The sequence below is a fragment of the Plasmodium malariae genome (assembly GCF_900090045.1).
Source record: "Plasmodium malariae genome assembly, chromosome: 7".
Lineage (NCBI taxonomy): Eukaryota > Apicomplexa > Aconoidasida > Haemosporida > Plasmodiidae > Plasmodium > Plasmodium malariae.
The window spans coordinates 1802048-1853810 of record NC_041781.1 but is presented as its reverse complement, the minus strand read 5'-3'; the positions used below and the strand labels follow the sequence as shown (position 1 = coordinate 1853810).

Below are 51763 nucleotides of genomic sequence, written 5' to 3'. Positions count from 1 at the left end.
CATAAATGAATGTAACAAAAATATTTTGAGGATTAAATAAGACATGGATAGGATGAGTTACTAAAGAATTAAGGTACATTTTGATTTAATCTTACTACTAATAATTCTTATTCATAAATCTTTAGAATATAGTACACCCTTGAAGATATGTATTTTCACACTATTAGTACATATAAGGTTACAAATAAAATCAATAGGTTGAGTAATTTTCGTACTACTTTAAACAAAAAGAACACAAAGTAGCAATTTTTATACACCTTTTGGATAAATTAAAAAGTAAAAGGTAAAATGTTACTCGCCTCGATAAGCATAAATTACAATAAACAAGAATATTGTACACAATTAAAAACAGGAACAGCTAAAAAGAAGATAAGGAATAGTGTATAAACAATTCAAGTGTCCTCTTTTTATATGTCAAAAATAAAAAGCAATTTCTTATAACCGTAACTCACTGCTCAATAGGTGAACTTCATTCATTCTAAGTTATTGTTCGTAGTATGTTACAAAAATGAATACGATAGCTGTCTGGTGCTTATCTAGTAGGATGCGATAAACATACACTCATTATATGCTTATAAAATATTTACATAAAGGATTGCGTAATTTTGTTCGAAAAAATAATAAATGAAATCATAAATAATGCAAATTCCAAAAAGACAAACGTACAAATGATAAATTTGCATTTTTCTCATTAATACTTTCATTTTTTCATATACCATTAAAAAAAAAAAACTAAAGGGGTGGATTAATATAAAACGTTCAACTGTTTCATATTCACATACTTCCATTTTACTTATATCTATATATGTATAGCATGGAATTTTCTCAGACTTAAAAAGTTAAATTTATTCTTAAAATTTCGTAAGTAAAGCGGTTAAGAACATAAAATAAGTTAAAAATTTTATATTTTCAACGAAAAATTAATGTTTTCCTTTTCGTTTCTATCTTTTTTAGGAAAAAAAAAATGTAAATATTACCCTCTTTTTATGAAAAATGCAAAATTTAATCTCTGTAATAAGGCATTTTAATACCTCCCTTGAAAGACTATTATTACTTGGATAATATATATATATGTATGCATATACCATTTATATATTAATAAATACTTAAATGCTGATTAAAATCCATTTTGAATTAATCGCAAAAATAATTTTTTTTTTTTTACCCCTTACTATTTTATTATTTAAAATAATCATTATTTTCCTAAATTACAAACATATTCAAATATTTAGGATTTTCTTCTAAATTTGTTTTTTTATTTAATTTTACAATTATTTCCAAAAAAGTGATATTAATAGAAAAATGCTTATATATTTATATATATATATATATATATATATATATATATATATATATGTATAGTATATATGTATATATTTCTAAAAACTTTGGCATACAAAAGCAGAATATTTTTATTAAGTTATTCTATGATAACAATAGGTTTTAATTTTCTTTTTTTTCCCCCATAATAGATTTAATAACATATATAATAATAGTTATTTAAATATAATTTCTAGGAAAAATAGACTTAAAATAATTTTCTACATATTTTTATTAACAATTTAAAAATTATATATATACATATACATTTTGTATGCTGTACCTAATAATGTATTTATTTTTCTTTCAAAACTTCTATCCTTTATGTAATTAACATGTAACTACTTTTTATTACTGTGCATATTAACTACTTCAAAAACGCAATACATATATTATGTATACAGAAAACTGATTTTATTTATGTATAGTTTTACTAGTAAGTATTAATACTAGTAATAGCAGTTGTGAAAAATAATATTAAGCTAATAATGCAAGGGGTAATATAGTTATAGGTCTCATATAAAAAGTCGAAATTTCAAGTAAAAGGAAAAAAATATATAGAGGAATTTTTCTTGTTATTATATATATATATATATATAATAAGTAAAAAAATAAACTTGGTTTTATTTTTTCATTAGATATAGGATTTCTATAATATATTATATATATAAATTCATCGATGTATATGATATATATTATAATATTTATACATTTATTGGTTCCTTTCTAATAAAATAAATTGTAAAACTTAATAATATGTATAAAATATCTTTTAATAATCCAATTTTCAACCATATTATATATATATATTTTTTAGTGTTATTTGCTGTAAAATAGTTTATTAAAATTAAATGGCTTGCTTTTTTTTTTCTCTTACATTAAATTCATATAAAATTTTAATTATATATAATATATATATAATATATGTAATACTATGTAAAATAATATAATAATATAATAATAATATAATAATATAATAATAGTATATATAAAAATCTTAAGCAAAAGCGTAATTTTGCATGTTTTATGTATAAAAAATTAAAAAGTTGTATTCAAGTAATTTTTGTTTTATTATAATATTTTATTTAAAATGTGAAAATTAACTATATTTTTATTTTATTCAAAAAAAAGAAAAAATTTACATACATTATTTGTATAATATATAGAATGTAAATAATATTATTGTACGTGTTAAGGAATAAAAGAATAAAAAATAATAAAAATAACAAAAAACATTATAGAATTTATATTTAAAAAAAATATGATTTGTGAAGTGTTATTGAGAAAAATATAGAAGTTAACTGATATTTTGTTATTATAAAATGTTTATGTTTATATGATGAACTATATTTCCGTTTATTTTATTTTTCTTTTATTGAACTACTTATATAATTCTTCTATGTATTTATATATATATATATATATATATATATACTTATGCATACTTGTAATAATAAGAATATTTATTTTTATAGTCTAGCTAGTAAGAAATTCTAAGAAGTAATAACTTACATACTCTTGAGAAAATTTGTCATTTTGCTACATTTGCTCTAATTTTTTGTTATCTTTTAGTTCAATATTTGTTTTTTGTGGATTTTAAATTTGTATTATTAATTTTTAATGTATTTTTTTTTTTCTGGCTTATTTAATCTTAATTAGAAAATTAGTAAAATATTATGGTTCTGTATAAAAGGAAAAATAAAAATAAAAATAAATAAATAGAATAAAAAAAGAAATATATTTTATGATGTATTTTGTAACTGTTTTATAATTAACAAGAAAAAATTGAAGTGAACAGTTTTTGAATGTTAATATTGTATTTTTTGTTGGACCTAGTATATTATTTTTTTTGTATAACAGTAAAATAGACATTACTCTTTGACATATATATCATATATTTAATAATATATATATATAATAAAATATCTGTTGTTAAAAATGGCTCAATTCAATAAGTCATTCTCTCTTGAGAACAGTAGAAGAAGCATAGGAAATGAAAGAAATAATAAAAGGGCTTCACTTGTGAAATCAAACAATAATTATAAAAATGTAATAGTTCATTTTGCCAAGTTTATTTCCGTATGTGCTATAATATGGAGTGTTCGTAAATCCCCGGAAACCAAGTAAAAAAAGAACCCTCATAAGTTGCATATATGTGTACATGTATGGGTATATGTGCATGTGTACGCCTATGGCTTTATGTGTATGTCTTTTAGTATTGGTAAATGTTTATCTGTTATTTCATTCTGGCGAATTTGTTTCGCGTATTTACCTTACCTGCTCAAATAAAATGAATGATAGTAATACCATTAATAAGCTTTTTTTCCTTTTTTCTATTGTACTTTCCCTCCTTTTTTTTTTTTTTTTTTTTGTTATTATAAAACAGTTTAATGCTTTCCACTTCTTCTATGCAGTAATTCTGATGTGAATGAAACGAGTATAGGAAATATTATATCTGAGCATGGCTTAAATATACCACATGGAAGAATAATAGCTGAACAAGAGCCAAATAATAATGATACATGGAAACATGATTTTGTTTTAACATTAAAAGATGAAGAAAATGAAGAAGATAAAGAATTACACTCAGAGGATAAAAATGATCCGGAATATATGGAGAAATTAAATAGATTGTGTGGAAGTACATCGGAAACATGGAAACAAACAGTAAGAGAGATGGAAGAAGAATTTTATATTGTAACAAAAGATATGGATGAAAGTTGGAAAAATGATATGTGGAATAAGGAATGGGCTAAATATTTACGAAAAGTACATGCATACATAACTCTTGACTTAAACGAATCTTCCCTTTCTTTGAATGATAAAGAACATATTGTAAATATTTGGTTAACATGGGCAAGAAAGGACTTTGAATTCTTTTTGCAGTATGTTACCGAAACGTGGGAAGATTATGATGAAGAACTACTACAAATGTGAAATACAAAACGCACTCCTCCTTCCCCTAAGTAGAAAAGAGTATATTATGTTTTTTATGTGTTTATTTGAATGAATTATTAGCATATCATTTATTCTAAGCATATATTTGAGGATAATTTTGTTTTTCACACATATGGTAAGAAGTGCCACAAGGCGAAAAAGAGAAGTGTAGTAATGTGGTAGTAATAGAAGCGGTAGTAATAGAAGTAGTAATAGAAGCGGTAGTAATAGAAGTAGTAATAGAAGCGGTAGTTATAGTAGTAGTAATAGAAGCGGTAGTTATAGTAGTAATAGAAGCGGTAGTTATAGTAGTAATAGAAGCGGTAGTTATAGTAGTAGTGGGGATTGGGAAAACAATTTAATAAAGTACTTTGTTCTAGGATTTTTTAAAAATTGTATACTAAAAATATAAAAAAGGAAAAATTCGTACAGTTTATATATATTATATATTAAATTAATATATGTGTTTAACTAGTTAATAATATTAGTTTGTTTTTAACTTCACAATAATTGTATTATTCATGTGATGTTGCATATATATATACATGTACGTGTGTATGTATTGCATGTATGAGTAATAAATATATTCATATTTGTTCTTGTAAATAATATTATATGTAACTCCGTTTTAGAAAATAAAATTATGCCTTTCAAAAATTTTTGTTGTTCTCATTTTGTTATATATGTATATATATACATACAAATGACCTAAAAAATCGAAAAATTTGTACCGTTTGCTCTATTCATTTGGATTTATATTTACATTAACAGGTTAATGCTCCTTTTATTGTAAATTTTTTTTTTTTTTTTTTTTTTTTTTTGTGATGTTTATATATGTTTTATATGTACACAAATATATATATTTGTATACATATTTTTTATTTTTTGTTATTTTTTATTTTTGTTTTTACTTTGTTTTCTTTATGTAAAGAGTTTTAATATTACCTAATTTTGAAGTGCGTTTTTTGATTTTTTAATTGCAAATTTACATAGCTTAGTAAAGTAAAATAATATTTTAAGGGATTATTTTTGAAAACTATAAATTTATTCATTAAACATTTTCAACATAATTAGAAAAATAATAATAAACCCATGTTGTATTAAAATTTCATTTTGATAATGTAATTATCGCCTTACGAGTTATATAAATTAAACTTTATAAGAACAATTTAAAGAGAAAAGTGTGTGGGCATTTCATTTACTGCAAAATATCAAATTGTGTAATAATGTAATTATATATATATGTAATGTATGTATGTAATTATGTAAATATTATTATATATGCGCGTTCCAGGCACAACTATAAAAGGAAAAAAAATTTTAAGAAAAATGGGAATTTTGCAATCGTATTTACTTTTTCCCATATATAATGTACAAATAGATTCTTAAGTTCATACGTACTGGTATGTACATATATATATATATATATATACCCTTTTTCCTCAATGTAAAGAAAACACGTTCATAACAAATGGTACAACGATCCTTACGCAAAAGCAAATGATCTATACATTTATTTTCGAAAACATAATAAACATATTTAAGATTATGCACCAACTATTATTAACAATCAAAAGAAATCTCTCACGTATGTTCTCCTATCAGACAAAGTAAAATTTCCTCCTTTTCATAATGCAGTTATACTCATTTTTATAATATAATAGTAATATTATATATAACAAAATATACAATAAAATCGTTTCCTCTTATCGCTACATCAATTATTTCTGAATAAAGTTAAATTCATTTCATTACACTTATATAAGCGTATAATTATATGGCCAACTTGAATATTTAAAGTGCATTTTTACAAAATAAATTTTTTATACGCCCTTATACACATTATGTAAGTAATATTAATTGATCAAATATTGTCATGCAACACGTGCAGTTTGTGCGTTGCTTATATGTTTGACGTAGGTCTGTTTACAACGAATAAAAAGGATAAACAAAGACTTTTTCCATTTATTGTAAAACCTAGTCATATAAAAAGTTATAATACATGCCCACTGAGTTTTTATTTAATTGCATTTTAACTATTTATTTATTCATTTATTTTATGCATTTATTTTAACTATTTATTTATTTTATTTTATTAATGTATTAAATTTATTTACTTATTTTTATTACTACATAATTATCCGCATTTTTGTTAAACAGCGGTACGAAAAAATAAATTAAAAAATAATGGTATCCACCTATTCACAAATATAAATGGACCTATATATTACGGGTGCAGAAAAAAAAGCAAAATAGAAAAAAAAAAATTAAAAAAAAAGAATAATCTTATGTTACACATTTTTTGCCTTTTTATGTTATTAGGATGACGTTAAAACAATATACATGAATAAAAATTTAACTTAATACATATAAATATTTTTTTTTTTCATTTTATTTTTATTTCTTCCCACATATTAGCATTAATAATTTAATTGAGATTAGTCGACAACGAAATAATCGTCTCCTGTTTAATATTTCTTTTGTAAAAAAAAAAAAAAAAAATTTAATCATTCCAAGCAATTTTTATATTCCTAAAAGTTATAAAAAAAAAATTTTAACACAGTGGAGAATTGTGCTACGATAAGCACATAACAAAAATATAAAAAAATAAATAACACAAAATATGACAAAAAAATAATACAAATGTAGAGTACAAATGAAAAATACGAATGAACAATATGCATGAATAATCAAATCAAAATAATACCTAAAAATATTACGTAATTTTTAAACTTTAATTCAGTAAGGTGTTGCTTATAATATATATATGTATATAAATGCATACATTTATATATAATAATATATTTACTTTTTCACTAATATGAGCAAATTTTTAAAAGTTTCAAAACATTCATACTGAACTCTCTTTTTCCTTGGTATAAATTTTTATGTTACATAATGCTACAAGATAAAATAATTTTACCATACACTTAATAAAAAAATGTATAAAAAAAAAAAATACTAGGTAATGCAATATTTTTTTCTTACGTGACAATTTTTTCTAAACAAATTCTGTTCCTTTAAATGCATAATACTATATAAAAATATTGGAAGTATTATTAAAATGAAAAGGTAATTATATGTACATTAATATAAATACGTATACATATATACATATATATATATATATATATATATATATATATATATATATATATATATATATATATATATATATATATATATTACTTACATGCAAGGAACAATTTAATTTTTTTCCTATTCTCTTTCTTTATACCTTACTATAATATACTTATTTAATAGCATAAAAATTTAACTATATATATTTTAGCATTTCATTATTATCAAAGAAACGTAGTAAAATTTCTTTTGCCATTTGTATTTAAATGCACGACAAACAAAAATACATATATATACATAATATATATTAAGGTAGTAATATTCATATACAAATAAATTTAATAATATTTATATAAATATACATTATACATGCGTCATAATTATCTTTTTTTTGCATAATAATATTATACCTTCATATATGTAATTTTTACTATATAAAATAAAATAGGAAGTGCTCAAATAACATGAAAAAATTACATAATTAGGTAAAAAAAAAAAAAATTTAAGTAAAATAAACAAACAAATAAATAAAATAATTATATATATATGTACATATTTTACGCTTACTTTCACGGAATTTTTTTATCTAAAATATTTTTAAAAATAAAAATTTTTCATTTGCCATACTTCAGAAAAAAAAAAAAATATACATTTTTTTTAGATAATTTTTAATAGTAAATAGTGCGAAAAGTGAAAAATAACCCGATAAAAATATTAGTCATTCTTCTTTAACACACAAGTTAGTATAATTTTAAAAAAAAAAAAAGTTAAAACACGAACAGGAATAATTTTTATTTTTTGAAAACACAAAAAAGAAAAAGTTAACAAGAAAATAAAAATTATACAATAAGCATATATTAAACAAGAAATTGCAATAATAAGAAAGTACGGAAAAACTATAAAAGTTTAGAAATACTTTCATACGGTATAAGTATATATATATGAGTATGTACTTATGAAAGTACGTATATATGTATATTTGAGTATGTATATAATTTCTGTGTGTGCATTTCTATGCATATTTATATATGTATGTATTTTTATACCTCTTCAGCGTTGAAGGAAAAAAGAGCTTCCTCTAAATAATTAGAGTTGGTACAGTAATCGCATTTTTTAAATTAAAAAATAAAATATTATTAATTGTTTGTTAGTCGAGTTCCATTTGGAAAGGTACACAAATTTACCCGAGTCGATGTATTTTTGAGCATTTCTTTATAAACATATGTAAATAAATGTAACTACGTATGCGTGTATATACGTGTGCATGTATACACGTATGCATATATATATATATATATATATATATGTAATTGTACGCACATATAAATATATGCATTTATGCACATCGAACGTATTACTCCCCGCACGGTAATAGCATATACGTATAAAAATCTAATGGTGAGTAACTTCCATTTTTACATGTTTCAGGATGAAGATTACAAAAACATTAGCACTCCTTAGTTTTTTGTTGGCTTTCTGCTTGTTTAAACCGTGTATGTCTAAGAATGAAATTATGAAAAATATAAAAGGAAAATTAGATGAATTTGAAAAAAATATGAAAAAGAAAGAATTTAAAAAGAAAGTATTCATTTCATCAGCAGTTTTAGGATTAGCAATACTTGCAAATACATTAGCGGGTATAGGTTATCATTATAGAAAAAAAAATGGCGGCTCTTTTTTTAATGATTTCAATGCTTATTCAGAAGCCAAAAAACGGGAAAAAATATCAAAAGAAATTATGATGCAAACAAATCAATTTAAAGAAAAAGATATGGCTAAAAATTTTAAAATGGGTAAGAAAGAGCATCCAAAAGTAAAGGATATAATGTCATATATTGAAACTGAAGTCAAGAAAAGAAATCTTAGCTTTGATAAAAATCATATATCCGATATGACATATGATGTTTTTAGAAACCTTTATAATACATCAGAATTGTGGAAGAAAAACCCGAACCTAATCCCAAAATAGAAATAAGCATACCTATCATTTTGTAATTATATGTTTGTATATAATATATTATGAGCGAATGAGTATATATATGTATTTGTATGGATGTTTTTATGTTTTTTCTTGTATGTGTAAATGTATATATATGTATATTATTTGTACATCGTGTACTTTATATATATATATATTATATACACGTATATATGTGCTGAATTAAATGTTATTTTACCTGTAGTGATCTGAGGATTTTTGCATTTTGATTATTTTTTTTTTTTTTTTTTTTTTTTTTTCCTTCCCGTTATATTTTATGAACGTTCTTTTTTTTTATCCGTAGTTTTCTAAAATTTTTAGTGTTTCATTGATGAATGTATGACCCATATATATACACATATATACACATATATACACATATATACACATATATACACATATATACACATATATACACATATATATATATATATATATATATGTGTATATATGTATATATATATATATATATATATATGTGTATATATGTGTATATATATATATGTGTATATATATATATATATATATATATTTATATGTCAAAAAAATTAATAATAAATAGAGAGAAGGTTCGTTTTATGTACACGCACCCATTTTTATACAAGCATGGACGAATGTGTACGTTTACATATATATATATAGATATAGATATATATATATATATATAGATATATAGATATAGATATACGACTTATTTTTCTTGTTAAAAAATAGAAACTAGTCTTCGTGAATTTAACGCCTTTGCCTTTGATTATTTTTAAAAAAAATTTATCCATTTATTTATAAAAGTGCATTAAATCTACGTAGGTTTAATAATGCAACATGGACTTTACTCCATATGTAGGTGTTTATGTTTACTGGTTGTTTTATTTAAAAAAAAAAAAATATATTTATATAGATATCGATTTAAGTCGTCTTGTACAGCTAGGTAATAATTCACTTATTACATTGATAGATATGATCGGATCTAAAAAAGGCCCATTATATACGCTTTATCCTAATTACGAATATATATAAATTAAAACAATTTCCATTACCTCTTTTCTTGCATTTGTATGTGCGGGATATAAATTACATGAAATGTATTTATAAAAAAGCAATACAGCATGTTATACGAAGATTGACCATTATTTTATATTATGTTCGTTTCGTTTCTTTTTTTTGTCCTGTCGTTACTTAAATGTAAATATATATATATATATATATATATATATATATATATACATATAATGCGTGCGTGAGTAATTATTTAATTTAAAATTTTTAATAAATTGAACATACTACAAGTCAGATGAAAAAGATAAGCTAGGTGATGAGTCTCGCCGTTGAATTGAGGTGTTGCACAGCGGATAAATGAAGACATGGGTAATAACTCCCAGATCTACAAGCAGTGGAGAACGACAAAAGGAACAAACAAAAGAAGGAGAAGGAAAAGAAGCGGATGATGAAGAGGATAAACATGCCTAAAAAGTAAAAAAGTAAAAAAGTAAAACTACAAAAAGAAAAGCAGCTAATTTACAAGAATACAAAACGAAAAGGAAAGTAAAAAAAAGGACGCCCACTGCACGTTAATTCAAAATTGCAGAAATATAGATAAATATTTTTTTTTTTAAGTGAATTTTTAATTTTTCCACAGAATTTTCATTATTATTGTTCTTTAATTTTGCATTTAATTTTGCGTTAAAATTTTTCTTTTTTTTTTTTCCTTTCATATAATAAAAACAAGGTTAATGTTAAAATTTGTTTTCTTGCGTGTTCCTTTTAAATAATTCTTTTTCATTTTACATTATGTATCGGTGTTGTTTGAAGTAATGCATAAGACATAACAACAAATATTATTCCTTTCTCTCTTGCCATTCTTTTTTATTAGCAAGTAATTAATTATCCTATTTATAAAAATGTGGACATTTCAAGAACAAATACAAATATAATTATAATTTTTATAAGTTTTATAGTATTTTTAATTCCTTTAATGTTTGTTATTATTTATCATGATATGTCTTTTTTTTTTTTTTCTTATTTTCCATATCCTTTTCATGTGTTAATTTTGCACATATAAAAAAGGGACAAAACCGAAAAGAGAAATAAGAAAGCACAAATTACAAATAACATATGACAAATGATATATGAAAATGAAAATGAAAAGGTGCATAACATAAACACAGTTGTTTTATCAATATATGCTAAGACCAAACGAAAAAAAAGCAAGAGAAGCTTTTATAGGCCTTATTTTTATTTTATTTTTTTTCAAAACCCTGTTTTATTGCCCTAACATTATAACTTCGACATATGATATGTACTTTTTTGTTACTACGAGTATTATTTTTTTCACTATCATAAAAAAATTTATCCCACGTAACAACATTCTATATTTATTTTAATATCTTAACCAAGATGTTAAAAGTTAGTAATAAAATATGATAAACGCAGATAACAAAAATTCGTTTTTGTAAAAAGTAAAATACCGAAAGGATAAAAATGGAGCCCCCAACTTTTACCTTAATTGTGATGTAGTAGTATAGAGAGACATTTACATGTTCATCTTCATACATTTACATAATATGTATATAATTTATATATATATATATATATATATATACATGTGACGAGGGGAAACTTTGGAACCCTTATCACTTTTGATTAATAACTTAGCAGTTCTTTTTTTTTTTTTTTATTACCATTTTTCGTTATATGGAAAATCTGTGTGCCCCTTTTTTTTCAATTCCTATAAGGGTATAGTTTATATTAAGTAGTTAATATGTAAAATAAACATTATGGTCATAAACTGGAAAAAAAAATAAAAATAAATAATAATAATAGTAACAATAGTAATAATAATAATACTTATAAGGGGTTAAACTCGGGTAAATAATACTCATAGGTGGTTTTTACATAACATAAAAATTCAAGTTTATCGAAAATTGCTTTAAAAGATAGTAATATAAAGATTTATAAACATGCAGCACAAAAAATATTTACATATATCATTCGGCAGCAAACCTTTAAGATTATTTCGGCCCATAAGTAATAACAGCATTGGTGGTGCCATACATATTCAACTACCTGGAACGGCCTTCTCATGAAGTAATTGAAATATTTTTTATAAAAAATAAGATGAATATTTTTCATATAAAAAAAGAGTATTACAGAATAGGTTAAGAAAATTTTATTGCAATTTATAATTAGCGTGAATTAGTTATGAATAGACAAAACCTCAATTATCGCATAAACGAATAGGTAATAAATTTATATAGATAAATAAATATATATATGCATAATATATAGTGAACACTCATATTTTTGTAATATTTAAATATATATTTCTTTTTTTTTATTTGAGTACTTTTCTTATGTTTTTCAAAATTATACGTTATAAATTATATCGAATGAATGTTATAACAGAGATAAATGAAAATGTATATAATATATTTAATTCATATTTATTTCTTGTTCAATTTTAAAAAATTAATTAGTGCATACTGAAATTTAATAAAATCTGATTTCCTTGTGTAAATTTATTATATAATAAAACATGAATTATTTATTTATATTTTTTATTTTTTTATATATAATAAATTATATATATGTATATGTATACATAAATACAAAATACATAAGTGAATTCATGTTTTTTATATTATGGGCTTATATATTCTATATTTTCATTTCATTCTAAAGATGTTGCATATAAGTAATATTTATTTTTCTCATTCAGGTCTATTTTTTTTAAAACAGTCATATACATATAAAAAGCTAAATTATTTTGAATTACAGATAATAGACAAATGTTGCAAAGGATAAAATAATATAGTACATTTTGTATTCAAAAATATAACAAAAATAGATGTTTCTCCATTTTTTTAATTTTTTTTTTTATTATATTATTTTATACATGTTATATATATTCAAATTACATTTTCTCTGCATCCTCGGGGTATATATATATTTATAATTATATTTATTATTTATAAAATAAAAATATGAAAAAAAAAAAAAAAAAAAATTTTTAAATTACTTCTTTCCAGATTGATCTACATAATTTGTCCCGAATAAGGTTTATATTTTATTACATGATTTTATTATTATATTAGTAAAATAAAAGAAATTCTCAAATTTATTTGAAGAGCATATTAAAGAGAAACATTCTCAAAGAATAAATTTTTTTTTTCCTTTTATATCTTTTTGTTCTTTTATTTTTAGAACTCTTCTGATTTGCTAATTATTAATTTTTTATAAAAATTAAGAAAGAAGACAATGCTATTTTGTTATTATATATATATATATATATATATATATATATATATATATTTTATATTTTTTTTTTTTTTTTTTTTTTGCATGACATTTTTATGCTGATAATTTGATATTTTAATGCTAAATAGTTTAACTTTTTTATTCTATTTTTATTTGGAACTTTTGTTCTATTTTTATTCGGCATTTTTGTTCTAATTTTTATTCGGCATTTTTGTTCTAATTTTTATTCGGCATTTTTGTTCTAATTTTTATTTGGCATTTTTGTTCTAATTTTTATTCGGCATTTTTGTTCTATTTTTATTCTAATTTTTATTCGACATATTTTTTTATGCTATTTGCATGACAATATTATGCTTTCAGTTTGGCGATTTGTATAATCCATTTATTTAGCATTTTTTTTTTTTTTTTTTTTTTGATATACATATGCTTGTTCATTCACGAAAGTGGGGAAACGATGTTTTTCCTTTCGTCGATATACATATGTATAAAAATATTATGACAAATAATAAATAACTCTCCTCATTAAATGAAAAAAAAAAATTATGGGAAAAAATAAAATAATAAAAAATATACTCTTTTAATAAAAAAATATGGTTATAGTTAATGGTGTTGTCAACAATGGTCATAACAGCAATGCGCAAGTTATAGGAAGTGGTTTTAGTATTATGAGCCTACAATATGGTAGTCCCCAAGAGATTATTGCAAAACATAAATTATTTTCTCCTTTTATTTTTTTTTACATTACTCTAGTGTATGTTGTAAATTCCTTCAGGAAGGCGTATGATTGGGTAAGGAACATTTTTTTTTTTTTACGACTTTAACTGCGTGTAGTGGTATAGACTCCCCCTTTTTTTGTCGATTTACTCCTATTTGTGCATTCTTATACCAATTAATTCCATTTTATGCCCCTTTATTTCTAATTTTTTTCCGTTTATATACATAAAATAGCCCATTTTAACAAACATGCATATATATTCCAACAACAGTATTAATGAACTTATTTTTTTTTTTTTTTTTTTTTTAAATATAAGTATTTCAATAAAAACAGCGTTCAACAACCAAGGAGAAATTACATGCTGACAATGCAGTCTGCAATACCTGAGAATAAAAATAAGTTCAGTATTGAAGATGTTTTTAGTGGTAAAACACACATAACAGACTACGCACATAAATTGTGGAAGGGAAATGGGTTAATATCTGGTTTAAATAAGCAAAAGGAAATTCAGCAATATCATACATCCCAGAATTCCGCTTATGGAAGGCCTCCTAGTTACGGTGCAACAAATTTCCCATCCCCTACGAGAAATAGTCTAGTGCCTTACGCAGGAGATTATAAACTGAACGTAAGTTCAGACGATGACTCAGATGACGATTCAGATGATGAGGCTTATGAGATTTATGCTTATGAAGATGATGATGATGACGATGATGAAGACAATGATATCAATAAAAATAATTATCTTAATAATAATGATGATGATGATGATGATGATAAAGATGAAAAATATAAAAAAATGCGTGAACAGATGAAAAAGGAAGTAAGAAAAGAATTAAAAAATAAATTAAAAAGAGAAATAAAAAAAGAATTTAAGAAAAATTTTAAAAAAGAAATTACACAAATTGTAAAAGATACCATAGGAGCTACAGAGCCATCAATTCATTCAATTTTTCCAAAAAAAAGCAACATAGATGACAGACAGCTGTTGGAAAATATTTTACATGGTAGGAAAAATAAAAACAAGGAAGAAGAAGAAGGAGAAGAAGACGATATCGAAAATGGCGGTGCAAATGACAACATGCAGGGGTTAGAAAAATATTTGAAGTTGGCTAAACTACAGAATAAATGTAAAGAAAATGAAAAAAAAGAACAAGATACAGTACAAGAGCTAAAAGATGTACAAGAACAGATAAAGAAAATTGAAAAACAACTTGAAGTGTTGAAAGAAGAACAAAATAAAAATGAATCTGCTAATAGAGAAGAACAAAATGAATATATGACAATCCAAGATAAATATAAACAACAACAAGAAAAAGCTATCCATCAAATATTACATAAAGAACTCAACAGAATGCACACTACAAAAAAACAACAAGAACAACAACTTACAGAACAGTTACAAGGTATTCAAAAAAAATTGCAATTCTTTCGGGACAAACTAGAAAAGACGTTTCAGCAAGTAAAAAATGGAGGAACGGGAGAAGAAGTAAAACTTCCAGATACAGGAGTTATAATAATTCCAGAGATAAAACGCATGGAACAAAAGATTAATTGTTAACAAAACAAAGTTTTAAGCATATATCCACGCATAAAACATAAGCGACTATTAGAAGCACCATCAGTTGGACAGACATATAACAAAAACGAGATAAACTTTAAAAGCATAGTACAATTAAGAAGGGGAAAATGAATGGCTACACATGAATAGGGAAGCGCCGAACCCTATTCAGAGGCACCATTAAACAGGAAAATAAGCATAGCGATCGACGGTGTCCATAATTACACTGAAGCTAGTTGTATATATGTATATATATATATATATATATATATATATATATATATATATATATATATATGTAGATATATGCTTACATGCATATACCGTCCATTCAGAGATGTGCACGTGTGTGTATATGTTTATATATACCACTGTGTACTTCTTTTTCTATGTTTTCTTAAAAAAATAAAACTATATAAAAGCACACGCCTATCGGTGCTACACTCCTATGTCTTTGTTTGTTTGCTTTTTTTTTTTTTTGTTTTTTTATTTTTATTTTTTTTTTTTTTGTTTCGTTAGCTAAAAATAAAAAATATATATATATATATATATATATATATATATATATATATATTTCATTAAAACTCATTTGTTAAAGTATTTCATATATTAATTCTTTTGTGTTTGTTATGTTAGCCAATCCGGTTATCGGCAATGCGTAGAAAGCTCAAAAATGAGCACCAGCATGTTCGCCCAAGATACGATTTTTTGATGATATATTTAAGTAGTAATCCGATTTCTAAATTTTGGGATGAACGCAAATATATGTTTTTATTCAATGCTTAATTATAATTATTATTTATTTTTTTGTTTCGTCTTTTACTTCACTTTATCTTTTCATCATTTCGTCATCTGCAGTTTCGGAGCCCCCCTACTACCAGTTAGCTCGCTTTTTAGCATGCATTTTATCTGTTTCTAAAATTAAATATTCTGGAATAATAAAAATATATTATATACATTTTCCTTTCTTTTATTTCTTTTCCTCTCTCATTGGAAAAATATTGAAGCCTGTTTAGGCTCTCCAGTTAATTTATATACCAATTTTTGAAGCATCATTTTTAAATTTTACCCTACCTTCATTACACACGTACAATACATACATCCTTACATCCATATATACGTACGTACATAAATTTATGCTGTTCTGCTTAATTTAAATTGACGGAGTACTTAAAAAAATTCGTATTTTGAAGTTAATGATAAACAAACGGTTTAACAAAACATATTTGAGGAAGCCATATAACATAGGTACAGTTGAGTATTTATTTAATTTTGAATTATAAAGTAGATTACAATTAAAAGAAGAAAGATTAATACTATAAAAATACTGTACTTTGTAAGAAATTTTAATTGTCTCTTTCTTGTTTTGCTTGTACATTTGTCTAGAATATAGAGTCTGCGACATGCTTAGAAAATGCCATCGTTCTTTATTTGAATTATCATTCTTATATTTATATATTATTTATTACATACTTTTTTTTTTTTTTTTTTTTTTTTTTTTTTCTAGCTAAAATATTAGCTTTGAAATGTTAGGGTAACATGTAAGAAGTTTTCATTTTTGTTGACCACAATGGATAATACAATACTCCAAAAAAAAAAAAAAAAAAAAAAAAAAATATATATATATATATATATATATATGCATAAATATATACGTATGTATGTATGTATGTACGAATGTACATGTATGTGTAAATTTCCTTTTAATAGGCAGATAAACGCAACTCGCAAAGGTAAAACGCATCCAGCCCTTTATTATTTTTTTTTTTTTTCTTATGCTTCACATATTTAACTTATATGGACAGAAAAAGAAAAAGAAATGACACTGCATGTATTGAAAATGGAGAGAAATCCCATAAAAATTTTACAAAAAAATAAACTACTTCAAACAACTGAATAATATCTTTATTATTTACAATTTAGATATAAAATATACAAGTAACACCACGTAACTGAAAACGCATACAACACACATGGGTGTACATAAATATATAAACATATATTTCTACATATATATACGTAACAAGCGTAACAAAGCTTCATAAACTTATTCTCCTCACTGCTTCAAAAATTTTCACTTTATTTTCAAAATAATTCCTTTTTTTTTTTTATGACTTAATATTTTAAGAATTAAAAAATGTAAAAGGAAAAATTAGACGAATAATAACGCAGTTGCTCAGCTCAAAATGACAGAATTACAAAAAAAAAAAAAAAAAAAAAAATACACTGCTACACACCACATATAGACACAGGACAACACTCGTCCTAGAAGACTTCAAGTAACAAAGGATAACATCACTATGTAAACGCTTACTAACTTTTCCCTTTTTCCTTTTTTGTAAAAATAAAAATCAACATTGCGCAAATGGAAGAAAGGTAGTATTTTTCCAAGTTTAAAAAGGTAAAAATAAAAAAAGTCGTAACTTCAATCTAAACTAATAATTAACTTCAAAAAGGATACAAAAGCAGACACATGAATATGTGCGTCCGTTTGTTTTATCGTTTATCTGCTTGTCTGTTTGTTTACATTTTTACGAAACTTTAATGTACTTCAGAAGAAGTATTGTTATATATTTTTTACCACCATATTGTGTATTTTGTATATATATATATATCTATGTATACTTAGTTGGTACGTTAGTTTCTGTCATTCTGTTATGTATGCATAACACAAATTTTAACGCTTCGCCTAATTTATGTAAAAATGATGATTTTCCAAAGTGGTAGTATTTAAGTATTTGTTTCCTTTTTCAAAAAAGAATATGCATATATATATATGCATATATATATATATATATATACATACTTCCCTTTATGCAAAAATAAGTTTTATAAAAAATTTTGCTGCAAAAAAAAAATGTGCAATTATATTTTCATTAATCTTTTGGACATACAAAATGTGTCAAAAAATAAAAACATAGTAATTACGTATCATTATATGCACGCTTTTTAATCTTATTCAAAAGAAAAATTAAAATACATAAAAAGTGCACTATTTATTTACCATCGATAAATATAAAATGGGTAATCATATAGCTGTGCATATTTCATTCCTTAGAAACATCTTTTATGTATGCAAATATATACATATAACATGCATATATATATAAATATATATATACAACAAAATAGTAAAATACATACGAAGTATAATATTTTTTTTTTTTTTTTTTTTTTTATTAATTAAAGGTTTTAATCTAAAATCATATGCCTCTCTTTTTTTTTTTTTTTTTTAAAATGTTGCATATTTTTTACTTTTCTGTTCTTTTAATGGTGCATTTTTTGCTTTTTGTTCGTTTTCTTCAGTGTGTCATAAACGAATTACAGAGTAGTTCTAATGAACCAAAAGCAATTTTATATCCTATTGCGATATACTACTAAAAAAAAAAAAAAAAAAAATTAAAATTAAAATTAAAGAAAATACAAAGAAAAATAAAAGAAGACAAAGTGTAATCATAATAAAATATATAAAGATAAAAAAATAAAGGAATATATGCTAAATGAGGTAAAAAAAAAGAAAAAAAAAATGAATTACAGCCAAAATTGTATATTTCAAATTGTAAATTTTCTCAAAAAAATAAAATCCTTTTCATCAGCAGCTCATAACCATAAATATTGTGTTTCCACAAACATTCATGTAAAAGTAAAAAGAAAAAAAGAAGACGCAAGAAGGAAAAAGGAAAAAGGAAGAAGTAAGGAGTAAAAAGAAAGAGGTAAAACGTAAAAAGTAAGAAGCAAGGAATAATAAGAAAGAGGTAAAAAGTAAAAAGGAAGAAGACGCAAATAGGAAAACTTAAGGCTTAATAAAAAGACTTCTTAATCAAAGGAACGCCTTAAAAACGCACTAACTCGAGTGCAGAGGTATACCCAAACATAAAAGCTTATACTCACGTACACACATATTTTTATGCGTTTGTATTATTCCGTTTTCCCCCATTTTTTCCCATGTTGTCATATGGATTAACAGCGAATCGCTATGTACCTACCGTTTTTAACTTACCTTCGTACTTTTTGTAAATCTCTATTTACATATAGATTTAAATAAATATATATATATATAAATATGTAAGTGTATACACACATATGTATAACCTTACCTTTTTATCAGCAAGGGCGCACATGACTACCGCACCTTTTGAGGTATAAAAGAATAATTTTTTATTAATGTATGTATAAAGTAAATAGGGATTTCTGTACAATGAAAATTTGGTTTATTCAACCAATCATAATTTATATACTAACAATCTTAGCTAGAAATATACATTGCTCCTACAAAAATGATAACATCAATGAATTAAAAAAAATAATAAACAATGAAGAGTTATATGACAAATTAGGACTATTAGAAAACCTGTTATTGCAAACGTTAAATCAGGATACATTGAAAATTCCTATAGTAAACCATGAGATCGAACAATATTTCGATTTGTCAAAATTTCAAGTTAAAAAATTTATTACTGAAAATGGGGATGAACAGACTTATCTTGTACCTACACCTAATGCGGGACCGGAGGACATAATAAAATATGAAAATGTTTTAAAGATACAGGTGTCTATAAATTATAAAGTTAACATATCAGATTTAATCAAAAAAAAGGTTTTAACTGTAAGGACTTTAAAAATTATAAAATTTATGCAATTACCTATGAAATCTTACAAAAAAAATTATAATTATAAAGAAGCTTTACTAGAACTAAATAACCTCTTTACTAAGGAGAGAACTGATCTGAATAACAAGGGTGATGAGGGTAAGGAAACGAATACATATTTTGTGAAGAGACTAATACTTGAAAATAAGGAAAGTATAGAAAATAAGGAAAGTATAGAGAATAAGGAAAGTATAGAAAATAAGGAAAGTATAGAAAATAAAGAAAACATAGAAAATATAAGCAAAGATATTAAAGAGAAAATTTCTTTATATATGCCTATTGATGCAAATATGGACAAAATTAACCAAGAAGATCTACTCTTCACATATCAACCGAATATACAGTTTATGGAAAACTTAGACAATCTGGCAAATCGCTACAACATTGGAGTGTTTAACATAATCGGGTCTCATTACATGGGTAACCATCCACTCTTGCATCAACCACTCAGCTGTAGCTTTGCTTTGTTACTCTTTTGTCGTTTTTTTTGTCATTTTTTCGTCGCTCTTTCTTCATTTTTTCATCGCTCTTTCTTCATTTTTTCATCGCTATTTCGTTCTATCTTTTCTTCTCTTTCCTTTTCCTGCCCATCTCTCGTTTTTACAATCATCTGTTACGCGTCCATGTGTGAGCCTCCATCAGTGATATCAATGAACATCTTCTATTCATTTCTCCCAATTTTCATCCTCTTTTTTTTTTTTTTCTGTGCAGCGTTGGGGCACTTTATGATTTTGAAACTAGCCCTCAAGAATTACAACCAATATTTCGATCAAGGTAATTTAAGGTTTCATAGCTGGCTAAGTATCCTACGTTTTAATGAATCGGACAGGTTTAAAGTGTTAGACTTAAATTGCGATAATGAGAATACATATGGAAGTTATATAAAAAGAAGAAAACAATATTTAAATGATAATATTATGTCAACATCTGAAGAATGTTCAATACTAGAATTTTTAATTCATAACTTTAATAAATATCAAATGGAGTTATATATAAATGCATCTAAATTAAATTTAAATATACAAATACTACTAGAAGTAGACCATTTGAGGGAAAAATTTTTTCAATTTATGTGTAAAGAAAATCATATAACATGTAATATATATGAAGGACCAAAATTTAAAGACCAAAATGAGATGAATATACAATTTTATGATAAATATAACTACCAGTTTGAACAAACTAAATTTTCTGATCAGATAAGCACCAACCCATTTGACGTTTATATAAATTATTACCATTTTGTAAAGTATTACAACGAATTTAGTGGGGACCAAGTTTTTTATGTGCACCTTTTAAATCTAGTTGGCATTCTAAGTAATTATTCGTTCATGCGTTGCTTTTAATAGAAGCAAACTACATCAATTTATCATAACAGCTTCGTTAGTTAACATGCCAATTGCATCATTTAACAAATACACCCGTTTTTCTGTTTCTTTTTACATACCAAAAGCAGCATATTTCATCTTTTTACTGCCAATTCATTTTCCCGTTATCTGTTATTGTTAGGTGGGGACATTAGCGCATACGTTAGTTCTCTCTACCTCCCAGGGTATTACAACGGTAAGGGGGATAAGACGACAAAACGGAAAAGCGGCAAAACAGAAAAGCGTAGAAGCTGCAAAATGACCATACGAATGACTTAACAAATATGCACACATACATTTTCCACTTTTAATTTTCCACTTTTTATTTTCCACTTTTTATTTTCCACTTTTAATTTTCCACTTTTTATTTTCCACTTTTTATTTTCCACTTTTTATTTTCCACTTTTTATTTTCCACTTTTTATTTTCCACTTATAATTTTCCACTTTTTATATTACAATTTTTATTTTCCACTTGTTTCCTCTTTGCAGCGATACAACTTGCCTACGAAGATGACAAGCAATTGAAGGACCTTTATGACAATCTCCAAAATTGTAATACAAATGACAAATAAGATTATTATTACTCTCTAAAAAAAATGAGAAGCAAACGATGAGTAATGAACGACGAAGTTTCATAAGGACAACTGCAAACTACTTTCACATATGTAATATCATCATTGAGACAGAGTTACATATTTCAAAATTTACTATTGTTTTCTAAAACCTACAGGCATTAGTATGTACCATATCAGAAACAAAAAAGAGAGATTTCTATCCTTTGAAATTAAATCATCATTCCGTCGTAAAACGCACGATTTGTCAGAATATAATATTTGTATAGGAACCCTTTTTTATATTAACAGTAATAACCCTTCAAAAATAGATAAAAATGTAGTTTCCATTTTCTTTTTCGAGCGTCCTCTTAATCGCTCTTCTTCCGCTTCTTCATGTTACTACATTTCCTCTGATTATTCATATTACATGTACACTACATTCTTGTGCTCCCATTTCTCCCTTCCCCTCACAATGTACTTCCCATTTTAACTTTGTCAGGTCAAGTACCAGGAGGTATGTCAATGCTGCAAAAGTTCAATGCATATACAACGAAAATATTAAAAGTAAATGTTGTTAGTTCCCTCATCCGATATCTAAATATTTATGAGGATTACAGTAACTTTCTCATGCACGACTTGAATTGGTTTACCTTTTTGTTCTTATTCAGAATAACATCCTACAAAGGTATCTAGAAAAAAAAAAAAAAAAAAAAAAAATGGAGCCGCAAATTTGGCTCTCGTTAGTATATTCCCGTCTTTTCCCCTTTTTAAATCCGTTATTGCACACTTAAATTTTTAAGTTACTCTTTGAACATATTATAATGGTCGCATAACAGTTCACCATTCTGCAATTGTAGTAGTGGTATTTGTGCATATGAGTATTTTTTTGTACTGACCTCATGGGGTGTATTATCTGTGTGTACGTGTGTACACATGATCTGAACACATGTCCACATAAGCCCCCTCCCCCCCTTACCTTCTGCCCTTATACATGTACAGACATTCCCGACCGCAGCATAGCGTATGCCATGTACTTGAATTTGAAAAACGAAGACAAGGATAAAAAAACGATGGTAACAAACCACTGGTTTCCCTCATATTTTAAGAAGTACTACACGAATTATATAAGGAAAAACGAATCCGTGTATTTTTTGGAGGGTAAGGCGCACTTAACGAAATGAAAAGGAACGAGACGAAAAAAAATGACTTAAAATAAATGAACAAAAATAAGTAAATCAAAATAAGTGAAGTAAAATATAACAAAATGGAGCAAAACGAAATAAACGAAATAAACGAAATAAACGAAATAAACGAAATAAACGAAATATACGAAATAAACAAAATAAACGAAATAAACGAAATAAACGAAATAAACGAAATAAACGAAATAAACAAAATAAACGAAATACATTTGTAAATGACGAAATAGCCGCTAGGCGGTCGCGGTGTAGTCATAACGTAGCTACGAAATTATAGCAAAGTTATTTGGGGAGTACAGAGAGTGCTTCCGAACTAGTGCTTCCCCCTCCACGAACCGCACAATTTATCGTAGCGATTATTGCAAATAAATTTTTTTTTTCCCCTTTTTCCTTTTTTTCCTTCCCCCCTCACCACCTTTGCAGAACTGGAACAGCTAATCAGCAAAGACTTCGTAGAAAAGGTCAAGAAATGCATAAAGTTCATAGTGCACGTAAATTCAATATTACAGTTGGACTTCTTTTATTATCTAAATGAAACTCCACTTAAGGATCAACATCCATTCGGTATAACCATGACAATTGAAGGGAAGTTTAAAGATTGGTTTGTTAATCACTTAACTGGGTTTACACTAATAAACTATGAAGTTCAAGATTCAAGGTTTGATATCCCAGAAAAAAAAAAAAAAAGAGAGTTTATTGCTCCAAAATATAGTATGTGGACAGAACATATGAAGAAACTAATTGAAGAAGCATATATAAAAAATTTTAATCAAAGACATGTAAAAACTTTATTTAAAAAATTTGGTCCTTACAATATAAATAACAAAATTATGTTAATGAGAGATTGCTATGAGCTCTATACAAAATATTATAATGATATGTATTTTGCAGGTGATATCATGCTTTTAAGAAAATTTTTTGGAGCTACTCCAAAAATTAATATGAAAAGAGAACGAGCACGTTACTTTTTACATAACATTCATGGTAATCCGATGAACTATTATAAATTTGGAATCATATATGGATATAAAATAAATAAATCTCTTTTAAAAGAAGTAGCAGAAGAGTTATTTGCCATTTACAAAATGAACAAGTCCACTTTTTCCTCTACCTCTTTCATGCAAACTGTGCGCTTGCTCTTTAAGAAGATCCAGTACAGCTACTTCTCTCACAGGAGAAACGATGACATAGTAAGATACGTGCATGAATGTTCCTGCATGTGTAAATTGGATTGTTTATGTTTTCATTATAAATATATATATATATATATATATATATATGCACATACATACACTTTTTTCTGCACATGTTACTTTGTAATCCGTGCGCGGTGTACATACTTTTACCCCCTTTTTTTTTTTTTTTTTTTTTTTTGCAGGGCATGAATAACATATTCTTCTTCAACGTTCGGAATGATTACTCAAAGTTAAGCATTGAAGAGAGAGAGGAAGAAATACATAAGTCTATGGCATCGCGTTTTTTTGAAAAAACCATGTTTTCAATATTCCAGATGATGTTTGTTGTACAGATAAGTAGTCATATAAATGAACTTGATAAATCTTATGGAAAGGCAAAGATGATGGGTATGTCAGTACATGAAGAACCACAAATGCGTTTTGCATATGTATATTATGGTAGCATGTTTGACAGTATTATAAATGTGTTATTCCCTTTATATATAAAGAAACCAGTCATACAGTTAAAATATGGAAAAACGTTTATTCTAGCTAATATGTATAAATTAGCTTCAGATATATTCGCTGTATTTAATTTAAATAATTTAAGCGTCTTATGTGAATATCAGGCTGTAACTAGTGCTAATTACCACTCCTTCAAGAAGATGTCTCAGTTCATTGACAGGAAGTTTGTACCCATAGTTATAGCCGCGTTCTATATGAAAGTTAAAGATGAAATGAAAGAGGCTAGTAGTACTTTCTGGAATGCATATTATGAGAGTAGGCTTAAGGATGGAAAATTTACCCAGTTCTTTATCTACTTGTCCATATATATGGCTGGTAATACACTGTATCGAAATGTTCTGTTCTTCCCCAATCATCTTCCAGATGAATTGAAAAAACAAACAAAGGGTTTAATAATAAATCAACCGAAAGAAAAATTAAGTGTTCATAGTATTAACGGTCAGGTAATTTTCGGTGTTGTACACAGTTTATCAGTTACATTTTTCATTTTTACTTTAATGAGATGGTATGCTTTCTTTGATAATGTAACGTTTCTATTTAGAAGTACTTTTCGAGTAATTGATAGATTCTATACTATTGCTGAAACTTACATTAATATGTTTATTAAGTCCATTTTTAATAAATGCACTGTTGATGTTTTATTGAAATCCCTTAAAAGAGCATACACTGGCACCCAAAATGAGGGTTACTATGAACAAGCAATGGAATCAAGAATAGACGCGAAAAATTTTAGTGAAGAAGAGATAAATCATATGGATGTTAATTTATCATTATTACAACCGGTACAGATTGAAAATCCAACACATCATACTAGTCTTTTCTATCAAGATAATAATTCTTATTTTGAAGGTTTAGACGAAAATGAGGAATACTTAAACGAAAGAGACATTATATTTTACGAAGGAGAGATGATTGACAAAACGGAGAGTTCAAATGAGGGTTCGACGGAGTGTTCAACGAAGAGTTCAACAGAGCCTACGACGGAGCCTTTAAATCAGACTCCTGTAAATAATACCTAGACAGAAAAACTATTGGAATTACTCGCTTGAAGAGTGGTTATTCTACATGCTTGAAAGGGGTGCAACGGACCCTCAACTCAGGAAGGGGGAGAAGGAGTACGTACAAGCATATTTATGCACAATAGTATGCGTACAATACTTATAACTTGTAATTGCCTATCACTCGGGTTTAGCAAAAGTAACATTTAATACTTGGAGGGAAGGTGAACCACATAGACATATATATATATATATATATATATATTCTCGTACATATACACATGTATATATACTTATATATATATGAAGGTATTCCTGTTTTTATCATAGATCCTGCAAGCATAGCCCCCCCCCTTTATATGAATGGTTTTCTTTTTCACTTTTTAATCAAGTGTATGATGGCATGTATGTTATAACGATGAAAACTGGGGGGGGAAATAAGGGAAAACACACAGAAAACGAATTTTTCCCATTTTTTAAAATTCGCATTTTGATGTTCATTTGATATGTTTCATTTGATATGTTTCATTTGATATGCTCATTTGATATGCTCATTTGATATGTTCATTTTGATGTTCATTTGATATGTTCATTTGATATGTTCATTTGATATGTTTATTTGATATGTTCATTTGTTAAGTTCATTTGTTATGCTCATTTGTTATGCCCATTTTGATGTTCACTCTCCACCTTTCTCTCAGTGCTTTACCCATTTTGTATTTTTCCCTTTTCCTTATTTTACTTTTTTTTTTTTTTTAAATTTTCATTTCCTGCATATTGGGAAAAAAAGACTTTTTCGTGTATTCTTCAGATTCTTCCCCCTTTTTATTTTTTTTTTTCTTTGCTTAGGTTTTATTATTTTTCCGTAATTTTGTTTCTTCCTCTTCCTCATATTTTAGCATTTTTAAATATTTTTTAAAATACTTCTAAAAATTGACATTTAAAAAAAAGTAAAAAAATTTTCCAAATGTTTTATATAGTACCCATTTAAAACGATTTTGCTCAATTTTCCTTTTTATCACTTGTTAGTGAACAAAAGCATATAATTTTTCAGATTCCCATACAATTGTCCCAAAGCTACCTATGCATACATATGTAAATCCATGCACAACACAAAACATATCACACACACTATACAGAACTGAATCAGTGTGTTATTGGCCCAATGCATTTATTTCGGTTTTCTATTTTGAATGCAGAAATTTAACACGTTCAACCAAGAAGAGGTAGTAGTGAATATATATATATATATATACATATATGCATGGGTATTTATTCCTACTCCATAGGTATTGTAACAGCAATAAGGGATTTTGTAATAGGAAATAAGGCTATTATATGTCCTTATGGGAGAAGAGCAAAGATAAATATAAATACGAACATTTTTTTGCCAAAAGTTTAAGATTAAAAAAATAAATATGTAAGCATTAAGCATATATGTAATTATTCGCACTCATGGGTATAATACTACGAATATGTACATATATACACAAATGCATATTCACACACATATATATATACACATGAACAATTATTAATAATACCTATGAATATATTTTGGAGCAACCACATTAGGGAAAAAACAAGAATGTATACATTTATAAGAGTTCCGGAGACATAAAATTAAAAAAAAAAAAAAAAAAAAAAAATTAAATATAAATATAAACATATAAACATAAAATATAAACATAAACGTGCTCATAAGCAATTCTTGCGTTATAACAACATATATTTGGAGTTACAAATTAATAAATAATTCCATTTTAATTATTTTTTTTTTTTTTTTTTAAATAACATGAAGATAAAATTAACAAAACCAATACGTAAAACGGTTATTCAAAATAGACAACTAATTATGCGTTTTCAGAAATTCTCAACCAATGATATACTTCAAACATAACATCATTTAGCCTCTTTTTACAAAATAGGAAAAAAAAAGAAAAAAAAAGGAAAAAAAAAAAAAAAGATATTCTTAAAAATGTTCGATGCAAAACTGCATGAAGAAAAAAACAGAATTTAAAATATTTTATAAAACATAATATATATATATAAACATAATAAAAGGAAAAAAATAAAATAAAAAAAATGACGTGAAAAAAATTAAGTACAAGAAATAAAATACACTAAATAAAATAAAATTTGGAGCTAATTCATGCTCAATTTATTCAAAGTAAAATATAAATGATGTCAATCAAATTTTCACGCATAACACAATATTCTACACGTAAGATACACCCTTATAACATGCGTGTATTCCCCCTCTTCATATATATTAAAAGTACAAATTGTACATCTTTATTATATAAAAAATATATCCTTCATTTTCAATTATCTCTATATTATGCTAACTCTTACCATCGTCTTATTTTCCTCCTTATATATATATATATATATATATATATTTATTTATTTATTTATTTATTTAACGGTTAATGGAGTACACAAAGGCAATAAGGCAGTCATATATTTTACATACAGACGCTGTTACCTTACCGTATTTTACAGGTATACATGTATATATATATGAAGGCACATCATTATCATAACATGTTCTTACTTGGATATCACTACTTTACCGCTCTTCATAGTTCTTTTTTTTTTTTTTTTTTTTTGTGTTCCCCATGTTCTTAGTATTCAACCTCCTAAACTAGATCACAGGATATATTTTTGCTCATCATGTCAAGTAAAACTTTTTATCAACTATTGTCCTTTTTATTTGTTGCTGCATCCTCATCCACCTTAGAAGCTTTTTTTTTTTTTTTTTTTTTTTTTAATTTTTTTTTTAATTTCCTTTTTAATTTTTTCTTTTCTGTCATTGTGCTTTTTATATTTCTACTGATAAATCGTTCTTTAAATTTCATCCACTCCATTATAACTTGATCTATAAATAAAGTTTTCTCTTCCTTAAGTGTGTTATAAAACTCTATGAACGAATTTCTTTTTAACGAAATAAATTTATTACATTCTTCATCACTGGGATTTTTATTTTTTAAAGCTAAATAATCTTCATAATCTTTATATTCTTTTTCTGAAATTTTCTTATTCAATATATTTTTATATTTCAACCATACTCCATTGCCCCATGAAAAATATATATTATTTATTAAACATATTCTTGTGAAATCCCAAAATATTTCTTTATTTATTTCATATAAATGTTTCCTCCACTGTAGAAATTCTTTTTTCCACATTTGTTCTAATAATTCTAGACTGTCTTCATCCAACTGTTCACTTCCTTTTCTTTTTCTCTTTTCAGGGTTTAATTCATCCAAATATATACTTTCATTATTATTTGGTAAATCTGGGCAAAATACTTTCAAATCATCAATTCCTTTTTTTTTAAACTTTTCTTTTGTTTTTTGATCTTCTTTTCCATGTTTTTCTAAATCTTTATCATTTTGTATTCCTATATCTATTTTAGTCAAAATTCGTGAATTTCCATTTTTACATTGCATGTCAGGAGATTTTTCTTTTACGCCCAATTCTAAACTATTTCCCTAAGAATAGAGAACGGGAAGAAATGTATACAAATATATATACATGTATATAAATGTACATACATTTACATATGTATATATGTACATATGTATATCCTCGTTTATATACCTTCACTATAAACAGTAGAAGAGAAATTAGTGTAACTCTTAGAATAGATGAGAACATAATTTTTTTTTTTTTCTATTTTGTTCCTCATTTTTCACATAAAATGAAGCACAAAAATGACTGTAATAGTTATCACTTTACGCAACCTTCAAAGTCTGCGTATACAAAAAAAAAAATTTTACACAAATTATTATTCAAAAAATTAGAGATGTACACATGGGCATATCTTTTTCCTAATTTAATTACAAATGTTCTTTTTTATTAATTTCCTGCTATTATCAGGTGTGATATATATACATATATATATATATATATATATATATGAACTCATTTACGACATAACCAATGCTTAAACAAACACAGGAATTATAGCATTTTTTTTTTTTAAAGCTTTCCTGTTTTAATCTAAAACAAAAGATCTGCTCAGGAACTTCAATAAACAAAAAAAAAAAATTCTCATAACACCTATTCTATACACACACATATACATAAATATATATATATATGTAGAAAACATATACAGTCAAAAAACGATAAAAAGAAAAAATTAAAATTTTCAATTTTAAAACTATCTTTCAAAACTGTTAGTGCAGTTCTATACTACAACCGCTTATAATAAGGCGTTAATAAAAAATTAAATAAAAAAGCGCATAATATTTGTTTAACATAACTATATAAAGTTTATAATTTTCACAATTACTATAATGGTTTATAACAATAAATAAATATATATATACATAGGAATATGTAAACTATATATTTTAAAAATGAATGTTTATTTTCTTAGGAATAAAAAAATTGAAGAGGGAAAAAGTTCAAATAACTTTTACAAGTTAAAATTAAGGTTTTCTACCAAAATATAAAAACTGTTTATTTGTTATTTTTTTGGGTATAGATTATAACCTTTATTTTTATATTTTATTCCTCTTTTTTTCACTCTATTTATATTTTATAGCTAATTCATAAAATAATAGCTTAAAACGCTTAGATTTCTACATATATATATATATTAATTATATATATTTTTTTTTTATATATATATATAATAAATATTATTCAAAAAATAGTGATTCCTTGTTTTTTTTTTCAGGTTTCATTTGAAAAGAAATGTAGTTTTTTTGTTTTTTTTTTTTTTCATGTACGGCTACTTACTAAATGCTATTAAAATAAAAAATGATATATGTGGAATTATAATACCTAATATAATTATTTTATTTTTTTTAATGTTTACCTATAGAGGGAACACGTAAAGTGCAGTAGTGTAGTTTTCAATTACATGTACGTAAATATACATATATTATATATATATTATATATATAAATATATGTATATAATATATGTATATTTTACTGCAAAAATTAAAATAATATAAACCTGTTAATCTTTTTAATGTGCTTAAAGAACAAAACACCTTTTCTTATTTTTTCCTAATATTTTTAATTTTTTGTAATTTCTTTTATTTTTCTTTTTTATAATTTTTTTTTTTTTTTTGCAAAACTAAATTTGCTTCATTTAAATGTCACTACTTTCATACTCTATACACGAGTGGTAATTCATAAAATTTATTAGAATATCTTTTTTAAAAAAAAAAAAAAAAAAAAAACTAATTATATTTCATATTAATTTAAATTTTTGTCACTGAAAAAATATTAATTTTTACTGGTAAATGGAACAAAAATAAATAATAAAAGACTGTCAATGAATTTTACTATGTATCACCTATGGCACATATTTAATTTTTCCCTATAATATTTATGCTTATAATATATATATATATATATATATATACATATGTATGTGCCATGTATTATATGTTAAGGAACCCATATCGTCTATTTTTTGAAGCATTAACATATAAAAAAAGGTCTATATATATATGTGTATAGTATGTTTTTATAGGATTAAAGAAAAATTTCTTGCTTCATTTTAATATTGTATAATGTATAATTTTTCAAATGTTTTTTCTACTTTTAAAAAAGCTTTCCACGTTTTAATCAAATAAAATTTAAAGAAATAAAAAATAAATATCCGCCTCGCAAGAGGACGTCTCAAAAATGTACATTTACAAGAAAAAAAATAAAAAAAGAATAACAATAAAGGAATAACATTAATAGTAATAGTAATACTAATACTAATACTAACAGTAACAGTAACAGTAACAGTAACAGTAACAGTAACAGTAACAGTAACAGTAACAGTAACAGTAACAGTAACAGTAACAGTAACAGTAACAGTAACAATAACAGTAACAGTAACAATAACAGTAACAGTAACAATAACAGTAACATTAATAGAAATTGCAACATGATAAGTATACGTATAAATATAATAGGCTTGTAAGGGGAAACAATGAAACTTGTTAAAAACGAACTTAAAAATTATGTACATGTAAGGTTATATTAATATAGTGAAAAAAGCACTATAATTAAAAGAATTTGCAAATGAAAAAAACATTAACATGTAATAAAACAGCCAATTTTTTTTTTTTTTTTTTTTGTTAAATATTCAAGTGTGCATTTTTCCTTTACAGTCGTACATTAATATAATTTTTTTTTAAATTAGAAAGTCTTCCCATTTATAATGTGTTAAGTGTTAACACCTGAGATGTAGTGTTAGCAGCTTTATATATAAACGTCATTTCCAAATTATAAATTGTTTATTTTTTTTATTTAATATATTTTATATATTCCGTATGTATATGTGCACATATATGTATACACCTTTGCCTATATGCAAATGTTCATATGTATGAATGTATTCTATATATGGCTATTTACATGCTACATATGTGTGTTGTTTTCTGTATTTGTACATATAGGTATATCCATGAAATACTCTTAAGAAATTTTTGTTTTTTTAAAGCTCATAAACTTAATGTTATAATTGTTGTTTGTCATTTATTGGTTCATATATAATAATTATTTCCTATATTATGTGTTTTGGGTTTACTTCTTCAAAAGTAGGTTATATATCATTTTTACGTACTTTAAATATGCTTGTCCGTATTTTTTTTTCTATTTTGTTTTTGATCGTATATAACATTTCTACGTTAAAAATTAATGGCAATTTTTTTCTTAACAGGCAAGAAAAAAATAAAATAAAATAAAATAAAATAAGAAGTAGAAGAAAAGGAGAAAAGGATAAATCATTCGCAATGAGAATTTTGAAAAAAAAAAGAAAAGTAAAGAAATGATAGGGTTATCTAAATTTGGTATATTTTAATAATAAAATGTAAAAGTTAAAAATTATTTAAGTTTTTCTAATTATTATTAACAGATATATATTAAATGAAATAAATAAAAAAAAATATAAATATAACAAAGGGAAAAAAAATGCAAGATATCATATATATATGTGAGGCAAAATATATTATAAATTGTGTTACAAATTTAATTAGAAGTACATATATATAGACATATACATGCTTATATGGAAACATAGATACATATAAATAATATATACATACATATATATGTATATACATATATGTCAAAACAAATTAAATATTAAACATTAAAAATTAAACATTAAAAATTAAACGTTAAACATCAAACGTTAAACATCAAACGTTAAACATCAAACGTTAAACATCAAACGTTAAACATCAAACGTTAAACATCAAACGTTAAACATTTAATATTTACATTGAATTACAAACGTATGAACCTATTACTAACATACGTTTATGTATTTCATTTTCTAGAATTTAATAAACGACATCCTGGTTAGTTGTTTGTTTGGTTTCGTTATCATTTCTTCTGTTATCGGCTACGTTATCATTAGTCTTGTTATCAGATTCAATATGATTAGCTCTTTAACCCGTTTCTTTTTCGTAAGGTGTTGGTTCTATTCCACTTTCGTTAACCACTTGTTTTATTTCTTCTTTGTTAGTTATATGCTCTGTTTTTTTCTGTCGCTAGCTCGGTTGTACCTTCGCTACTTTCTCCTCTTCTTCACCTTGACCTTCTGATTTGCTGTTGTTATCATTATTTGGTTCTCTCTTGTATATGTCTAAGTAATTTTTCACTTTATGTACATAATCTTCACCCAGCTCTTTTTTTATGGGTAAGTTTTGTAGCTTTTCATACTTACTATTACCTCTTAACTCATTATATATATCAGCATTGGGGTGTTTTTTTCATTACTCTCGGTATTTTGTTTCTCTTCAAAATTTTCTTCTTTATTATCATTTTCTAACTTGTATTCAGTTGTAAAAGGATCAGTTATATGCACATCATGTTGGTTCACTATGTTCATGCTTCTCATGTTCTTGTTGTTCAACTTGTTCCACATCATGTTCAACTGGATTGTTTACTCTTTGGGAAAGACTATTATATAGATGTTGTTTTTCTTTCTCATTTGTATGATCATTGATGCTACCTTGGGAGTTATCGTCAAACTGTATATCATTGTATTCAGGCGCATAATTTTCTCCCTGTAGTACCATGCCCTCTGTAATGTTATCTTCTTCCGCATTATTTAAAGTTAAAGCATCTTCAAAATTATCAGAGGGGTTACTATTATTTTGATCGTCTTCATGGGTGTTAACGAAAGGGTTATTACTTACATGGGATTCGGCAAATGGGTCAGTTGTATTTTGGTTAGATACAGCAAATGGGTCAGTTGTATTTTGGTTAGATACAGCAAATGGGTCAGTTGTATTTTGGTTATATACAGCAAATAAGTCAGTTGTATTTTGGTTATATACAGCAAATGGGTCAGTTGTATTTTGGTTAGATACAGCAAATGGGTTCGTAGTAATAGTGGAAGCTTTATATGATTGCTCAAATGGGTTGTTAGACATTGGTGTAGTCGTAGGATTATCATACCATTCATCAAAAGGATGCGTGCTAATAGTGCTAGTTGTGCTGGCAGTTGTTGTGTTGCCTTCGTACGACGGATCAAATGGGTCCGTAGACTTTTTTCTAGCAGTTACATCTTCATACCATTCAGCAAAAGGGTTAGTCGTGCTAGCAGTTGCGGTGCCATCTACGTATGATTCATCAAAAGGGTGCGCGCTAGTAGTGCTAGTAGAGGTTGTGCTATCTTCATACGATTCACCAAATGCGTTGGTAGACCTTTTTATAGTCGTACCTTCTTCGTGCGGTTCATCAGAAGTGTTAGTACTGCTAGCGGTGGTAGTATTCTCTTCATTCAATTCATCAGAAGTGTTAGTACTGCTAGCGGTGGTAGTACTCTCTTCATTCATCAGAAGTGTTAGTACTGCTAGCGGTGGTAGTACTCTCTTCATTCAATTCATCAGAAGTGTTAGTATTGCTAGCGGTGGTAGTACTCTCTTCATTCAATTCATCAGAATTGTTAGTACTGCTAGCGGTGGTAGTATTCACTTCATTCAATTCATCAGAAGGGTTAGTACTTCCATTGGTGGATGTACCATCTACATATGATTCGACCAAAGGGTTTGTATTTCTATCAGTTGTTGTATCATCTTCATAGGACTCATCAAAAGGATTAGTACTTCCATTGGTGGATGTACCATCTACATATGATTCGAAAAAAGGGTTTGTATTTCTATCAGTTGTTGTATCATCTTCATAGGACTCATCAAAAGGATTAGTACTTCTAGCGGTGGTACTAGAATTTTCACGCGATTCATCTAAAGGGTTACTAGCGTTTTCACCCTTAAGAGGAGTATTCATTCCTGCGGTTGATGAATTAGTAGTACCATTAATACCACTGCTATGATACCTATTACTACGGTAGTAGCTCGTATGTCTATCTACATAGTTAGCATTTCTATATATGTCAGCATATGATGGGCTTTCATTAGCAAAATTTAATCCTCCGTTATTATTTCTGTTTTGTCCTGCGTTTATTTCATATACGTTAGTGGGCATACTGTAAAATTCTAAATTTTGACCCATTCTATATCTATCTATAAATTGTGCATTTTCATATGTTTCTACATTATTAGATTGTCTTAAATTTCTTGTAGTCAATGTTGATTCTTGGTTAAAATTAATATTTTCTAAACCATTCGTTGTATAATTAAAATTAGGATTTGTATTAATTAAATTATTCATTTCTTCCTCTTGTACAACATCATAATCTCCTTCATCTGATGAAACATCAGAATTACGATCGCTATCATCATCATCATTATCTTCTTCTTCATCTTCATCTTCCTCCTGTTCCTCTTCTCCATCCAAATAAAATCGTTCATTCTCTTCATCTAAATAATAACGTTCATATTTCTCAGAAGGAACACCATTCCTCTCTTCAAAATAATCATTTTCGTCATCTCCCGAATAAATTTCATCATCTTGGTCATTTTCATAATCCGCGTAAACTTCATCATCTTCATTAAAATTATACATCTTATAAATGTATTCTTCCTCATCATTATAGTCAGAATCTCTTAAATAACCGTCGTTCTGTAAATAGTCATAATCTCTATAATATTCATCATCCTCTAAAGAAAAGTTATCCCTAGGATAGTCATCTTCCAGTAAAAATAGATAACTCCTAGGATAGTAATCATCCTCGAAAAAAGAACGGTTCCCATTATAGTCATCATCCTCTTCTAAAAAAACATGGTGTCTATAATATACATTATCCCTATAATTGGCATGCCCTCTATTATAGCCATGAGCTCTTTGATTATCATTTATTCTTTGATTGGTATTTATTCTTTGATTATCATTTATTCTTTGATTGGTATTTATTCTTTGATTGGTATTTATTCTTTGATTGGTATTTATTCTTTGATTATCATTTATTCTCTGATTATCATTTATTCTTTGATTGGTATTTATTCTTGATTGGTATTTATTCTTTGATTGGTATTTATTCTTTGATTATCATTTATTCTCTGATTATCATTTATTCTTTGATTGGTATTTATTCTTTGATTGGTATTTATTCTTTGATTATCATTTATTCTTTGATTATCATTTATTCTTTGATTATCATTTATTCTTTGATTATCATTTATTCTTTGATTATCATTTATTCTTTGATTATCATTTATTCTTTGATTATCATTTATTCTTTGATTATCATTTATTCTTTGATTATCATTTATTTGATTATCATTTATTATTATTTATTCTTTGATTATCATTTATTCTTTGATTATCATTTATTCTTTGATTATCATTTATTCTTTGATTATCATTTATTCTTTGATTATCATTTATTCTTTGATTATCATTTATTCTCTGATTATCATGTTCTCTATGATAATATTTGTCTGTATAATTATAATGGTCCTCATGATAGTCGTGGCCCCTATGATCTAATTCGTTTGGGTAGTTTCCATTATTATCCTCTTGATAATAATTATCTTTTACATAGTCTTCTTCATCTTTATAATTTTCATAATCATAATACAATTCATTGTCAAGTAAAGTCAACATATCATCATGTTCACTTGTTTGAGGAGTTTGATCCTCATGACTAGATACTTTTGTATGGCAATTAGAAGAAGGTATTTCATCGGAAATATTAAAGTTCAAATCTTCCGGTGTTGTTTCATTAGACCGAACATTCTCTACATTTTCATTTATATTTCTTGCGTTTACTACTCTTCCTGCTCCTCTTGATAAGTACAAATGTTCGCTCATCTCGCTTCCTATGTACACATTCTTATTCAGAAGGATTACCTACAAGGGGGATAACACAAAACACGCACATATATACATACGTCCGGTGGGGAGGAGGGCGTTTCCAAGTAAAAGAAGAGAAAAGAAAAAAAAAGAAAAGAAATGAGATCAGTATATGCTGCACTGATGTATGGTATTATATAAAATCGCGATGCACAGCACAGTAAAAAGCACAATGCGCAAAAATGCTGTTTAACACACCGCTTAATGCACAACATGATTTATTTCTTTTTCTTTTTTCTAAATAAATGAATGGTAAAAAATAAATCCAACGGGAGCATACATAAAACGTATAACTAGCAAAACGCACACACAAAAACATATATATATATATATACGTACATTACACATACATATATTACATATGTGGTACAGCACTTTTTCGTTATAAACTTACATTCAGGAAAACAGCGGCGGCAAAAATAATTGCCTGAATGAGTGAGAATGTCGTTTGAGCATCAGTTACAACACAGTCTGCTTTTCGTCTTGCCTTTTCCTTTAAATCTGTTTTTCTTTGGTCCTCTACATTTTCTCTTAACTTGTTTTCTTCCCTTAATTCGTTTTTTTCCCCTAATTCGTTTTTTTCCCCTAATTCGTTTTTTTCCCCTAATTCGTTTTTTTCCCCTAATTCGTTTTTTTCCCCTAATTCGTTTTTTTCCCCTAATTCTTTGTTTTCCCCTAATTCATTGTTTTCCCATAATTCTCTATTTTCCCTTGTTCTTACTCGTACCCCTCGAGTATTACCATGTACAAAATCTTCTTCATTCTGTGTATGAGCCCATGTATTCTCATCATCATTTAATGCTTCTTCAGTATCTAGAAAGACATAAAAGGATGCAACAAAAAAAAAAAAAAAGAAAAATTTATCATTACTGTTAAGAAGCATATATACATGTACATGCATATATACTTCATGTAACTAGCCAGGTGAATATTTTAATTTAAAAAAAAAAAAAAAAAAAAAAAAAAAAAAGTACTACCATTAGTATAGTGGTTATTACTTCTCAATGGATTACGATCCATGGTGCTTTATGATAATTTTTTTTTTTTTTTTATTTATTTTATATATTTATTTATTTTTTTTTTTTTTTTTTTTTTTTTATATTTATTTTATTTTTTTTTTTTTTTTTTATTTATTTTATATATTTATTTATTTATTTTTTTTTTATTCATTTATATATTTTTTATTTTTTCTCTTTGCTTTTTTTATTTATAATACTTTTATTACTAAAACAACAACGAAAAAAACAAAAACAATTAACTGAACATAATATACCTAAACATAAACATATAGAGATGGATATAAATAAACAAACAAGTAAATAAATAAATAGAAATGTATAAAAATATAAATATAAACATACATTCAATATAAATGTAAAAATGAAAAAAAGAACGTACAACGTTACATGTACATAATAATGTGTATCATTTTAGCAAACTATTTTTGTTTTGCTTTATTCAAATAAACTTAAAATTTTTTTTTCTTTTTTCTCAAACAGTGCAGAATGAATACAAATTATATGGTAATGGTAAGTCGACACGGTGAGTACTGTTTTAACCAAAAATGTAATATATATTTCATAATATACCAAAAAAAAAAAAAAAAAAAAATATATATATATATATATATATATATGTATATCATGTATAGGGTTTTTTTGCCATAAAATTATGAAAATTTTCATTTTTCCTATACATTAGTTATACATAATAAATTATTATATTAATTATTTTATATTAATATGTTACTTAGTTACTGTTTAAAGAACATGGGTGTTGCCGGCAGATGGCTTTTTCTTCTGTGATGTTCTTCTAATTTTGTTATATCTTGAAGCACTGCCAACAAATAAAAAAAAAAAAAAAAAAAAATTAACACACAATAAAATGTAAACGCACATGTTAATATGTACATTTACATATAAATATATATATATATATATTTTTTTTTTTAAGAACAAATGAGAGGACTTGTTAATTTAATCAGATAAAAAATATTTTTTTTCTAAATGAGTGGAACAAAACTGTTATAGGAAAGTTTAATCTTTTTGTAATGACATAAATACGCGTATATATATACATATGAAAAGCTAAAGGAATGTTCCTTTTATTTATTTTTTTTTTTTTATCCTTTTTGAGAACAGATCAAATTTTAGAAATTTTTAGTCCATCCTTTGTTAGATATTTTTTAATAATTTCTCTTAAAACATTTCGCTAATAAATTTTGTATATTCTAGATTGTAGGTTATAAACTTCTAGATTTATATTTTAGGTCATAAAGTTTTAGATTTCGTTTTTAGGTTGAACATTTTAGAATTTAGGGTATAAACTTTTAGATCTAGATTTTAGGTTTAAAATTTTAGAAATTAGGTTATAATCTTTTAGATCTACATTTTAGGTTTAAAATTTTAGAAATTAGGTTATAATCTTTTAGATCTACATTTTAGGGTGAACATTTTTATGTTTTGAGTTATTTATTTAAGGCATGACGAATTTCAACGAGAACTGCCTAAGTAACCTCGGCAGTAGTACGGTTACAGCATGGTGTTGTAAATAGTATATATTTTAATTTTTACTAATGAAGGTAGAAAAAAAAAAAAAAAAAAAAAAAAAAATGTAAAGTAAAAAATCTCTAAATATATGATCTATAAAAGCGTAACATACGGAAAGTTCCTTCTTCTTTTTATTTACTCTCTCTTTTTTTTTTTTTTTTTCTTTTCGTTTGTATTTTTATTCGCGTTAATGTAGCTGCACATAAAGGACTGAAAAGAGTATTAGATAAAAAAATGCTATATAAAAAATAACTAGAGAATAATTTATTAGTTAAAAAATTATTAGATAAATAATTAAGTAGATAAATAATTAACTACATAGATAATAAACTTATAAATAATTTAGTAATTTATTTTAAGTGCATTTTTGAAAAAATATAGAATTTGTTGTGGTAGATGGACATATATTTTAAAGAGGAATAATTATATAAGTAGTAAGTACATATATATACTGTGTACCGTGTATATATATGTGTTGTGCATGTGCCTTTGTATATGTATATGCTTCCATTTTATTTGTTCTGTTCTCCGAGTTAACATTTATCTTGGGTAAAATGTGCATGTTACTATTTTTGTACGAATGCTAGTATTTTTCTACAATTTCTAACTACAGCTAAATGTATAATATAGTCACAATACAATCATATTATAATTTTATTATAATAGTATTATAGTCATAATATAGTCATAGTACAGCTATAACTACAGTTATAAGCATATATAGTCGTATAGTCGTAGTTATGAACCTTTTTATCCAAACAATTTTTGGACATATTCCCTCTCCCCACGTACTTCCTGGCAATCGTTCTCCATTGTTTTATTCTTAAAATTTTTTTGCATATAAATTTTTAAAAAAATTAAGAAAAAGGATAAAAAAAATAAATAAATAAATAAAAAAAAAAAAAAAAAATTGTACAGCAGCTATATTATACTCATAAAGGGAAGACAAAAATTCGCCTACAATGATAAAATTCATTAATAGTTATTAGTTTTTTTTTTTTTTTTTTTTTTTTTTTTTTTTTTTTTGGAAATTAATTGGCACGTTACGATTAACATACCTTCAAAGGAAACAAAAATAAAACATAAAATATAAAAATTAAAAAATAATAGAAAACGAAAATAAACTTCCTATTTTCTGTTTTTGTATATTCCTATTGCGACAGGAGCTCTAATCGATGTCAAAAATGTAGAGCAGCACAACGCACGCCCTTACAAACGCATATTACATAAGTGTACATGTTAAATATAATATATATACATACATACATACATAAACACATGTATATAAATACTTATTCATATATATTATATACGCATACACACATATATATGTATATTCTTGTATATACACTTTTATACCCTTATAACGACTGGATTAATTTAAAATGAACTCATATTTCCTTCATGTTGAGCTCTGTAATGTATGTAATACGTTGTAGTACCAAACAGACACAACCGCAGCTATCCCCTTGGCAATGTAGCAAAATAAAATTTTAACCGAATATATGTATATGTAAAACAACGAGTGATAAATGTAAATGGCACAAAAAAATAATAAAATAAAAAATAAAAATAAAAAATAAAAATAAAAATTAAAATTAAAATAAAAATAAAAATGAAAATGAAAATGAAAATGAAAATGAAAATAAAAAATATGATGATATTGTCATTACATAAGCAAAGTATAACAAACATTTGTTAATAAAGTTTATAAAAAAAAAAAAATAAAATAAAAATAAAAAAATACAAATACCACTTTAATTTTTAACTTCTTCCTTGAATGAATTATGTATATATAGGTTTATATAGTGTTAATAAGAAAAGAATTAAAGCTATTAAACAGCTTTGTTAATAGTGTGTATAAAATAAAAACAAATATACATTCACGTTTTTATTTGTAAATTTAAAAATGCATTCAACATAACAGTTAAATATGTACAAACATGTACGTATTGATGTATTAATGTACAAATTCATATATATGCATATACGGATGCATTTCGGAAAAACCCGAACAAATAGGAACAAAACAAATGTGCTTCTTGCAAAATTATTGTAAAGCGGATAACAAAGTAGATATTAATGCATATTCGAAAAATGCTTCAAAAAAAATGCTTAAAATTGGTTTTTATCTTTAAAAGTAAAACTGTGCTTTTACATTTGGGTATATACTTAGGTACGTACATACACCTATACATACACATATACATACACCTATACATACACATATACATACACATATACATACACATATACATACACATATACACACACCTATACATACACATATACATACACATATACATACACATATACATACATACATACATACAAATATATATATATGTATATATTTATTTGTTCATTTATATATATGAGCAAAAATATTAAAAACTCATTTATGTGGCATGAAACCTCAAATAATTGTTGTGCACACACTTCACATAAGAATAAAAATAATAAAATAAAATAAAATAAATAGCTCCTTCCATTCCACTGCTTTCGTTCATTCACTCTTACAATGAATGTTTTATTTTACGGTGAAGATTTCGTTTCCTTATAAATGTTTCTAGTTGGTACTTCCTTTCCTTGGTACATGATAAAATACACATTTTGTGGGAAATGCCTAAGACGTTTTTATTTCATATCCCCTTTAGCATGCCTGTTACCTCGATCAACTATATTACTTCTATCATTTATAACGTTTTTCCTTTTTTTTTTTTTCTTTTTTTTTTTTTTTTTTTTTTTTCATTCTCATGGCCTTTTCCTCACCCATTCTTAACATTACAACCCTTCGGGGCTGCTCCTCCTTCCCCCATCTATTATGGCTTAACTTCCAGATTTATTTCCAAGATTGCAGTTTTCAGTGTGTTTATCTAAAAATTTATTCCATTCGGAAAGAATTCTTTTCCTTTTACCAATAAATCCATAAGCTTTTTTTAAAAAGTTTCGTTCGAATATTTTTATGAGCGCATCCTTTATTAATTTCTTTTCTAAAATTTTTACTTTCTTGAATGTCTTCTTTCCACATTGTTCGTGTTAGATAATTGAGCCAAGTATTCCACATTTTCTGTTTCCATACGGGATCTATTCCACTAGTTTTCCATACGACAAATAATTCTATAAATGTATACTTCTCAATACTACTCCAGAATTCCATTTTAGCTAGCCACTAATTTGTTCTTTAATTTAGGTATTTTTTACACCTGGTGTTTTTAGCTGACTTGTTCATATTTAATTGCTTAAATTTTTTTTTCTTCTTCCGTTGTGCTTTTCTTCCTCTTTTTTGTTTTCGTGTTCCTTACCTGTTCATCACTATGATCACCCTGATTACTCTCATTAATCGAATCATTACAACATGCCTTCAATGGTAACTTTTCCAGTTCTTCTTTTATATATTCTATTATCGCTCCTGCTTGTGCTCATTTGTTTTCTTTTCGTTCGGTTAATATTTTACAAATCTTTTTATTTATTTTAATTTCAAAAGAAAAAGAAACTCCCCCTTCTGTCCTTGGCACCAACTACAAAAAGGAATTTATAAAATTCTTGTGTTTAACACAAACCATTTAGTGAATGACAGTTTTCTAATTAATCAGGGGAAAGAAGAAAAAAAAAAAAAAAAGATAGGTAAGTAGGTAGATATTAATAGATGGGGATAGACAGATAGATAGGTAAATATTGATTTATAGAGATATATATTGATAGATAGAGATATATATTGATAGATAGAGATATATATTGATAGATAGAGATATATATTGATAGATAGAGATACATATTGATAGAAAGAGATATATATTGATAGAAAGAGATATATATTGATAGACAGAGTTATATATTGATAGATAGAGATATATATTGATAGATTGAGATATATATTGATAGATTGAGATATATATTGATAGATAGCGATAGATATTGAGAGGCGGAGAACTATTGGAACAACAAAAGAATGAATGGAATAACAAACTGATATACGAACTGACGGCCGAACTGGAAGACTAATGAATAACGAAGAGCCTCCTTGACTCTTGTGAAATATAAAATTTTTTGTTGCGTTTGTAGATAGGTACAAAAAAGGTACACATATCAGAAGAGCATCCCTAAATCTTTTGCATTTTACTATATTTATGTTTTGATAATTGTTCATTTTCATTTTTATACGTAAATGAACAGAATACTACTACTACTACTACTACTATTTCATCTTACTTTATTGGTGAAAGTCATGTTATGCTAAACTGAGGGGTGTCCATAATACTAATTATAGGATGGACGAATTTTGAAACATGGGAAACGATGTATTAACAGGAACTTCACACAAGAATATACTTGCGTACGCATATATACACTTATGTATATATATCTACATTTTTGCTCCTTTAAGCGAGTTAAAATCTTGCTACTGTTAAAATTTGCAAATATAAAATATAAGCACGTACGTGTATATATACTTATGTGTATTTATGTATTAAAAACTATTAGATTCAGAGAGTTAACCGGTTCATATTACAAAAAATACAGACTGTGGGAATTAAAAACGAGGCAAAGAACAAAAAATCGAAAAGCAAAATATACAGGTAGTAAAAGATATAATGTATTAAATGCGAAAAAAGCTAGGCTAAAATATAAGCTAAAAAAGATAAGCGAAAGGGTGAGTTAAAAGTTATGCTAAAAGGTTTGTTAAAAACTGAGTTAACAACTGAAACAAACAAAACAACAACATTCGGAAAGATAAGCAAAAATATACCTTCAAAAACTACTAATTTTTATACGTGAAAAATTAATTTGAAAAGGTGCCATATTAGGTATATATATATAATATATATTTATATATGCATATATTTATATACATTTGTTTTCGCGCACCTTTTCTATATATAATTATAATACAATAATTATAAATAAACCAAACCTGAGTTCATTGCAACTCACAATGCACCAAGATGTTAATTTCTCTGCCCTATACAGAAATATTAGTTGTTCAAAAGAAAAAAAAAAAATTGTTTTCTTGTCGTAATTCTGGTAAAAAATAGTAGGTATTATATAACCATTGATGCCAAATTTTCGAAAGTATTGTACTCAAAAAAAATTAAAAAGAGCAACAAGGAAATTGCTTTTTCCCATTAAAACATATACGATAGATACTTATATCTATATATATCTATATATGTATATATATACTTTTAATTTTTTTTTTTGCCCTTGGAAGCTCACAATATTATCTCTAATAAAATGACTTTTATATTTTTTTCCTATCATCAAGCTTCCGAAATGAAAAAAAAAAAAAAATTATAAAAAACATGGTGAAATAAAATGAAATATGATAAAACTTGGTGAAATAAAATATTATAAAGTTTCATAAAAAGAGGCACAAAACTGACAAAGTAATATTGGCATGGATGCCCCTTTTTACTTTGCTCCTAGGCAACAGAGGGTATGTATATATTTAAGTATTTATATTATATTTATGCTAAAACATTTTTATTGATGATTTAATTTACCCAGATATGGGTTTTTATATATAAAAATTAGTTACTCTAAAATGTTCGAGAGTTTTCGCTTTCTCGTTTTTTCGTTTTTTCGCTTTCTCGTTTTTTCGCTTTTTCGCTTTTTCACCTTTTCGCTTTTTCGCTTTTTCGCTTTTTCGTCATTTCACTTTTTCGTTTTTCCATTTTTTCTTTTTACTATTTTTATTTTGACTTCATGTTCCGATCGAACTACTGTATTTTATTTATTTATTTTTTTTTTCTAAGCCAAAAACATAAAGGCCCCAAAATATGGTTTTACTATTTTAATGAAATTTATCCTGATTGTTTCAATTGTGCTATTAAAATTCCCACACTGCTATTAATACAAATTCAGTGATTCGTATGATTATTATGCACATGAACGCATGTATTTATAAATTTCCACTTTAATTTGTATTTTTATTTGTTTATTTATTCAACCATCGTATTTCACATTTATGTTAAAGCACTGATGCGCGCTTTAATTAATATACACCACTCCCTTTAATTGTACTAATATCTTTTTTTTTTTTCTATTATTTTTATTTTTTGAAATATTACATAGCGTTTTCGCCCAAAACTAATAAGATACACTTTTAACATTTTATGGTTTCTTATTATGCCTACATTTATTTATACGCAGCGAACACCATGTATATTTTTTTTTTTTTTTTTTTTGTTCTATTTTTCACGCTGTACTTAATAATATACTCATTTTTTAGCTGTGCTAAAATGTTAATATGAAAACTTCCGTCATTATTATCATCACCACCACTAATATCTTTACAACTACTACCACCAACATACCCCAATCATTTTTGCATATTTATCCTTACGAAATTATTAGCATTCCTTCTCTTATCCTCAAAACAAGAAAAAAAATGATTTAGCTTTTTCTTAATTATTCTTGTTGCTTCTTATCAACTGCGGTAATGCATACTTACATTTCAAAAATAGAGAAGCCCTTTTGGTAAATATGCACATATATATACGTACATATATATGTATATATATGTAAGCGGTTATATTACTTCTTTTATATAATGAATAATACCAAATAAAAGAAAGCTTATATATATATATATATATTTATTTATTTATTTATTTATTTATTTATTTAATTTATTTAATATATATATCGTTCATTAAGCAGTATATGCTGACTTTTCACATTTCACACTTTTCGTTAAACAAATGAAGGCCCCTTTGTTGTGCCATTTTTAAATAAAGAATTTAACTAATAGTCCGTTACTTGCCTCGAATAATAAAATATAGAAATACATCTTCACAGAATTAGCTAAAAACACAAAAAAGAAAAATAAAAGTGAAATCAGCATTTCAAAAATATCTGAACTGATCATAATTTTTTTAATATAAGTGCAATATTTTTTTTTTTTTTTTTTTATACATTCCCCATTTATATGCTCCTTTAATTGGAATTTCTGAGTAATTTTTTGATTTTGCGAGTGTGTGTTTGTGTGTTAATTTTTACCCTTTTGTTATATATCCATCGCTTTAACGCATTTTACAATTTTTTACTCAACGAAATTGTTATACTGCGCGCATTTCTCATTTCTTGTTTATATATAAATATTTTGCACACATACTTATATATATTTACTTATTTTTGATGCATGTGCATTTACTATTCATGTGCGAGTGTTTATACAGCATGTTTACCTGTAGAGAGGCCGTGTGTGAACACATTTACATATATATATATATATATATACATGCCTATACAGTACGCATATATATATGTATGAATATGCCCTTACCAATGATTTATAATTATTAACCAATTCTGTACAAGTACATTTTGACAGTACTATGTAATGTATATATAAATTAATTTTACTTTTCTGTGTGCACCTTTTTGCTTAATGATGTAGATTACTCCTTATTTATGCACACACAAAACTATTTTCTCAACCAGCTAGCCAATTACATAATGATGGTACTTCACACATACATTTTAAAGGTGCACACACCTAATGAGTGCGTTTTCTTAATCTGATCGTTGTCAAAAAAATAAAAAAATAAAAAAAATATAAATATATACAATATATATACATATGTATAATATATGTATATATGCGTAGAAGATGTTATTATCATCTTAAAATAATCTTAAACACAATTTTGCCGTTAACAATTTTATTTTTTTATAACTGTAGCTATAGATGATGTGTACATGCAAAAGTCAACATAAAAATGAAGAAAAAAAAAAAAAAAAAAACACACACACACACACAAATGGAAGGCAAAAATTTAAACATATGCTTCAAAAAAAGAAAAATTGAAAATTTATATTTTCATGGGAACATGTGTACATTAACTTTCGTCTCTGTCTGACTGTTGACCACGTCCCCTTCAATATGTACATATATACATATGCGTGTATGTATGTAAATATATGTATATGTATATACGTGGGTTTATATGCATGTATATATGTATGTATTTATATATGAGCTCATTTATGTATACTTGCATATATGCATTAAAATACCTATTTCAAAATAACGCCTTAATTTGTTTATGATATTGTTGGGTATTGGACCCTATTACGTTTGTGAACTAAAATTTGGTTTATACTTTCATTAAACAAATATTCCTTAGGAATCTTTCCTTTTGTGATACTACTTCACACTGTCATACATTTAGCTCTAATGCTCTGAGTGCCATATAAGTTTTTTTAGCCTTACGTACAGTAAAAATAATATTTCATTAATCCAAAGAAGGAAAGCGAATAATGCAGCTTAATAAATGCTCAAAAGTAGTATTCATAAATGCAAAAATGCTTATACTGTTATTATATAATTAAAGAAAACTTTAATGCGTTATTTCGTTATTTCGTTATTTCGTTATTTCGTTATTTCGTTATTTCGCTATTTCGTTATTTCGCTATTTCGTTATTTCGCTATTTCGTTATTTCGCTATTTCGTTATTTCGCTATTTCGTTATTTCGCTATTTCACTATTTCGCTTTATTGTTTATTTTTTATTGTTTATTTTTTATTGTTTATTTTTTATTTTATTTGTATTTATGTATCTTATTTACTATTTTGCTTCATCTCACTTCTCTTTACTTGCTCACTTTTCATTTCACTTCATGTCCATCTAAATAAGTTCATATAAAAAACTTCCCATTAAAATTCGTTAAAAAGATAAAAACAAATTTTATAAAACTAATAAAAGGGAATAATAATATCAATTTTTTATTGTATTTTGAATGTAGATAAAATAGTTCTTTCTGGGATACTTGAGCATAATTTAATTTGTCCAGTGAAAATATATCCATATAAGTTTTTCTCCTCAATGTGACATTAATGCACCATATTAAAAAAAAAAAAAAATAGGAAAAATAGAAATAGAAAAAGAAAAAAAAAAAAAGAATTCTTTGCCTCACTTTTGAGGGGAATATTTTATTACTATATACAGGCTTAATGTATTTCCAATTAACTCACTCAACGTATTCTTGTTTTTATTCTTCTTCTTTCTCTTCTTCTCTCTCCCTCTCTTAATATATTTTATTTTGTATTATTTTATTTATTTATTTTATTATTTTATTTTAAATAAACAGAATACAGAGATAAATGACATACACTGCTCTTCATAAAATAATTACAAAATAAAATGACAACAAAATGTTCTCGTATGTTTTTGGAAAAATTATATATATATATATAAAAAAAAAAAAAAAATTAAAAAAATTGGTACCGTTCGATAATATGAACTCTCTTTAATCAAATAAAATACGATTTGTTCTATAATTAATAATTTTCGGACGCGTCCATTCTTTCTATGTGTCTTCTCTTATTCTAAAAAGTAAAAATATTATGCTCATTTTTCTCATTTTTTCTTATTTTGTATTTTATTATTACTTCTCAACTTAAAAAAGGTATTTTCATAAATTTTAACTTTATTACGGAATACCAAGTTTTTTTTTTTTTTTTTTTTTTTTCTTATGTGACTGTTCATTAAAATAAAACGATGAATTTTATTCCCTTAAAGATTATACTTACAAACGTGCAAGTGCACAAGATTTTTTTCGCAGTGTCATATCATTTTTCTAAAATACAGTGGTACTATTAATTCTCTGTTTGACTTTCGTTTGCTTGTAATATCTCACTCATTGTTGTTTCTATTTGCTCTTATATGTTCATTTATAAATGTAAATACATTTTTGTGTTCCTCCAGATTGATAAGTTTGATCGGTGGAAGTAATAGTAAAAAAAATTCTAGCATTCACAGGGTTATCACCTTATCTAAATTAAGATAGCAGAGAATCATACATATATGTAGAGAAGAATGAAAAAAATATATGAACAAACGATCAATTGGAAAATATGTACGTACATGTATACATATATATACACATGTGTAACACTTCAACTGCTAATTTTCTTCATTCTCTTTCTTAAATTCATTTCCCTTATCGACCATATGCTAGATTATGCTAATAATTATATACTAACGAAATTTTTGGAGGAAATACCTAATTTTTTATTCTACCCATTCTATATATTCATGGGCATATGCAGTATATGTGCATATTTATAAAGTACACTATTCTTCCTCTTTAGTTTTTAAATATGTTCATATTTTCATTCCTACAAAAACTTAAAGAAAAGTAAAAAATGAAAAAGTTGAAGTTTCACAAGCTTCAGCTGACTTTACTATTTTGCAAAAATATAAAAAGGGATGTTTAAATTGTACAAACAAGCAAATATTATGTAGTAATTATTACACCACTATGTATATATATATGTACATGTATATATATATGTATATGCATATATTTATTTATTTTATTTAATTTTTTTTTTTTTTTTTATGCGAAAAAAGTAAAATGCACGTATATGTTAAAAAACGGAAGAATCATTCTCTCTTTTCAAATGTTTCTCACTTTTCTGTAAGAGCTTAAAAACAAATCGTGGTATTACTTGCATTCTATTTTTCTTCAATTTTTTTTATTTTATTTTATTTTTTTCTTATCCCTCTTATGACTGACTAGCCATTTTGTAATAATCGCATATTTCAGTATCGCTTCGTTTCTCTTTTTTTTTTTTTTTTTTTTTTTTTTTTTTTCTTACATGTGCAACGAAATTTATAGTAGGGAATTATACCCGTTTTATATATTTTGCCTGCACACGTCATGAACTTTTTCATTTTTCATGATTGTGGGTGCACGTTGCTTAAATGAGGAATCAAACGTTTATATATATGTATATACTTGTATATATGGGTACATAACATATATATACTTATATATATACACATATGTATGTATACACCTATGATAATTCACCTATGTTATTCAGAACATCAATACTTTACGAAAAAACATTTCTCATTCAATGTACTTTTTAATATGGTACAAAAAAAAAAAAAAAAAAAAAAAAAAAAGTGAAATATGTAAAGATATATCCTCAATGCACACAGTTCGTGGAAAATGTCTTCTTTTATGGTGTCCCATAAAGAATTAATTTTTCCTTTTTCATTCGAAAGTACATTTCGATATTCCGATTTATCCAAACTATTTATATAACTTGATCTTTACCTATTCATGGCATTCATTTTGTTACACAAAATTTTTGATGAAAAACTATTGTTTTATTATTGTTATTCGTATTGTTATTCATACTGTAATTTGTACTGTTGTTTGCATAGTTAGTCGTACTGTTATTCTTCTTATTCTTATTATTCTTATTATTGTTATAGTTATTTTTATTATTATTGTTATAATTATTTTTATTATTATTGTTATAATTATTTTTATTATTATTGTTAATATTATTATTATTATTATTCATATTATGATTATTCTTATTTTTATTTTTTTTATTTTTTTTATTTTTGTTTTTCTATCTCTTCTTTCAATATTAAGTGTAAAACTAATTACACAACTGAAGTATTCTCCATTTATTATATAATACAAAACTTGTACATTTCAAATAAAATTTCGCCTGACATGTTAATTTTTTTTTTTTTTTTTTTTTTTTCTTTTATACATATATTTACTTATTTATTTTTATTTTTTTACTATACATTTATTTATTTATTTTTATTTTTTTACTATACATTTATTTATTTATTTTTATTTTTTTACTATACATTTATTTATTTATTTTTATTTTTTTATATTGCAAATATT

The 51763-nt window shown here is 25.3% G+C and overlaps 7 protein-coding genes across 7 annotated transcripts; 4 read left to right on the top strand and 3 right to left on the bottom strand.

Annotated features, from left to right (window-relative positions):
• Positions 1-3258: 3258 nt before the first annotated feature.
• Positions 3259-4669, top strand: PmUG01_07048000 (Plasmodium exported protein (hyp11), unknown function; the record flags this gene model as incomplete). The annotated part of the gene is made up of 3 exons (XM_029004238.1): positions 3259-3443; positions 3735-4253; positions 4447-4669. The coding sequence occupies 3 exons, from the start codon at positions 3259-3261 to the stop codon at positions 4667-4669; spliced, it is 927 nt and encodes a 308-aa protein (XP_028860947.1).
• Positions 4670-8767: 4098 nt separating this feature from the next.
• PMUG01_07047900 (early transcribed membrane protein) lies at positions 8768-9307 on the top strand (the record flags this gene model as incomplete). Its single annotated transcript, XM_029004237.1, has 1 exon — positions 8768-9307. The coding sequence occupies one exon, from the start codon at positions 8768-8770 to the stop codon at positions 9305-9307; it is 540 nt and encodes a 179-aa protein (XP_028860946.1).
• A 4853-nt stretch (positions 9308-14160) lies between these two features.
• Positions 14161-15846, top strand: PmUG01_07047800 (uncharacterized protein; the record flags this gene model as incomplete). The annotated part of the gene is made up of 2 exons (XM_029004236.1): positions 14161-14358; positions 14659-15846. 2 exons carry the CDS (start codon positions 14161-14163, stop codon positions 15844-15846), a joined length of 1386 nt encoding a protein of 461 aa, XP_028860945.1.
• Positions 15847-20044: 4198 nt separating this feature from the next.
• On the top strand, positions 20045-26335 carry PmUG01_07047700 (cytoadherence linked asexual protein, putative; the record flags this gene model as incomplete). The annotated part of the gene is made up of 9 exons (XM_029004235.1): positions 20045-20915; positions 21207-21812; positions 22005-22058; positions 22353-22415; positions 22594-22725; positions 22917-23102; positions 23417-23575; positions 24040-24806; positions 24995-26335. 9 exons carry the CDS (start codon positions 20045-20047, stop codon positions 26333-26335), a joined length of 4179 nt encoding a protein of 1392 aa, XP_028860944.1.
• Positions 26336-29010: 2675 nt separating this feature from the next.
• On the bottom strand, positions 29011-29977 carry PmUG01_07047600 (Plasmodium exported protein, unknown function; the record flags this gene model as incomplete). The annotated part of the gene is made up of 2 exons (XM_029004234.1): positions 29011-29811; positions 29921-29977. 2 exons carry the CDS (start codon positions 29975-29977, stop codon positions 29011-29013), a joined length of 858 nt encoding a protein of 285 aa, XP_028860943.1.
• Positions 29978-34151: 4174 nt separating this feature from the next.
• PmUG01_07047500 (uncharacterized protein) lies at positions 34152-36545 on the bottom strand (the record flags this gene model as incomplete). Its single annotated transcript, XM_029004232.1, has 3 exons — positions 34152-35116; positions 35160-36403; positions 36490-36545. 3 exons carry the CDS (start codon positions 36543-36545, stop codon positions 34152-34154), a joined length of 2265 nt encoding a protein of 754 aa, XP_028860942.1.
• A 424-nt stretch (positions 36546-36969) lies between these two features.
• On the bottom strand, positions 36970-38565 carry PmUG01_07047400 (uncharacterized protein; the record flags this gene model as incomplete). The annotated part of the gene is made up of 3 exons (XM_029004231.1): positions 36970-37542; positions 37940-38349; positions 38523-38565. The coding sequence occupies 3 exons, from the start codon at positions 38563-38565 to the stop codon at positions 36970-36972; spliced, it is 1026 nt and encodes a 341-aa protein (XP_028860941.1).
• Between the last annotated feature and the right edge of the window lie 13198 nt (positions 38566-51763).